Raw genomic sequence first — 61,107 nt, 5'->3', positions numbered from 1 at the left:
ACTCTAAGGAGATTCAATGGAAAATTAGAGAAATATGACACTTGAGAGCAACACTTTGGGTCTCTTTCTTCTCCTCTTCACAACCCTAGCCCCCTTTTCTCTTTTCTTTCTCTCCTTCCTCGGTTTCCTTTTTCTCTTCTACGCTACTACTTCCAAAAATCACAAAAAGTGGTACCACCACTTGTTACTACTACTTAATAGTGGACCTATTAAAACTACACCCATAATAACTAATGATACCACAATCACTACTAAAAAAATTGAATTTAGAGAGGGAATTATTCCGTCACTAATTCACAAAATTCCGTCATAAAATCATTTAGTGACGGATTTAGCGAGGTGGGAATATCCGTACCGAATTTCAATGTCGCAAATAGTTTGTGAGGGATTTTAAATTCCGTCATAAACTGTTAAGGAATAATTCCGTCACTAATTTTAAATTTCCGTCAGAAACCATGCCAAAGAAATCCTTCAGAAATTTGTGAGGGATTTTAAAATACGTCAGTAAATATACTTTTGTGACGTTTATATTCCGTCACTAATTGCTAAAGACTAATGTTTGAATACTCGCTTTATGAGGGATTTATTCCCTCGCTAATCAATGAGAACTAACCTGAAGTTATTGAAATTGTAAATTTCCTGACAAATGTATTTAATATTAAAACTAAATTTACTATATCATAATAAAAATAAATCAATATATGAAACAACATAAATAGTTTTAGTGAATATCATAAATATTCCCCAAATAGATACAAATAGTACTAAAATTAAGTTCTTAAGACTAAATATTAAAACCATAGTATTTTTTCGTTGACATTAAATATTACAACTACAAGTTCAAAAAAAGATCTTAAAATTAAGAAATTACAAGGAAAATAGTACTATCATTGTTCTTGAAACTAAGTCATGACAAACAAAAGTGAGTTCACTACAATTTAGTAGTGTATTTCAAGAAGTGGGTGGAGACGGATTTTGAGCCGAACGGTGAGGTTGATGACCTCCAGAAAAACTTTCCATAAATCGGAATAATTGTTCTCTAAGCAAACGTGAGTCTTCTTGTGATGCACGAATTAAATCCTCATGAGTCTTGAGTTTCTCTTTAAGGGTGTTGTTTTCAACAGACAAATCAGAAATAACAGTCTTCATGTGTTCATATTCAGTTAGTGAGATACCGTCAGATATGGAAGATCCAGATGACTTGTACTTTGCTGCTTCTGGTCCCAAACCATATATACGACCTTTCTTGTCCACTCCTCCAACAACATCTAAGAAGATAATGTTGTCAGATTGATGACTAGAAACATCATCTCCAGGTGCCTCTTGTGAGTCCCTCTCAATAATCCTTTTTTCATACTCATTCTGTAATTAACAATTAAGTAGATAGGAAAAATATAATCAGTCGAAACACAACATATCATAATATTAATAGTTCATAAGAACTCGCACAATCTTGTACTAGTAGGTAAATAGTTTGTGGCACGAGTTATGAAAAGAAAGTTAATTAATAAGTGATATAACAAGTGGGCATAAGCTTGAATAAGTGGCTATAAAAACTTACTGGAGTTTTTTTGTTTTTCAAAAAACATAAGTAAATTATACTTTCATGCTTCACATATAACATAAATGTACTAAGTGAACAATGAGTGTTAGTTTATGTCCTTCCAATCCTATCCAATTTCATGCTTATTTCTAATTCTTATTATAGTTATTTCTATGTGAACATTGTTTTGGGCATTGAGTGTTAAATTAAAATGCATCAGCAGGGATAGAAATTAAAAATATCTAGGCAAATGTTCATAAAATTTTATAGGATCTCAATAAATGAATGACTAAATAGAAAAAAACATAGATAAGCATTAGATTCTCCTACTTAGGATTGTGTGGAAAATATCTATCATCAACTTCAAAAATTAATGTATCCCTTGACTTTGTTAATGTAGCTTTTGAGAGAACAAATATTTCTTATGGCTGTAGTAACCTATCTAGTAATTTTGTTTTTGTTGCATATTATTTTATAACTCTTTATACTTTGGATCATATTGCCTTAGCAGAAAGCTGAAGCATTAGATTCAAACTGCCCAAACTCTAAGTCATATGAAATGTTGTTGTTAATAGTGTCCTTTTGTTGATTGTGTACTAAACGGCTTACAATATTATTAATGTTCAATCTGCCATCAGTAGTTTGAACTGATACCTAAGTACCTTAATATTAACCATTTGCAACCACTATATCACAGAGGACTTAATTTGCTTCATGTGGCTAAACTCATTCTTTGATAACACCACTCATTTTAGTAGATAAAAGCATTAATACACCATTTTAACATCATTATTACGAACATTATTTCATGCATTGGTACAACATAATATAACAACATTTAGTATAAACATTTTAGTTTATGAAATTGTAACTTACAGCAACCATCTCTGATTTTGAAGAAACCCACTTGTTTGGGTTACCCTTTACTCTGTGTGTCTTTTGAAATAACTCCCAACAAGTTGGATTTGTATCTGAGGATTTTTTCTAAAAAGAAAAAAAATATAAATCAATGTAAATTAAAATTGAAATATTTAACATTACCAAAGAAATTCAATTTCTTACTAGTCTCTTATAGTGCTCGGTTGTTGGAATTGATCCTCCTGTGTGTAGTGGGCCATCCGAAGATCTTCTATTATGAGTGTTAATTTGTGACTTTCTTTTCCACTTATCATCATTCCATTTTTCTTCTAATATCTTGCGCGTTTCAATAGGAATCCAATCACCCGGATCAATATTCTTTCTCACCCTATACATTGTGTTTGAGTATACATCAGAGGCTTTATGATCAAATATCTTCTTAATTTCTTCCTTGTGTTCAGGTAGCCACTTGTACTTTCTCTACAATATTGACAATATAAGTTAATATAAAAAATGTTAATATAACAAAATTCTGTTAGGTTCTTAAAACTTAAGAGTTCATCATTCTCGTCATGTATCAATGATATCAAAACTCAATATTTACATGGAAATAGGATGCATGCTAAGCCAACAATAGATGAAAAAAAATTCTCTGATACAAAACAAAACAGGATGCATGCTTAGCCTTTAAAATTCCTATTGGCATACTAGCCTTTAAAATGCCAAGCAAAATTTTCCATTGATACAGAAGGAAACAGGATGCATGCTTAGCAGCATCAAATTCAATATTTCCACTTAAAATATTTCCAAAATTTTAAAAGAAAGAAGTTTAATTTCAAACCATAGAATATATAAAAACTCTAGACAAATTGTTCATCCTTATCCTATTGTACCTCAAACTCTCCAAACCACAATTTGTTCACAACTTTATATTCATCATCGCCCTTCATTTCTCCATAGTTTGCCCAAGACACTACAAACTTACGTTTGATAATTTTTGCAATCTCACGCGTAGGCTGAATTGCAGGGTCAAATCTACAAAAAATTTAAATAAATTATAATATAAAATCATGATTTATTTATAAGTTAAATGAAGTTATTAAAACTTACGTCTTTTGTGGACCTGGACGAATCCAAATTCGTCCATCAGTAGGGTCCTTACTTCCAATTTGTGGAGGTGAATCGACATGGGATGATGATACATGTGGATCATCACCGGATGCAGCAGTTGATGGGACATGTGACAGACTAGGTGTAGAAGAAATAGGTGGACTAACTGAGGAGGAAATATGAGGGCTATGGGTGGAGTGCTGAAATTGAGAATCTGTGGCTCTATGAGATGTGGAAGAATTTGTAGGTTGGCCAACAATAGATGGTGACAAGGTAGTGGTACCTCTACCTCTTTCAAATGAAACATGAGGGCTAGGAGTTGAGTGTTGAAATTGAGAATGTGTGGCTCTTTGAGAAGTGGAAGAATTTGTAGGTTGGCCAACAATAGATGGTGACAAAGTAGTCGTACCTCTACCTTTTTCTGATGAAACATGAGGGTTAGGAGTGGATTGCTTTGTAGGTTGCCTATTTATAGTTTGTGACAAAATAGTGGTACCCTTAAATCTCTCGGGTGAAAGATGGGGGGTAAAAGTGGAATGAGGAAGTTCAGTATTTGTAGGCTGGCCATTAATAGATTGTGACAAAGTAGTAGTGGCCCTACCTCTCTTACCTTTACAAATACCCCTACCAATACCTCTTCCTCCACCCTTCGTTTTATCATTGTCCTCCATCTATAGACAAAAATAAAAACATCAAATTGATTAATGTACATAAATAAATAAAAATTAAAAAAAAGTACACACAAACAAACAATAATTTTCATGAATACGCATAAGAATAACACAAATATTAAATTAATTTATTCTTAAACAAGCAAAAAAACAAATAATATTTTTCATGAATAAATGATGCATAATACCATAATAATCATAATTGTCATCATCATCCCATCCATCTTCTTCCTCCTCCTCCCCCTCATCCTCTTTCTCCTCCTCATCCTCTTCCTCGTCTTCCTCCTCCTCTTCCTCTTCCTCTTCATCTTTCTCATCCCCTTCCTCCTCCTCCTCATCCTCATCCTCGTCCTCATCCTCATCCTCATCCTCATGGCACTGATGAAAATCATCATCATCATTTGAAATAACTATAGGTATTTGATGAACATCATCATCTTGATATGCATCAGTTGTTTCATGTTTGTTTTTTTCCATAGATTGAATGGTACTCCGTGCCTTGGTTTTTATGACTCCTAGCCAACCTTGTTGCCCTTCAGGAAATGATGTAAAGTAAACTTGGTCAGCTTGTTGGGATAATACAAAAGGATCATAATTTTGATATCTCCTAGATTTTTTAATCTCAACATTTCCATAGTCATCCATCTTTGTCCCTTGAGAACTAGGATCAAACCAATCACATTGAAATAAAACCACCTTCTTTGTCGGGTGACCAGTGTACTCTAGTTCGACAATGTCATTCAAAACTCCATAGTAATCATTTTCTAATGAATCAAATTGCCCTCCCCGAACACAAACATTGTGATTGGTTGTACTCATCCCTTCATTTCGAGATTTGATCACAAACTTGTAGCCATTAATAACATAACCAGACCATTTAACAACTTCTCTAATAGGGCCCCATGCCAAACTCCTTAAAAGCACATCGTCTATCATGTTCCTTGAATCAAGCACCTACATTAAACAATATTTTAAATTCAACCTAAAAAATTGAATGCACTAGACTTAAACTATAAATATTCACGTACATATGTTTTGAACCATGTTGGGAATGATGCGGAAACTTGCTTATCCAAATCAGTTTCATTCAACTGAGGATCTAACTCTCGTAACAAATCAGAGTGCATACTACACAAAGATGATACCCGTTAAACTTGACTTCATAAAATATACATGTGTGAAACTTTTAACTTTGAAATACTTACTCCAGGTAAGGTACCACTTCAGGACAATTTAAAAGAATATACAAGTGAGCAGCTTTCATTTCCTTATCATCCAAGGTAGAAGTGGTACTTTTTCCAAATGGACGGCCCGGGTAATTAAAGATTGACAATGGAGGACCCATTGAAAAATCCTCTCCCCCATCATCATTTCGTGGCACTCTTGTTCTCCTTGATGGAACATCGGGTGGATAGTAATAGGAAGCAAATGTGGACATCTCCTCTAATAAATATGCTTTACAAATCGAACCTTCAACACGAGCCTGATTCGTTACCTTTTGTTTTAAAGTTCGGATGAACCTATTGATCAAATCAAGAATATACTTGGTTAATTTCCTTATTTTTATTCATTTATCAAAGAAATTATAATAATGTTGAATAATTAACCTTTCAAATGGATACATCCATCTATATTGCACAGGACCGCCAACTCTTGCTTCATAAGCTAAATGAATAGGAAGATGTTCCATTGAGTCAAAAAAGCTTGGAGGAAATATTTGTTCTAATTTGCACATTATGATTGGAATGTTTTCCTCCAAACTACGCAATTTATCCTCTCTCAACAAAGATGACGTAATTTCTCTGAAGAATTGGCTGAATTCAGTCAGTGTATTCAAAATCGGCTTGAGTAAGGCTTTGAAGGCTAATGGTAGCAAACGTTGCATGAATACATGGCAGTCATGACTCTTCATGCCAAACAACTTTGCTTCCTTCAAGTCAACACATCTACTTAAATTAGAAACATAACCATCTGGAAGCTTAAGGTTTTAACCCATTCACATACAGCTACTCGTTGTTGTTTGGTTAATGTATATTGTGCCTTTGGTTTTACAAAGTTACCATTGCTGCCAGGTTGAAGCTCAAGTCCCCTACGCTTGCAATATTTTTTCAAGTCCCTCCTAGAGTTGAAAGTATCTTTAGTCTTACCTTTTGTATCCATTACAGTGAATAAAATATTAAGAAACACATTTCTCTCAATGTGCATTACATCGAGATTGTGTGGGAGAAGATGAGTTTTCCAATATGGAAGTTCCCAAAATATACTTCGTTTTGTCCAATGATGATCTACCCCATAGCCTGGTGGTTTACATTCTTTGGATTCTTCCGCACTAGGTAATTTTCTAACTTTTTCCCACACCTCTTGACCACTTAATCTTTTTGGAGGAATTGATGTCTCAACTCTACCTTTTGTAAATGCATTCTTATTCCTTCTATATGGGTGATTTTGTGGTAAGAATTGTCGATGACAATCAAACCATGAGGTTTTTTTACTATATTCAAGGGTGAATGCCTTAGAATTCTTCATGCAAATTGGGCAAGCTAGTTTTCCCATTGTCATCCAACCACTTAACATCCCATAGGCTGGAAAGTCGTTAATAGTCCACATTATTGCGGCCTTCATCAAAAAGTTTTGCTTCAAGGATGTTAGAACAAGATTTGTTCTGATCAATTATCTTAGTTTTGATGATAACAATAATATGAATTTTGCTTAAGATAATATGGTACTCTAATCCAATGCAATTTCCTTTTCAGGAAATATATAAAGAGTATGCATAATTCAGCGCTCAGAAGCTTTGACTCAGAAGGTTCAGCATGCAACATCAGAACATGGTCTGGCAAGACATCAGAAGATGGTCGAAGCAGAATCAGAACATGGATCTATGGAAGCATCAGAAGAACAAGAGATCAGAAGCACTGAAGTTCTGATGGTATCACGCTCAGAAGCACTTCAAGGTCAGAAGATCAGAAGATGCTTTGCACCAAGCTGTTTGACTCTGATGATATTCAAACGTTGTATTCACAAACATCAGATCAGAAGAAAGTACAAGTGGCAGGCTACGCTGACTGACAAAAGGAACGTTAGAAGCTATTAAAGGCAACGTCAGTAGACACAGCGTGAACAAGGCTCGAGGTAGTTGACAAAAGCGTATAACATTAAATGCGATGCTGTACGGAACACGCAAAGCATTAAATGCACTCAACGGTCATCTTCTCAAACGCCTATATATATGAAGTTCTGATGAGAAGCAAGGTTAACCAACTCTGAACAAAATTATTCTGAAAGACTTGCTGAAACTCTGTGCAAATCAAAACTCAGAATCTTCATCTTCATCAAAGCTCACTACATTGCTGTTGTAATATATTAGTGAGATTAAGCTTAAACGTTAAGAGAAATATCACAGTTTGTGATTATAGCTTTTAAGAAGCATTGTAATACTCTTAGAAAGATTACATTAAGTTGTAAGTAACTAGAGTGATCGTGTTGATCAGAATACTCTAGGAAGTCTTAGCTTGTGTCTAAGCAGTTGTAATTAGAGTGATCACGTGGTGGTCAGGATACTCTAAGAAAGTCTTAGCTTGTGTCTAAGCAGTTGTTCCTGGAGTGATCAGGTTGTGATCAGGATACTCTAGAAGACTTAGTTGCGGACTAAGTGGAAAACCATTGTAATCCGTGCGATTAGTGGATTAAATCCTCAGTTGAGGTAAATCATCTCTGCGGGGGTGGACTGGAGTAGTTTAGTTAACAACGAACCAGGATAAAAATAACTGTGCAATTTATTTTTATCTGTCAAGTTTTTAAAGCTACACTTATTCAAACCCCCCCTTTCTAAGTGTTTTTCTATCCTTCAATTGGTATCAGAGCGCCGGTTCTAAGGTGCAAGCACTTAACCGTGTTTAGAAAAGATTCAGGAAGAGAAAAACGCTTCACTAAAAGATGGCTGGTGAATCTCAAGCAAATCCACCTCCATCTACATCTGGCTCTGCTGAGCAACACAATGGAAACAATGGTTATACTAGACCACCAGTATTTGATGGTGAAAACTTTGAATACTGGAAAGATAAACTGGAAAGTTACTTTCTTGGTCTAGATGGTGATCTATGGGATCTTCTGATGGATGGTTACAAACATCCAGTAAATGCCAGAGGCGTAAAGCTGACAAGGCAAGAAATGAATGATGATCAGAAAAAGCTTTTCAGGAATCATCATAAATGCAGAACTGTTTTGCTGAATGCTATCTCTCATGCTGAGTATGAGAAGATATCTAACAGGGAAACGACATATGACATATATGAGTCCTTGAAAATGACTCATGAAGGAAATGCTCAAGTCAAGGAGACCAAAGCTCTTGCATTAATCCAGAAGTATGAAGCCTTCAAGATGGAGGATGATGAAGACATTGAAAAGATGTTTTCAAGATTTCAAACTTTGACTGCTGGATTGAGAGTTCTTGACAAAGGCTACACCAAGGCTGATCATGTAAAGAAGATCATCAGAAGTTTGCCCAGAAGATGGGGCCCAATGGTGACTGCATTCAAGATTGCAAAGAATCTGAATGAAGTCTCTTTGGAAGAGCTTATCAGTGCCTTGAGAAGCCATGAAATTGAGCTGGACGCAAATGAGCCTCAAAAGAAAGGTAAGTCTATTGCATTAAAATCTAATATCAAGAAATGCACTAACGCTTTTCAGGCTAGAGAAGAAGATCCTGAAGAATCAGAATCTGAAGAAGAAGATGAACTGTCTTTGATCTCCAGAAGGCTAAATCAACTCTGGAAGACCAAGCAAAGGAAGTTCAGAGGCTTCAGAAGTTCAAAGAAATTTGAACGTGGAGAATCTTCTGATGACAGAAGATCTGACAAGAAGAAGGCTGTCTGCTATGAGTGCAATGAGCCTGGACATTACAAGAATGAGTGTCCGAAACTTCAGAAGGAAAATCCCAAAAAGAAGTTTCATAAGAAGAAAGGTCTTATGGCAACCTGGGATGAATCAGAAGATGATTCAGATTCTGAAGATGAGCAGGCTAACTGTGCGCTGATGGCGACAGAAGATGACGGATCAGAATCTACATCATAATCAGATTCTGAAGAGGTATTTTCTGAACTTACTAGAGATGAGTTAGTTTCCGGTCTAACTGAACTTCTGGAATTCAAGTCTCAGATTAGTCTCAAATACAAAAAGCTGAAAAAGCTATTTGAATTTGAAACAAAGAAGCTTGAGTTGGAGAATTCTGAATTAAAAGAAAAACTTTTAAAATTATCCAATAATGTTGGATCTCCTTCTGATTCAGAAAAATCCACTCCTAGTCTAAACCATATTCTGAAAGAATATGATTTAAGTTTCAGGAAGTTCTTATCTAGAAGTATTGGCAGAAGTCAGCTAGCTTCTATGATATATGCTGTGTCGGGAAACAAAAGAGTAGGCATTGGTTATGAGGGTAAAACCCCATACAAACTTGAACCTGTTGATAAGATGAAAATCACATACAAGCCATTGTATGATGAGTTCAAGTATGGCCACTCACATGATATTAGGCACACATCACATGCACAGAAGTTTAACACTGTCACACATACTAAGAAGCATGTGACACAACCTAGGAAATATCATGAAACTCACATTAAGAATTATCATGCTATTTCTCCTATTGCTTACAATGTTAAACCCAAGTTCAATCAGAACTTGAGAAAATCTAACAAAAAAGGACCCAAGAAAATGTGGGTACCTAAGGATAAGATCATTCCTATTGCAGATATCCTTGGCTGCAAAAAGGACAAAGCACAACATGTCATGGTACCTGGACTCTGGATGCTCACGACACATGACAGGAAGAAGGTCTATGTTCCAAGACCTGGTGCTTAAGTCTGGAGGAGAAGTCAAGTTTGGAGGAGATCAGAAGGGCAAGATAATTGGCTCTGGAACTATAAAGTCTGGTAACTCTCCTTCCATTTCTAATGTACTTCTTGTAGAAGGATTAACACATAACCTCTTATCTATCAGTCAATTGAGTGACAATGGTTATGATATAATCTTTAATCAAGAGTCTTGCAAGGCTGTAAATCAGAAGGATGGCTCAATCCTATTTACTGGCAAGAGGAAGAACAACATTTATAAGACAGATCTGCAAGATCTTATGAGTCAGAAGGTGAATTGTCTTATGTCTGTTTCTGAAGAGCAGTGGGTCTGGCACAGAAGATTAGGTCATGCTAGTTTGAGAAAGATTTCTCAGATTAACAAACTGGATCTGGTCAGAGGACTCCCTAATCTGAAATTCAAATCAGATGCTCTTTGTGAAGCATGTCAGAAGGGCAAGTTCTCCAAACCTGCATTCAAGTCCAAGAATGTTGTTTCTACCTCAAGGCCATTAGAACTCTTGCACATTGATCTGTTTGGCCCTGTCAAAACAGCATCTGTCAGAGGGAAGAAATATGGATTAGTCATCGTAGATGATTATAGCCGCTGGACTTGGGTAAAATTCTTGAAACACAAGGATGAGACTCATTCAGTGTTCTTTGATTTCTGCATTCAGATTCAATCTGAAAAAGAGTGTAAAATCATAAAGGTTAGAAGTGATCATGGTGGTGAATTTGAGAATAGATCCTTTGAAGAATTCTTCAAAGAAAATGGTATTGCCCATGATTTCTCTTGTCCTAGAACTCCACAGCAAAATGGAGTTGTAGAACGAAAGAATAGGACTCTGCAAGAAATGGCCAGAACCATGATCAATGAAACCAATATGGCTAAGCATTTCTGGGCAGAAGCAATAAACACTGCATGCTATATTCAGAATAGAATCTCTATCAGACCTATTCTAAATAAGACTCCTTATGAATTGTGGAAGAATAGAAAGCCCAACATTTCATATTTCCATCCTTTTGGATGTGTATGCTTTATTCTGAACACTAAAGATCATCTTGGTAAGTTTGATTCCAAAGCACAAAAATGTTTCCTTCTTGGATATTCTGAACGCTCAAAAGGCTACAGAGTATACAATACTGAAACATTGATTGTAGAAGAATCAATCAATATCAGGTTTGATGATAAGCTTGGTTCTGAAAAACCAAAGCAGTTTGATAATTTTGCAGATTGTGATATTGATATATCAGAAGTTGCTGAGCCAAGAAGCAACGCATCAGAAGCAGAGCTTCTCAGAAGCAAAGAATCTGAAGATCAAGTATCAGCTTCTCTGAAGGATCTAAGCATTTCTGAAGAACCATCTGTCAGAAGATCATCCAGACTCATCTCTGGTCATTCAGAAGATGTCATTCTTGGAAAGAAGGATGATCCAATCAGAACAAGAGCATTCCTTAAGAACAATGCAGATTGTCAATTAGGTCTTGTATCTTTGATCGAGCCAACTTCTGTTGATCATGCTCTAGAAGATCCAGACTGGATAATTGCTATGCAAGAAGAACTGAATCAGTTTACAAGGAATGATGTTTGGGATCTTGTTCCTAGACCAGATGGATTCAATTTAATCGGTACAAAATGGATCTTCAGAAACAAGCCCAGAATGTGAAGATGAGAAGTTCTTATGTATGGGTATCTTCTGAAATAAAATTTGTTTTAAGAAGTTCTGATTGAAATCAATTAGAAATTTGTGATTCAGTTATTACTAACGTTTCATTGTCTAAGTTGATTCAGAATCTCTTTAAAAGCAAAACAGCTGTAACTGGCTATCCAGATGGTAAACACGTGTTCACTATTCCTGGACAAGCGTGCGTGTAGTTGAGGGTACGTCTACTTAGGTAACTGTGCAAATCACGTCTTTTGTCATTATTATCTCTCCTCACGTCACGTAACATTAAATGCTTTTCATCATTTACTCTCTTTCAGTTTTCTTTTTATATTCTTCAAACGTTTCTTTTCCCTCTTATATTTCTCTCACTTTGCATTCAGTTTCTTTATCGTTCTCTCTCTTTGCATTCATATCATAAACCCTAGCAGTTTCCAATATCTGCAACTTCATCATGAATCCATCGTCAAGCTCTGGAAATCAAGATAATGATCGGAAACAAAAGAGAAAGGCAACTGCTGAACCAGAAACCAAACCAAAAAGAGTAAGGATCACTCCCTCTTCAAAGACCTCCACCACCTCTTCCTCCTCATTCATCCTCTCGGAACCACCTTCCTCACCATCTGATATCTCCTCTCCTTCAACCCATCCATCAGATATTTCTTCATCTCTCTCACACCCTTTTCCCACCAGAACACCTAATCCCTATAGTGTTGCTCTTCCTGACTCCAGGTTCACTATCAACCCTCCAACCCCTACCACTCAATCATATTTGGAGCTTTTACATGCTGACGTAAATGGCTGGTTGGAGATTCTGGGTGCTGCTCACCTTAATCATCTGGATGAGTATGCTACAAGGAACCTTTGGAATACCTTTCGTCAGGATTTTCTGGCTAAGGCTACAGACACTCAGAGAAGGATTATGTCTGAAGCTCCTGGTGTTCGTGGTCTTTGGTTGGAAGTTGGTGAAAGCAGCCATCACCATCTCATCAGGAACAGAAGTGTTCTTGAAGGGAAGATACCAGCAGATGAGTTGGAAGAAGAAAATCTCTGCAGAGACATCGTGGTGTGGAAACCATGGTTTCCTGTGCTGACTGGAGATTTTCAGTGGCTGTTCAACTGGTTCAGAATGAACCCTTCTGAAAAAGCACCTCACATGGTCTTTCCAGTAGTGGTGTATTCTGCTGAAGTTGCTGGTCCTACTCCTCCAACAAATCTAGCAGCTATTCTTCAAGCATTGGAAGATGGGACTTCTGAGCTGCCTGAACAAGAATATGCTGAGGCTACTTCTGAGTCAGACTCAGATGAGGAAATGGAAGATGCACGAGCTGATGATCTCCCAGAAGATCACCCTGCTGAGATTGCTGTCCCTTTTGGCAGAAATTCAGGTGCCTCTTCTTCTGGTGAAACCTCAGCCCTGATGGAGACCTTGGAAACTCTTCATCAGAATCAAGCTATGCTGGCTTCTCGTTTGGATGCGCAAGAAACAGCCAATGCTGAGTTTCGCTCCTTCATGGCAAGGCAAGCTACAAGCACTGACGGGATTCATGATGTTCTGGCGCGGATTTTGCGTAGGCTAGGATCTTAGTCCTTTGGTCTTTGTAGTTGTCTTTCCTTGTTGCATCTGTTTTCCTGCATTCCTCTCCTGTAACCCTTCTTGTTGATTATCAATGAAAAACTTGTTTTTACATTCCAGTGTTTTATTTGTCGTTTTATACATCTGAATCTTTTAGAATATTCTTTTTGATGTTATGACAAAAAGGGGGAGAAGATAAATGATAAATGATTTGATTAATCTATCAGTTGCTGGGTAAAGCTCCCACACATTTACTAACAGAACTGCAAGTTCTATTTGGTTTAAGTGTTTTGCAGGTACAAAGAAGTGAAGAAAATCTTCAAAGCAAACACAAGAAGCAAAACCATAAGAAGCGTTATTCTGTAAAAAGAATAAGCTTATGGAAACTGAAGCAAGCTGAGTGCTGTCAAGCTTCAGAATCAGAAGCACTGAGAATAGAATTTGATCCAAAATTTGTCTATTTGCTTTGACAAAATTATATTTGCTCTGATACATTTTATGTTCTGACTCGTTCATGCTGACTTTTGTCGTTTAGTTTTTTGTTCTGTAACATTTCAGGATGTAGAGATGCTCTGATGATGCTCTGGTACATTCAACAATGTTCTGATACAAATCTAGCATGAAGCGATGTTGGAAGAAATTCAAAGCTCTGAAGCTATCCGAGGGAAGCAGAAATCAGAAGCTGTGAATGTTCTAAAGATCCAGAAAACTCAAGTTCTGAAGCTGTCCTAAATGGAAGCAGAAATCAGAAGCTGTGAATGTTCTGAAGATCAAAGAAATTCAAGTTCTGAAGCTGTCCTAGATGGAAGCAGGAATCAGAAGCTGGGAATGTTCTGAAGATCAAAGAAATTCAAGTTCTGATGCTGTCCTGAATGGAAGCAGGAATCAGAAGCTGTGAGTGTTCTAAGGATCTAAAGAAATTCAAGTTCTGAAGCTGTCCAATGGAAGCAGAAGTCAGAAGCTATGAATTCTCTGAAGACAGAAGCTTATGTGATCGTCTCTACCGAAATAATCAGGGAAGTCTTTTATTAAAGTTCTTCGAGTATTTATTTCAGGGGGAGATTATTTATCTCAGGGGGAGATTGTTAATCTCAGGGGGAGACATATTCACATGCTTATGTTATAGCTGTGTAATTTGTCTTTTGCCGTCTGTTCTTTCTGATCGCAAATTCATATCATTTATATATGTTTTTGTCATCATCAAAAAGGGGGAGATTGTTAGAACAAGATTTGTTCTGATCAATTATCTTAGTTTTGATGATAACAATAATATGAATTTTGCTTAAGATAATATGGTACTCTAATCCAATGCAATTTCCTTTTCAGGAAATATATAAAGAGTATGCATAATTCAGCGCTCAGAAGCTTTGACTCAGAAGGTTCAGCATGCAACATCAGAACATGGTCTGGCAAGACATCAGAAGATGGTCGAAGCAGAATCAGAACATGGATCTATGGAAGCATCAGAAGAACAAGAGATCAGAAGCACTGAAGTTCTGATGGTATCACGCTCAGAAGCACTTCAAGGTCAGAAGATCAGAAGATGCTTTGCACCAAGCTGTTTGACTCTGACGATATTCAAACGTTGTATTCACAAACATCAGATCAGAAGAAAGTACAAGTGGCAGGCTACGCTGACTGACAAAAGGAACGTTAGAAGCTATTAAAGGCAACGTCAGTAGACACAGCGTGAACAAGGCTCGAGGTAGTTGACAAAAGCGTATAACATTAAATGCGATGCTGTACGGAACACGCAAAGCATTAAATGCACTCAACGGTCATCTTCTCAAACGCCTATATATATGAAGTTCTGATGAGAAGCAAGGTTAACCAACTCTGAACAAAATTATTCTGAAAGACTTGCTGAAACTCTGTGCAAATCAAAACTCAGAATCTTCATCTTCATCAAAGCTCACTACATTGCTGTTGTAATATATTAGTGAGATTAAGCTTAAACGTTAAGAGAAATATCACAGTTTGTGATTATAGCTTTTAAGAAGCATTGTAATACTCTTAGAAAGATTACATTAAGTTGTAAGTAACTAGAGTGATCGTGTTGATCAGAATACTCTAGGAAGTCTTAGCTTGTGTCTAAGCAGTTGTAATTAGAGTGATCACGTGGTGGTCAGGATACTCTAAGAAAGTCTTAGCTTGTGTCTAAGCAGTTGTTCCTGGAGTGATCAGGTTGTGATCAGGATACTCTAGAAGACTTAGTTGCGGACTAAGTGGAAAACCATTGTAATCCGTGCGATTAGTGGATTAAATCCTCAGTTGAGGTAAATCATCTTTGCGGGGGTGGACTGGAGTAGTTTAGTTAACAACGAACCAGGATAAAAATAACTGTGCAATTTATTTTTATCTGTCAAGTTTTTAAAGCTACACTTATTCAAACCCCCCCTTTCTAAGTGTTTTTCTATCCTTCAAAGGAAACATCATAAGTCATAACTCCATCGTCCCATAACATTTTCAATTCATCTATCAAAGGGCGCAAATACACATCAATGTTCCTCTTTGGGTTGGATGGGCCAGGAATTATAATGGTCAAGAACATAAACTCTCTTCTCATGCACATCCAAGGTGGCAAATTATATGGAGTGATAATCACAGGCCAACAAGAATAAAGTTTGCCTGTTTTGTCAAATGGAGCAAATCCATCTGAACACAAGCCTAATCTAATATTTCGAGGATCTCGAGCAAAGTTGGGCCATGTTTCATCAAAGTGTTTCCAAGCTTCTGCATCTGACGGGTGAGATAACGAACCATTCTCCCTTGGATTCTCACGATGCCATCTCATTTCACGAGCTGTTTGTAATGAGGAATATAAGCGTTGTAGTCGCGGAACAAGTGGGAAGTACCACATAGTTTTTCGTGGAACTAATTTATCATGTCCCCGTCTTCTAACATGCGTATATCGCTCCTCTCCACATATTTTACACTCTTTGAGTGTGTCATCCTCCTTATAATACAACATACATCCTTTCACACAACAATCAATTTTTAAACTCGCCAGCCCTAGTTCAGCAATCGATTTCCTTGCTTGATAAAAACTTGTAGGCAGACAATTATTCTTTGGCAAAGCATTTCCCATAAATTGCATCCATCCATTGAAACAACCTTCAGACAACCCATAGTCTGCTTTCAAACTTAATGCTGTTAAAGATGCTGACAACACGGAGTATCTATCACAACCATCCCATAAAGGTGATCGTGCTGCTTTCAACATTTCAAAGAACTTTTCTGCCTCTTCATTAGGATATTCTTCCATTATATCCTCTTCGTCTTGACCTTCTTGCTCTACATAGTTTCCAATTTCTGGTCCTGCGGCATCCATTACTAACTGCTCATAATTATCAAACATTTCCCTCTGGCCTCTACTTCCATAATATGACTGACTAACAACCACTGGAGGAATTGGGGGAATCGCCTCACCATGGTTTGTCCAATGATAATAATCACTCATGAATCCCCTCCTACATAGATGTTCCTTCACTTCTTCTGGATTTCCAAATTTCATACATTTGTAATTCTTACACGGGCATCTAATATTCCCTCCTCCAATATTATTTTTATCTTGTGCCAAAGCAAACATAATAAACTCATGAACTCCAATATTAAATTCTGCAGTGATATTCTTATGACAATCAACTCTATTATTCATCCACTTTCTATTTTCAGGTACTTCCATTTCTGATGCATTAATTACACAATGAAGAATTAATCATCGATCATGTATCACTTCAAAGTTTAACATCAAATATATAGAAATATAATGGAAGCTATAAGGATTTGCATGTTAAAAGCACAAAAAGAAGTAAATATATAACCCCTGACATAGCATATTTGTATAAACAATTTAAGTAATTTCTTATTAAATGAGCTATTTTGGAGAGCTAAAATGCTTATGATCATAAGCTGTTTATCACAACTAATTGCTAAACACACGTATAGGCATGTTATCTATTTACAAGTATAATCAAATATATATATATATATATATATATATATATATATATATATATATATATATATATATATATATATATATATATATATTCACTTTCTAAAAGTGAGATTTGGATAAACTTCAATAAAAATACTCAAATACAAGAATCAAGTGTTGCAAAAACATGAATCACTAGAGTGAAATATGTTTTAAAAATAGTCAAATTAGATTGGATATTGATTGAAAGGGTTATTGACTTCTTGCTTCATAATTCATAAGAATTTTTTTATTAGTAAAGGAACATTTATCTTAATTGAGAAGCTTTTATAAGTTAATAAAAACATGGTTCCATGTCCCATTATTGGAGAAAGGTTGTGTAACCAATATGCTTATGAATAAGCTAAACTAGGTGAGTTGTAGCAACCTGTAAACTATGACACTGATAAAAATATTTCTGCAATGTTTAATTTATCTCTCAACTTCTAAATTGAATGCTATGGTTTTTTTGTCTTTGCAAATTCTTTTTTTTATAAAAGTTGGTAGTTGCTGATTGTTGGAAATTTTAAAAAAAAAACGTAAAAGGGGCCAGCTTCATCCTAAGAAAAATATTATGAAAACTTGTTGTTTTAACTCTAAACACCATTAAAGTATATACCATTAAATATTCTCATTAAACACCACAAAGTTAAAAGTCAGCATCTACCTCTACCCAAACATAATAGTTAAAACACCATAATCTAATCAAAATTAAAAATCCTGCTTCAGACTAAATAACTTTGACAGAGTCACAAAGGACCACCAAACAACTCTACTGATAAAATTGATAAACAACAGAATCACAATATGAAACTACCACTCCTGATCACCTTAATCTCGGTATTGAATCTAAAACAACACCAGCACTTATCAAATAAAGAAAAACAAAACCAAAACCAATAAACCTTATTTCAACAAAACTCAGCACACGCAAAATTAGTTTCTTATTCGTTTACGGTCTACAAAAGAGAAAAAAAGATTAGATTGGATTGCATACCTTGAAAACGTGAATCTTTGCGGTTTCTGGGTTTTTCGTTATTGATTTATTTGCCCTAACAAACCTTCTTTCTTTCTTGATTGCTTGAGAGAGGAACCGTGAGTGAGAAATTTCTTCTATGTTGTTTCGGTTAGAGCTTGAAGCTGGGTTCCGCCGTTTTGCTTACCTTAACCAGCTTCTGCTTCTAAGTGTAATAGGGTTTTAGCATTTGTCATTTTTGGTTTTTTTAAAATATTATTAATTTAGAATTAAAATTAATTTATAAGTGAGAGGGAGATATGAGAGGGAAATGAAAATTTGTCAAAAATGATAAAGAGATGACGGAGGGAAATTGAAAACAAAATTAGATTAGCTTTATTTTTACTCAAATTCATTATGTTATATATATTAACTAAATCAATATGTAAATAAAATAATCTTTCTATATTTTGTATCATTGAAATCTCCTTTAGTTTTTGGCTAATTCTTATTTTAATTATATAAATTTTGATCTATCAATTTTTAATTTTTTTATAATGAATTTTTATATACTTATGTATAAAATAGAAAAACATATGTATTATTATAAATATTTTTTATAATTGAAAAAAATAAATATTTGTATCTATTAAAGATTTTTTTTAAAATTTATATCTATATGTTTATTAAAAAAATATATTAATAAATTTGGGACAAAGATACCAAAATAATTTTAAAAAAATATAATTATTTTTTAATTTTAAAAAATGCCCACAAGTTATCGGAACGAATTTAATCTTTTATATAACAACAAAAAAATATAAAACAATTCCCTCACAAAATTTGTCACTAATAACCTGTTACACATTTATGAGGGAATTTGTGACTGAATGATTAGGGAGGGATAAAATTCATCTTAGAATTCCTCCCTAAATTTTCTCTTACCAAATTTGTGAGGGAATTTATGAGGGATTTTTTATGACGGAATAAATATGCCGTAAATATATTTGTTTATATGTGTGCGTGACTTTTCAGCTATGTATACAACTTTCCCTCACAAAATCCTTCAGAATTAGTGAGGGATTTACTTCCCTCCCTAATTTCCCTCTCTAAATTCAATTTTTTTAGTAGTGAATTAAGCCCAATATTATTTCCACACTTAATGCAAAAATAATACTTCCACTTAAATTCCATTAAAATAAAATCCGATTATTTTAATATACCAATTTATTACTCAATGTCTCATATTTCCGGTCTAATCTTAATTATTCGGAAAATTTCCAAAACGCTAAACATTAACTCATTAATATTTTTAATACTAAAAATATTAAAATCTTCTATTAAATATCGATCAGCTATTCTGAAATAATACTGACTAAATCGTCCCAAAATGCGAAAATTTCAATAAATGTCTCAATAAATAAATAATTTTATTCTTTATATTATTTTTCCGACTATCCGACTAAAATCCGACATTAACTTAATAAATCCAAATACGTCTCTTAAAATAATACCGACCATCCAAATTCGACTAAATCCAATATTTAAATCCTTTAATAATTTAATTAACCAATTAATAAAATTCGGGGCGTTACAGAAAGCATCTACTCCAATATCCTGAATCATGTCTTCTAGAGTATCGTTCATAAATTCATCATCTTCAACTGTATGTGACTCGTTTTTTGTCACTTCATTACGCCATACCCATTTTGTGTAATTTTGAATAGTTCAATGACAACCTTAATGATTGAATATATCACGCATTGGATATTTTTGTATATTTCGACAAATTTTACAAGGACACCAAAAAAATTCCCTTATTGTTAGGAAGTTTTTTCTCGACAAAATCAAGAAATTTTATCACTCCATTCTCATACTCTTTACTTAATCTATTGTCTTTCATCCAACTAAGTTCCATAATCAGATAAAGCTTCTTAAAATAAAATAAAAATAGTACACAACCAACAAAAATGAACATTTAACAACAAATAACAACTAAAAATACCTGAACAATAACAATACAGTAAATCGTTTGATTCTAAAAAACCATAATAACAACAACAACGACATCAACAACAACGACAACAACATCAAAGACAAAAACAACAACAGTAATGGAGAATTTGTACATACAAAAGTATGATGATTAGAGGATTGAGGTTCGAGCTTCCTTCCTTTTCGGAGAAAAGTGTTGGTTTGAGGTTTGAACTTCATTCCTCCTTAGAGAATGATGATGTTCTTTCGTTTACTGGAGAAGAATGGTGTTATTTGGTTCACTAGAGCTCCAAAAGTGAAATGAGACTTAACATTAACTCTGAAGGAATAAAAAAATTAGAGAGTTTTTATATCGACTTTCTTAAAAACCGAGGAAATATATCCGACGTAAAATCTATAAAAAATAAAGACGTATTTTTTGGTTCTAAATGATTAAAAAAATTAGAGTTATTATCTCGGTTTTCTAAAAAGCGAGGAAAGATATCCGACGTATATTATATAAAAAATAAAAACGTCTTTTTGGTTTTAAATAAAACATAAAATTGCAGGAGCGGGGAATCGAAGCTCAAACACTGAATAACTTGTTATGCCAGTTTTGTAAAAAATCGAGGAAAAAGATTAAATTTTGTTATGAAATGGTGCGTTCCATGTCATTGAACCTCGGTTTTTTAATAGCTGAGATGAAAGATTTGTCATAAAATATATTATTTATAGTAGAGATCGATGTAAACATTTTATTATTTAAAAAAATTAAAACATGTAAATGACTAACTTATTACAAATATTTAAATTAAAATCTCCCATGCTCCAAAAGTTATTATTGATTCTAAATGAATCTTATTTTTAGATGTTGTTGGTAACTAAGGATCTAATTGTGAACTCTTAAACAACTTTTTCTCTTAAATCGGCTCTATAGAATATATTTTCAAACTCCAATGCTCAAGTTAGTGAATAAAAGTGTGAAGTTTTATGTTAAAATATTGTGTACTTGTAATTGATTTGTCTTTTAATTTTTATAGTGGGTTCTTAATGTTTGAGGATCCAGAACTTTTTTGAAAGATACTTGTTGCAAAGAACAATTGTAAGTGAACCGCGGGGTCTTTATATCCAATGACCTATAATAGCAGGGCGACCCAATTTATTCGGTTATGTTTGACAATATATATTTTAATCTTATAACTTATAGTTTATGGTTTATAAGTTCATGTAATAATAAAAGATTTGTTTAGTAGCGGTTTTTTCATCATGAATTTATAGCCTATTTTATTAATTTATATCTTATTTTTCAGAGCTATTTCAAGTACCATTTTAGCTTAAAATTTATTTTTCAGACGCTATTTTAAATATCATTTTAGCTTATAGTTTATATCTTATATTTTTTCTTTCTTTTTTATACCTATTCGTTTAAACAAAACTCACTACTATTCTTTATAATTTTTTTTCATTTAAAATACAATAAATTATATATTAATTTCTTTTATGTCATTTTAATTTATCTACTAATTAAACTGCTAATTTTACCAAACAGTTCAATTAACTTATTAATTATAAATCGTCAGCCATCAACTATAAACTATAAACTTTCAATCATCAATCATGCAGTCATACACTATAAACTATCATATAGCTTATAAATTAACTGTTATTTTTCTCAATCAGAACCTAAATGTATCACCTATATTTCCTCTAACAAATATGATATGTGTGAGCTGGATATGCCCCAAACCAAAACACTTGCTATAAAAGTATTCACATAATAAAATTATAATTATATCTCTTTATATACTTCCTTTAATTTATTTTCATTTTATTTCTCCAATAAATATGCATGCATACAAAGTCTAATATGAATACTCTCTGTCTGTTGTTAGAATCAAAGTCAAAGTCAAATCTCCTTAACAGCTGTTGCACCTTTTCTTAAAAGACCAATTCGTGGTACAGAAAATGGAATCTGACTCTCAAATCTCAATTATAGTAAAAGACACAAAATGGCCGTATTATTCTCTTATTTTTAGAATTTTTATTTATTTAGTTTAAAGTCTAAACTATTTGGTGATAAACAATGATCAACTAGTCTTTCTAATAAACTATCACAATCACACATACTTTCAGTCTCAAACACACACCAACTATTGCAGGCTCACCTAAACTCAACGATCATTGTTGTAATTCATATACTTTTGCTTTTAGTGTGTATAAAAGGAACACCATCCATATAACAATCCACACCAAGCATTTTTCTTATCTCTAATTCTTTCTTTGATGATCTTTATTAGTCACTATGAGTGTGAAAAATCAGTTTATTAGGTTAACCCTTCTATTAAGTAATGCTAAGCCATACCTTTTAATGATTGGCCTTCAATTTGGTATGGCTGGTAATTATATCTTTGGCAAGGACTTTCTTAACCGTGGGATGAGCCGTTTTGTGTTTATAGTTTATCGTAATGCCATGGCTGCGGTCGCTGTTGCCCCTTTCGCTTTCTTAATTGAAAGGTATCCTAATGCGTTAGTCGCACTTGTATGAGTTTCTGATGGCTATTGTAATTTTATTTACAGAACAAAAAAAAAAAGATAGTGACAGAAGAAATTTATTTGATCAATAAGGTGTGATTCAATTATGGCATTATATTTCTAAAAAAAGTTGTAATTTATTTTCAGGAAAAGTAGGCCCAAGATGACTCTCCCTGTCTTTCTACAAATACTGATGCTGGGATTTCTTGAGTAATAATCTTTCTACATATATAGATAATGATTTAGAAGAATATTTTTGGGAAGATTATATTGTTTTTTTTCTTCAGGATAATGTTTTAAATATCATGATATATAACCTTGTTAATTATATGGTTAATTATGAGCAGGCCAGTTTTTAACCAAAGCTTCACTTACTTGGGGATGAAGTATACTTCAGCTTCATTTACATCTGCTATTATGAACGCGGTGCCCTCTATCACCTTTCTGCTTGCAGTCATAGTTCGGTAATTAACTATATATAATTTATCAATTTCATTTGAACTATATATAATAATGTTTACTTTAATTAAAATGATATTAGTAACCACTTGGCAACTGTTTAGAGATTCTAAAGTTATATAAACACAAGCTCAAGTTCTAATTAAGTTTATATTTTTTAAAAAACCTAATACAAATGATTATTTAAATAAAAATGAGATTATTATGAATGATAATGGATACATACTATAGTACCATTTTTTTATATAAAGAGTTAAAAAAGTTGTCTATTTTTTTCTTTAATTTTTTATATTCGTGTTTGGCTCACATGAGTATATAAATATTCATATTAAATTTAATATCTAAATTTTTATTAAAAATAAATTGGTTATTTTAAATATCATATTATTTTAATTTTTTTACATTTAAATATTCTTTTAAAATATATTATTATTGAATTATAAAATAAAAAATAAATAAATTCCTTTATTTATAATATTATAATAAAAAATTTATAAACTTAAAAATCTGGTAGCTTTTAAATTTTATATAAAATTATATGCTATATTAATTATTTTATCTTGTTATGATAATTAAAGACTTAAAAAATAATACAAAACTTTATATCTAATGTTTAAATATTTATATATTTCTACTCAAAAAGTAATTTAATTTAATAAATAAAAAAATAAATAATTATTTATTTAAGTATAACATAAATTTTATTTACAATGCTAAAGTTTATATTTTTATTAACATATTCACATAGTATTTGAAAAGATGTGATAAATAAATTTTATATCAAAATAATTGTGATGATTTTTTAAAATTGATATACAAATAATTTTATATAATTGTACAAATTAAAATATGATTTAAATAATTATACTTTAGTTGGACTTTTATGTTAATTGTGGTTTTGTTTTTTATTTCATAATCTTAAGAGTGCATTCCAATAACAAATAATAAGATAAAAGACCTAAGGTCTAATTCGAGGGGTCAAATTAAAAAAAGCCTTATACAATAAAGTTCAATAATTGTGTCTCATATAATAAACGAATTTTTCTTGGCCTCTTTATATTTTTATTTTTTAGGAGATCTAAATAAGAGATTTAAAATCTAATTTGTTTGAAATAAAATCTTTAGTTTTTCTAAAATTAAAAAAAATAATTTTTTTAAATAAATAAATAAATCATATTTTTTCAAAAATTATAAAAATCTATCTTTTTTCGAATACTAAATAATTGATCTTTTTTTCGAAAAAAATTGTTTTTTCCAAAGTCAAAAATATTATTTTTTTCCGAAATCAAAAAAATCGATTTTTTTTCCTAAAACCAAAATATCTATTATTTTCAGAAATAAAAATTGTTTTAAAATTAAAAAATCGTTAGTTTTTCGAAAATAAAATATTAGTTATTTTGGAAACAAATAAAAAAAGAAAGTCGGATTTTTTTGGAAAATAAATAAATCGATTTTTTTTGTTTAATTTTAAAAAAAATATTTTTTAAAAAACAACTTTGTGAAAATGTTTGGGGGATTGGAGCCTTACTTAAACTTTGTGAGCCTTTAGTTTAGTTTAGAGGTCTTATTCATTTAGGTCTATAACTTTTGGAGGTCTTAAAAGTTTCGCCCCAACTCCCTAACAGGGCAACTTTAGACCCCACTAAACCATAATTAACATATAATAATTTAACTAAAGTAAAATTCTCCTTTTAACTTAAAAATTAAATTTTATAAAAATTACTAATTCATAAAATACTCTAATAGAATATGCAACCTATGAAAATTATGAATTGATTAATATTGATGGGTAATTGATTAGGTTGGAGCGTGTTAAATGCAATGATATTCGAAGTCAAGCCAAAGTGATTGGAACATTAGTAACCTTTGGTGGCGCTTTAGTAATGGCAATTTACAAAGGACCTAGCTTCAACATTTTCCATTCTGAAACCACAACTCAGAAGCAAAATGGAACTCAAGAACTATCTGATAACCACCAAACATCTGGAGCTCTTTATATACTAATGGGTGGTGTTGCTTTATCTTCTTTTTACATTTTGCAGGTAAAAAAAACACAAAAACAAAAGAGAAAATGGGTGATGCACTGACGGTCACTGTAAAAAAGTTTTACACTCACGACCATGAATCCCAACAAATCATACTGTTATGTTTAAATTACTGAGATGACATGGCAATTTGTTACAACTTTATTGGATGACAGTGTAAACTTTTTTTACAGTATCCGTGCATGTCCATTAAACCCAAAACAAAAAGCACTATTTAATTATTTTCAATTGGATTAATAGTAATAATTTTAATGAATATTGTTTGTATGAATTTGACTGCAGTCAATGACATTAAAAAGATATCCAGCCGAGCTATCATTGGCAACTTTAATATGTTTGGTGGGAGGAGCACAGGCTACTGCGGTGGCACTAGTGGCGGAGCGTCACTCAAATGCTTGGGCCATTGGTTGGGATTATAGGCTCTATGCTCCTCTTTACACGGTTTGTACAAATTCTATTGTTTTTTTTGTCAAACGATACAAATTTCTTAATAAATAGGATGTTGCGACTTGCGAGAATTGAATGTCTCTGCTCAACTATTAACTGAACTAGTAACAGGCAATTCAACTGATCTTATTAGTTATTCTGTTTTATAATAATTTTGATGTAGGGAATAGTTAGTTCAGGAATTGCATACTATGTTCAAGGAGTGGTGATGCAAAGCAGAGGTCCAGTATTTGCCACAGCCTTTAGTCCTCTTTGCATGATCATTGTTGCTGCTTTGGGCTCCTTTATATTAGGAGAAAATCTATATCTTGGAAGGTTTATTTCTATTTCTAATAATTTATTTAATCCGTTTTGATTTTAATCTACAGTTTCATATATTTACAAAATAGCCTTGTTATTTTTTATATTAATAGATTACTTAATAATATGGATTGTTACTAGTTGAGTTAGAAAATGTGAACTATCCGTGTTATTTTCTATATTAACACATTATTTATGAATGAACTGTAGTATAATTGGAGCAGTTATAATCGCATTTGGCCTTTACACAGTGGTGTGGGGAAAAGCCAAAGACTATTTAGAATCATCAACCATAGAAGGAGACACAAAATCAATGCCAATTACTATAAATAATGATCCCAAAATTGATATTATTGCTGTCAATTTGGAGAAAGAAACCGAGTTGAATGTTACAAATGCATGAGGAAACTTCCATGAAGGCAGAGCATTTGCCTCTATTCAAATTAGAATGTCCAAAGATTCTTAGCCTGTGGATATTTGTCACACATTGTAAATGTTCCGTACTAATGTTGAGTATATATGCAAAAAGCCACGTTGGATATGTAAACTGTGTAAATGGTTAAAGCATTGAGGAATCAAAGATGCATGTTTATGCTCTTTGATATTCAAAAGATGAATTTTGTAATTGTGTTTGGTACTAAAGGAAAATATTGGAGAGTTTATTAGGGCCTATTATTGTTGTATCTCTTGTAATTGGGCCTTACTTGTTTTTGGAATAGGCCAGTCCATTTTTGTTTACTGTTATTAGTTTGTTTCTGTTTGAATTATTCTCAAGCACAAGAAAACTTGAATGTTCTTAAGCAACAAATTCCTATCAGTTGAATATAACTAGATTCGAAGAACAATGTCTATAAAATGGATCTAGTCAAATGTTTGGATATAACATGTCACATAATTGTAGTCGTTACAGAGAATGATATGATCATTAACCTCAAATATTTTCTTTTAATAAAAACTACAAGATATGAATTATACATTTATATACTAGAGTTTGTTGAAAGAAATAAAAGTAGTTTATGATGTCAAGTAGATGAATAATATGAAAGAAGTTCATATTATATTCCTTTGAAATTGGGCAGTCAAACACGACTCTAAAGGAAGATAATGATTTCTTGTGTTGAAAGAATAAAACTACTAATGGTTATCGAAAGAGTAAAAGTAGAAGAAAGAAGTACGACTTCTTCTTCGTACACTTAGTTATAAAATGTTAAATTGGCTATTTCTACATCTTGGGTATATGATATCAAATGTTTTTTTTTTCAATAAGCAATTGATATATAAGAAATGCACTAGGGGTGCAACCCTTACAAAAACGACGACCCTACAAAAAACGGATCACAGTCCGACTAAGGGAGCCTTGTACCAATCATAAAAATTGGCAAAAGCTTGGCTTGAGAACAACCAACTCCAAGAGGAAAAAATAACATTGTTATAAACCCATTCAAAACTATAAGGTTTGTTATCAAACACCATGGTATTTCTCATACACCAAATACTCCAATTTGTTGCTATCCATATAGAAAGAATCTTATCTTTGATGCTAGACCTTTTGACCTTGACAAGGATGGATCCCACATCCATGAGCTCCGCCAAAGACAAGGAAGAATCTGCTCCCAGCCAAACAAGGACCTTGTGCCAAACATTTATAACCACCGAGCATTCGAAAAACAAATGATTGAGCGACTCTGGATGGTTCTCGCAAAACAAACAAGCGGACGAAGAAATGTTCGCAACTCCCCTACGCAACAATTGATCTTTAACTGGAAGTTTCCCTGCGAGGAGTCTCCACGCAAAAATCTGAATACGAGTCGGGATTTTCAGAGACCACCCTGCTTTCATCTTACTAACAGAATTAGAGGGCCACGCTAATTCTTTAGCTTCCTCAAATGTTGATCTTACATTTATATGAATGTGAAGAGTCTTTAAGAAAGTAGGCTTAAATTTGAGTCATGGGATATTAATTATAATTTGAGTCAGCTTACGCCTATAATCGAATTACAAATTTTCATTAAAGATAAGAGCTTATGATTAGACTTAAATTAGAGCTTGGAATGACATTAAATAATTGTTATGAAGATTCATTTAGTAGTAAGAACATGACTTAATTAGTGTCCAGGTCCTTTAACTGAATTTCAGGTTTCACGTTAATCCCTTATCTTATAAATTTATAATTAAGTCCCTTAAAAACATTTCTGTTAGCCAACTTAATCCTTTCTGTTAAATCTTGAAAAAAAAAACGTTAACTTGAGATGATGTGGCATGATAGCAAGGCAAAACTTAAATTACTAAGTGAACAAACAAGTTATATTAGTATTCTATCAGCCATTATTTTATTAGTCTTCTCAATATTATAGGGTTTCCTATTCATCTTCTTTAAAACTGTTGAATGATATTTGAAATCACTGGTTTTTGTGGATATTTGAAAACACCCGCGCAGAAACCAGAACTTTATCCTTCCTCTACTACGCCCTTCACCAAGAACTTTTCATACTTCTTACAAATACATATCTCGTTAGAGCGTCAAGCTACACATTCTATCCTCCAACAACTCCTTCTTGTTGCGTCATTGTTCAGACATGAAGGCATTCCAACGACCAACACCGCCAATGGCCAGAATGTCAAAACCCACGTCGGGTGTGGCAATATAAAATCAATCTTCTTCTAGAATAGTTACATCACAAGTCCATCAATACCACCCAATCACAACTCTGATTCTATTATGGAAAAAATATATTGTTTGGTTTTAATTTCTATAACTTTTTATTATATTTTGATCCTTACAAATATATATTTTTTTTTTATCTTTGTTCTTTTATTTTAGTATTTGCAAAGATGATTTATATTTGAATTGGTTTATGTAATAAATAAATTAATTGATTTTAGTTCCACCAATATCAATTAACATGAAGTCTAAAATCAAATAATTTACATTTTAAAAAACCAAATTCAAATATATGTCAAATTTGAAGAAAATAAGAAGAAAAAATACACAATACTTGAAAGGACCATAGTAAATTAAAGAATATTGTATAGACTAAAACCAAATAATTGTATATTTGAAAGGATCAATTACATATTCAAACTTATTTTTATTCAGTAAAATTCATTTAATTATATTATATTTATTATTATTATTTAGTAATTTTACTATATTAAAATTAAATTTTTACGATTCATTACTTATAATTTTATAAAAAATATCTACAAATTTATATTTTTATTCAAATACTATTATTAAACTATTATTTGTAATTTATGAAATTGAAAAAAAATACCATTGAAATTACAAAATATATTTTATTTTTGATAAATTTTTTACTATATTATTTTCTTCACATTTTGTATTTAAATTTGATAAAAAATACTTAAGAGGGCCATAATAAATTAAAAAATGTTGTATGGACTAAAACCAAATAATTGTATATTTGCAAGGATTAATTAAAGATTCAAACTTTTTTTTATTCAATAAACTTCAATTAGTTATGTTAGATTTATTGTTATTATTTAATTATATTAAAACTAAATTTTTACGATTCATTACTTATAATTTCATAAAAATATTTACAAATTTATATTTTTATTTAACTACTATCATAAAACCAATATTTGTAATTTATGAAATTGAAAAAAATCCATAGAACATTACAAAATACATTTTATTTTTAATAATTTTTTACTATATTATTTTCTTCATATTTTGTATTTACATTTGATTTTATTCTTTTGAAGATATTTAATTTTTCTTAAGAAAAATGAAGTAATTTTGTTAATACAAATTTATTTCCTAACAATCATTTAATTATATCTTCTTTTTACTTTATTTTTTTTCCTTTATCTTTCCTTTATCAACTTAACAAAAGTTGGTTTTATTAGGGAAATTTGGTTTTCTAAACCTTATATGTACCTTAGTTTGTAGTGTGGTCTTGCTTTTTCCTTTGTCTAGCTAGTAGTTGTCTTTGGGTTGTTTGATTCCCTTTGTATTGGGTTTTACCCCTTGTCTTTTAATACAATTGTTAATAATAATTTTTTTTTTAAAAGAAAATGCTCGGATTAATCATTAAATCGGGTCTTACATAAAATATTATAGACTAATTAAAATTGTTTTTCTAGTTTTATATAATTAAATAAATTATTGGACTATTTTTAACTTTTTTTTATTTTTTATATTCCTGTACGATTTTTGGATTTGGTCATGGTGCAGAGCAGATAGAGCAATAATGTTATTTATTTTGCGCAGTTATTAATCAATTTTTCAAACTGAACACAAGAGCTAGCATTCAGGAACACATCAGACTTTTGGAAAACTCTTCAGTTAGTGTGTCCAAGTGGCATGCATGATAATAAAGAGCAGATGATAATAGTGTTTTAGTTAGACAAACAATCAATTTTAAAGGACTTCTAATAATGCAACCCATTATAAGTAGTTTAAGTGGATTTAATAGAATACATAATTTTGAAGCAATTATGCAACTTTTAAGAACTTTAATGAGTTTCACAATCTATTATAAGAGACATTTACTTCACCAAAAACTCATATATATATATATATATATATATATATATATATATATATATATATATATATATATATATATATATATATATATATATATATATATATATATATATATATATATATATATATATATATATATATATATATATATATATTGTAAGCTGTGAAAAAGACTTTCTCTTTATTTGATAAAACTCTTGAAAGTATCTTTCAACTTATGAATCTTCCACTTAGATTGTGTCCAATGGTGAAACTCTTGAGAGATACCATTTTAATGTCAAGGACTTGAAAGAAACTTCCATTAGATTTGCTATTAGTTTCATTTTAATTGTATATTGTATGGATAAATATGATCATACTTGGGTGGAAAACTGATTTCTTTCCACCTCAAATTTAAAAAATTGGCTGTACACTTTTTTCTCGGAAAGCTAAAAATTTGTGAGGAAGCATAGTTCATAGTTGTTTCCAATTCAGCATGCCAGCTTTGCACCCTGATTAGCACGAGTCATGAAGATAAATGACTTTTTTATTGTGACTGTAAATATATATCCATTATGTATTTAAAAATTCTCTCAACTCTAGATTGCATGGATTTAAAAATTGGGTTCCAAAAGTTCATCACTTCAACATTTACGGCATATATAAAAAAATAGTAAGTGCTGTAGTTTATATGAGCATTAAGAACCACAGTTTTGTAATTAAAAATTGTAAAGAAAGTTGCATATTGAAATTGAAATATGCAACCCATCTTTAACTTGTAAGCTATGGAAACCACGTGTGGTTGAATAATATGCCACGTTGTACTTAGTTACAAATTAATAGAATACGTAGTTTAAAATATCAATGATGGGTTAGGGAAACATTGCGCGGCACAACTCAGTCTTAGGAAAGCATGTAGTCTATTTTTGTATTTTTTTACTTCTAACTTTAGACATATTTTTATTAAAAATAAATGAAAAAGAGATAAAAGGGGAGGAAACAAGACGAAAGAGATTGTATTTTATTCAATCTTAAGCCTGAGGTGGTGTTACAGGTCACACATTTTATAAGATATGACTTTTTTTTCTTACCGAAACTAACTTAGTTGATATCATATAACAAATGATGTTCAATACAAGGAGGAGTTAGATTAACAATACTACGTCTAGTTTAAGAATTGACCATTTTTTTAATAAATGAGCAATCAAATTTACTTGGCGCTTAATCTTCATCTTCATCATAATTGAACTAGAATAACCTTGTTTGGGTCACAAAAAAGTTGACCCATTGCATACTCGGCTAAGAAGTAACGCAATAGAGGATTTTACGTGAAAGATCACTATCACGTAGTCTCCACGTGATCTCGCCTGATTCGGCCCAATGAGCCTTGAACATGGATCGTTACGTTTAGCATGAGTGCATAAAGATATTGTCCATACACGTGTGGGGAGGGGTAACCGCAACACTCACTCGTCTAAGAAGGCAATGGCACTCCCTATTAAGAGGGAGAAATGATTTCTCCTAGTCGGCTTGTTATGTTCGGGGACCGATCACTACTAGAGAAAGTATATACAACAACGTTAACGTTACCACGGTCATTTGAAGGACAATGGAGATATCTCTAAATTGAGGCACTAATATTTAGAGTTAACCTATTACTACGGTTGTTTAGAAAACCCATGGTGATATCTTTAACATTTCATGTGTTCAAATCTCAATGCCAAAAAATTCGTGATCTCTATGCCACAAGTCTAACCTTGTTTCTGGTGACAACTCCATTTTCATTAGATTTATTCTCGTACACCCATTTTGTTCCAATGACATTTGTTCTATTTGGCCTAGGAACCAACTCTCATACTTTATTTCTCTTGAACTGACCCAGTTCTTCTTGCATTGATCCAGAATTCATTAGTTAAAGCTTCCTTCTCATTCTGGGGTTCAATCTTAAAGACAAAACAAGAATTGGAAAGTACCTTTCTTGATCTGGTAGTAACCCCTTCATTAAGATTTCCATTAATGAATTCTTTAGGGTGATCTTTCTGAATTCTCATTGAGGGACCTTTGTTGACTTGATTTTCATCAGGCTCAACATTTGCAGTGTTAGCATCAGTATCATTGTTCACCTTATTTTCTGGCTCATCTTCTAATTGTAATGATGTTCCAACATCTGCATCGAAATCATGTCCACTTTCTATAATTGAGTCTTCAACCACAACATTTATAGATTTCATCATGACTTTGATTCTTGAATTAAAAACTCTATAAGCTCTTATGTGTGTAGAGTAACCCAGAAATATTCCTTCATCACTCTTGGGATCCAATTTTCTTTTTTGCTCACGATAAGCCAAGATGTAACACTTACTTCCAAAGACATGATAGTTTTTAATTGAAGGCCTTTTTCCTTTTCACAACTCATATAGTGTAGCTAAAGTACCAGTCCTTAAGGAATCTCTATTATGAATATAAAAGGCAGTATTCATAGCTTCAGCCCAAAAGTGATATGGTAGATTAGAAGCATGAAGCATGACTCTAGATGATTCGTGTAGACTCATATTCTTGTGCTTAACAACTCCATTTTGCTTAGGGGTGATGGGAGAAGAAAATTCATGGCTAATACCTTCTGAGGAGCATAATTCAGCAAATTTGTTGTTTTCAAATTCCTTGCCATGTTCACTTCTAATCCTGACAATAACATTTTCCTTCTCTCTTTGAAGTTTTTGACATGACTCTTTAAAGACTTCAAAAACATCTGACTTTTCTTTGATAAAATTCACCCAAGTGAATCTTAAAAAATCATCATCAACAACATAAGCATACCTTTTTCCACCAAGACTTTCAACTTGCATAGGCCTCATTAGCTCCATGTGAAGCAATTCCATAACTTTTGAGGTGGTCAAATGTTGAATCTTTTGGTGTTACATCTTGGTTTGCTTTCCAATTTGACACTTACCATAATTTCTTCCTTCTTCAATTTTAAGCTTAGGAATACCTCTGATGGCTTCTCTAGACATAATTTTCTTCATACCTTTCAAGTGTAAGTGACCAAGTTTTTGGTGACACAACATGACTTCATCTTCCATGGACATCATACATGATGAGGAGCAGATAATTTCTTGAGGTGTCCATAGGTAGAAGTTATCCTTAGACTATCAAAACTTCATTCTTCTCATTAGTCACCACACACTCAGACTTAGTGAAATAAACTTTAAAACCTTGATCCACTACAACACGGAAGGGCTTTAAAAGCGCTTTTTTTGGGCTACTAAAGCGCTTTAAAGCGCTGCCAAAGCCTGCGCTGCCGTAGGTAACGAAAGCGCTTTTGAAAGCGCTCTGGTAGCCCCCCTATAAGAGCGCTTTTTCTGGAAAAAACGCTCTAGTAGTTCCCCCTATAAGAGCGCTTTTTCCAGAAAAGCGCTCTGGTAGCCCCCCCTATAAGAGCGCTTTTTCCAGAAAAAGCGCTCTAGTAGCCCCCCTATAAGAGCGCTTTTTCTGGAAAAAGCGCTCTGATAGTCCCCCTATAAGAGCGCTTTTCCAAAAGCGCTTTCGTAGGTTGCGTTTTTTTTTAATTTTTTATGCTTTTTTTTTAATCTTAGGCAGCGCTTTTAGTAATAAAGCGCTTTAGTAGGTGGCCCTTTAAGAGCGTTTTTTAAAAGCGCTGTCGTTGCTAAATGAGGTATTTTAAAGTGCAACCTGTAATTTCAGCCTCCCAGTTCGACCTGTAATATTTTCGACCTGTAATATATTTTCAACCTGTAATATTTTCGACCTGTAATATATTTTCGACGATATATTTTCAACCATAGGTAGGACAATATATATATATATATATATATATATATACTAATATAATACCATTATAATATCCAAAATTATATATATACATCATTATAGTTCCTGTCAAACAAACTAAATCATGTAAAGTATGAATACAGAAAGTTTCACATGTAACTAACTCATGTCAAACAAACTAAATCAGTAACATCAACAATATTATACTTCAAATATTGGCAACTGTAAGAACAAAGTTAGTAACCATCCTAGAGTACTATAATATTATACTTCAAATCAACACAAATCCTACTGCATCAATAGCTGATGAATATAAAATTGACACAAATCCTCTTTGATTTCTTCCAACTTAAGTCTCGTGTAAGAAGCAGCATAGAAGTCGTCAAAGTACTACAGAACAAAAACATAATCTGAGTGATTTAGTTAAATGTAATAAATTATAAGAAGTTATCTAATTAAGTTATAAATCCATACCGTGATTGGAATCTCTAATTGATTCGTTTGAAGGATTTCTTTCATAAACCTCAAAACATAGTATCCGCAATCTGAACTGTTTCGCTGTATCGGACACTACATAGAAAAACAAATAAGATTTTATAGTTGTCTTGTTTTATCAAGTAGCATAAATATTATAAGCAAAATTGTGAAAATTAATGTACCTGCACTTTGATCCAAGTAATGTTGTTTGATTTAGTCCGGGATACCTGTGCGTCTCGTTGACTTCGGAACACTTGTATTGATCTAACAAAAATATAAAAGTATATATTTATATCAATCTCACAAATAATTAAATATATAAATATACACGAATATTTAGAACGATCCCACTTACGTATCAATCATTGTCTTCATAGCCGGATAATTGGTCCACTCACCATCTACCGAATTCAGAAAATATACCACTTCTCTTATAGGGTTGATAGCAAGCAACAACCAGTGTGCTCTATAAATTAAAACAATAGGTTATATGAAAATTTTGCAATGCAAAAGAAACAAAGATTAGATGAACCAAGAATGAGAAACTAACCCTACTGGTCGAATATTATACGCCCAAAGAATCAGACTTTCTGTATTGCCGGTGGACAGGAATCTATCGACTAAGTGCTGTCTAACTGATTCCGGTTCCGTAGCAATTGTCATTCCGCTGCAATGGGCGGAAGACACGAAACGGAATCTGTTTGACAATGCAGTCCCGCGCAACACTCTATCATACAACAACCTTAAATAAAAACATAATAAATATTAGATTATTTTCATTGAAATGTGTAAATAAATTGTTAGACTAATTAAATAATATATCGGATGAGTGAATATTACCGGATGTATGAGTGCACATTAGCGACGCCTAGTTGTTCATGCGTAAAAATCTCTTCCAAGTCATCTAGTGCAATATTTGACATGAATTCAATACCAAAGATACCTTCATCCATATTGATTTCACGGAGAGCACCATCCTTCAAATCGGACATATCAACAAGTGTTCCGAGCGTCGTCCGGTATCGAGGCACAAAAGCACCACCTTTTTTTGCCGCTTGCTTCGGAGGACCCTTAGGTGGTACGCTACGAACTTGCTGTGTCACTTGTTGTGACCCCCGAGCAGATGCCTAAAAATCATATAACAATCGGTAAAATATAAAATCATGCAGTTTTAGATTCAAATTATATATTAACACCTTAAATGTATCTCTTTTAGTGATGCAACAAACTCCTCCTCCTGTAAAATCCCTTTACCCTTAATTGCGGGTTTTTTAGGAGCAGTTTAAAATTAAAATGTAAAAAATAATTAACGTAACGGTGCAGAATTGACATTCGAAAACTAAATGATTCATAATGGTTTTCAATATACCTCATCACCAATGATAATGAGCTCTGAGGGCCATGCAACAGATGACCCTATTGCATCTCGCATCAATGTTGTCTCTGAGACCATGTCAGGTACCGGTAGCACCGCATCATGATCTAATACAACATCAACCGATACTTTCAGGTGTCCATCCGGGAGCGGTCTATGGTGAAGTAAATCTCCCAAAGTGTTGTGCACTTTGCCCTTGCCAACTAGGCGATAATTCGGTGGCGATAAGTATAGTTGGCAAGATGAAATGCCCTAAACCAATAGTAAATATAAAGTCATTATCATTAATAAAATAGAACAATTTGTAAGGAAAAAAATTATAATTACCTCGGGAAGTTTTCTTTGACAGTTGATACTAGCTTTATCACTAGTTTCTTTCACCGATGAAGTATTGCACTTTTCTCTCATATACATATCTTTATCTCTTTGCAATTCAGAGACTTGTGCTTGCAATTCCTGCAATTTTTGCAACACTTCTTCATTGGTAGGTTTTCTTCTCCTAGAATGCTTGTAAAAAGAGGTTGGAGTCACACCATGACCTTTACCCCTCACCCGACCGGGATACTCAGGAGCATCCAGTGCTCTACTAAGTACGCTCCTATCATCCTGGTCCTCACCGGTGGATACCGATTGCGACAAGGTCTCCTGTAATTCATTTACATTTCAATAATTATTAGTGGAGATAAAAAATCAATTATATATTAAAAATTAAACATTTGATTTAATTACAGACACAGTGTTATACTTACACATTCAACATAAACTCTTTGAACATCGGGATCGACAGCTCGATTCTTGCCCACACGAGCTTCCTTCCACAACACATGTACTGGAAGTGAGGTTTCCTCACTTTTCGTCTCCTCTAACTATGCATTGACACAAATGATAAAATCGTCAAATAAAACACATTTAGACAATTAATTAAAACGCATTTCAATTTACTTACAATTTTTTCCTCTAAGCGTGCATATCCCAAACGCCCTTTTTTGTATGGATACGCGGATTTTGATGCTCTCGCACTATTTGTGGCACTCCTTTTCCGAAAAGCTTCATCTCTTTGATTTATAAACTCAACCCAATCTTCTTCATCAATGAAGATCTCATACTTTTTTAGACGTCCCGGGGCCTCTTCAAGAAAGTGTCCTTCTTTATCCTTAATATAGTTGTTTGTTAAATAAGCTTTCCACCCTCTATATCTTTTTCCGGCCAAACTAAGAATGAAGCGTTTACGCTCATCTGGTATGTTAAAAGACCTCTGCAAACAAACATACGCAAAGAGTGTGTTAGTATAAGTAATTTAATAAAATTATCGTCAAGATAATAACAACAACCATATATGATACCTTAAGCTCGTCCCAAATCATGTCTTTTTTCTCGTCGAACTCTTTGCTTTTCAGATTCCATTTAGCTACGGAGACTGGAATATGCAAACGAACAAGTGTACCAATATAGCTTGTCAGCTTTGCAGAATTAGGACCAATTGGTTGGTTATCAGAATTCCATTCCAAATTATATATTAATCCTTGGTCTCTATGTCGAATGATTCCCTTCATAATGGTGATGCCTCGTGCAACTTCTTTTGATGATGTATCGGGTTGAGGATTTGTATCCGGAGCATCTCTATCTTGTGAGTTTTCTTGTAGGTTATCTTGTGGGTTTTCTTGTGGGTTCTCTTGTGGGTTTTCTTGATTACTAGCCATTGAACCTGTATCAAACAAACTAAAGCACATTAGTACACTATTAATAAGCTAACAATCTATACAAGTCAAATGGAAGTCAAACCATGCATGTACAAGTAAATCGGAATCGAAATCGATGAAATCAGAATAAGCGTAAAAAAAGAAAGTTGTCGGAATTGAACGAAATTTACATGGCTATGGTAAAACGTCCTCACGGACTCAAAAATGAAGTCGGTTTTCCGAAATTGAGACCCTAAGCCCAACTTTTGATCACGGTCAGAAGCAAAACCGATAAAAAAGCAGTCCCGAAATGTAAAGATAAGTGAATCAGCAGCTCCGGAATTGTCAAAATAGTATAGTTACATGTAAAGAAGTCGACAAACGGATACATGGTTCAAAAGTTATGTACAAAACGAAAATATGCACCAAAATTGAATAAGTATTGTAACAATCGGAATACAAATTGAAAAAACTATACAAATTGAATATATAACAATCGGTACAAATTGAATAAAGCACATTAGTCGGAATATGTATACTATTACCTTTTTCACTAACGTCTCTTTCTTTTCTTGGTAGGATTGTGTTCTACGCGTCTCTTAACAACGCGGACGGTTGGATTGATCCAAATACCCTCATTATGATCATTTATAGTACAAGATTCATTCTCATTTTGATCGTTTCTTGTACAAGATTCAATGCCAACACCAATATCACCTTGATCTCCAATGTTTTCATCAACTATTTTGTTTGTTAAAAGCACTATAGACCATTTCGTACTTGTCGGATCATTGACATAGAACACTTGTTTAGCTTGAGAGGCTAGAATGAAAGGCTCATCTTTGTACCCCACCCTGTTGAGATCCACTTGCAAAAATCATGACTTATCCATTCGTATGCCATTATTATTTTCAACCCACTTGCAACCAAATACAGGAATTTGAAACTTTGCGTAATCAAACACCAAAATGCGCTCGATAACCCTAAAATATGACAAATTTGCAAATTTCGGATTTAAGTCATTCGCACTAGATATGTGCATTGCTTCAGCTACCAAGGTAACACCACTATTTTGCATAGTACTTTTATCATCCTGTTCTTTGGTATAAAATATGTATCCATTAATTGCGTATGCGCTATAAGAAAACACAATTATACTTGGACCATAGGCTAAACATCTCAACCTTTCTGTTACTGAAGCAGGATCTGAACGATACTTTGAATAAATATGTTCCCTAAACCACGGTATGAAACTTCGATTGTGCTCTCGTACTATCCAATTCTCATTTCTATTCGGATTTAAATCTCGGAGAACAACCTTGTGCATTTCAACATACGGCTCAACCTCAATCTCATTGTGCAGAACATACAAGTGCGCTTGATCCCGCTCGGCCATTGATACTGTCACAACTTTATTTCCAATTAGCCTTTTTCCTTCTTTTTTTTCAACAATATGAGATTTGGGGAGTCCAATTGATTGAACATTTGACAGAAAATCGGTACAAAACTCAACCGCTTCTTCAACAATGTATCGTTCGGCAATACAACCCTCCGGTCGACTTCTGTTTTTCACGTACCCTTTTAATATTTTCATATAACGTTCAGCAGGGTACATCCATCTCATATAAGCTGGTCCGCACAATTGTGTCTCTTTCACAAGATGAACGACTAGATGAACCATTATGTCAAAAAACGAGGGAGGACAATACATTTCAAGATCACATAAAGTAACAACTATCTCTTTTTGCAATGTTGGTAAGATCGCGGGATCGATCACCTTACTGCAAATTGACTTGAAGAAAAAACACAGTTTAGTTATTGCGCTTCTTACTTTTTCTGGCAGAATAGAACGTATACCTATTGGTAAAAAATATTCCATTATAACATGGAAATCATGCGTCTTCAAACTCTTTAAATTGAGGTCTTTCATGGACACAAGTCTTCTAATATCTGAAGAGTAGCCTTCTGGAACTTTAACTTCACTGAGGAACTTACACAATGTTTTCTTCTCCTTTCTAGATAGAGTGTAAACAGCAGGTGGCAGATATGTTCGTCTTCCTTTCGTCACGGGTCCCAATTCAGTTCTCATTCCCATGTTTACCATGTCCTTCCTTATGTTAAGGCCATCCTTAGACTTTCCTTGTATATTGAGTAACGTACCTATAACGCTGTCAAATACATTTTTTTCAATATGCATAACATCCAGGAAATGTTTTACGTACAACGACTTCCAATATGGAAGTTCAAAAAAAATTGACTTCTTCTTCTACCCACCCTTGACAAGTGAATGTGCAAAAGGCTTGCCAAACTGAGTGCTCACATCTTTCACCTTTTAAAAAATTTGATCACCTGACAAAAAAGGCGGGGCTGTACGATGTTCGGCCTTTCCATTGAATGCTTTTCTCCACCCACGGTAGTGATGATTAGAATTTAAGAATCTACGATGGCCGAGAAAGACATTCTTCTGACAAAGATCCAATCGTGTCGTATCGGTTTCATCTTCACAAACAGGACACGCTTTTTGACCTTTATTGCTGTACCCGGATAGATTTCCGTATGCTGGAAAATCATTAATTGTTCCAAACAACATTGCCCTCAAGTTGAAACTTTCTTTCCTATACCCATTGTAAACCTCCACACCGTTCTCCCACAAAACTTTAAATATTCGATTAAGGGTGCCAAGTATACGTCTATGTCATTCCCTGGTTGTTTAGGCCCAGAAATTAGCATAGAAAATATCATGTACTTACGCTTCATACATAGCCACGGAGGTAGGTTATAAATCATAAGAATCACAGGCCATGTGCTATGCGAGATACTTTGAATACCATGCGGGTTCATTCCATCAGTAGACAATGACAAGCGAAGGTTTCTTGCTTCTTTTCCAAATTCAGGATAATCAGTATCAACTTTCATCCACTGTGGTGAGTCTGCCGGATGTCGCAACTTTCCATCAATAATTCTTTCATCTGCATGCCAAGTCAAGTGTCTTGAATCGGTTTCACTACGATACATGCGTCTAAATCTCGGAATTATAGGAAAATACCATAAGACTTTGGCCGGAGACAACTTTTTCTTATATCGAGGGGCACCACATTTAGGACACTCATTCAATGCTGCATACTCGTTTCGAAACAAAACGCAATCGTTTGGACATGCATGTATCTTATCATAGCTCATGCCAATAGAGGACAACATCTTTTTGGCCTCATACGTTCGATTGGGAAGAACATTATCATTTGGTAGTATATCTTTCATAAGGGCTAATAACTCTGTGAAACTTTTATCCGACCATCCATTGTCCGCCTTTAAGTTGTACAACTTTAACACCGCAGACAATCTTGTGAATTTTGTACAACCATCATACAACGGTTTCTCTGCATCGCTTACCAACCTCTCGAACATTTTGGGATAATCCTCAAGATCTTCTTCAAGCGCTTCTGCAATCTCTTCGACTCGATCATAATCATATGTGTCTGTGCAATCGTCGTTTGAAGCACACTTCGTATTACACCTCGACTTAACATTCCCGTTACTTTTCTCACCATGCATTGTCCAACATGTATAACTTCTATCAATTCCAAACCGTAGTAAATGCGATGCCAACTTATTCCCGTCAACCTTACCCCCATAACAGCAACCCAAGCAAGGACACGCCATTCGAATCGGGTCTTCAGCGTGCGCAACCGCAAACTTAACGAATTCCCATACCCCTTTCTCGTACTCTTTCGACAATCGGTTTGAATTCATCCATGTTTTATCCATGTCTTAATTAAGCTAAACAAATGCTTTTGCTTCTTGGTTTCTCTATCAGGTACTAAGGAATTCTGTCAAGATAAGAAATAGCTATCATCATTATGTCTTGATCAGAATACCTAATGAGATCCTATAAAGTGTGAATAATAGAAATAAATCTTGTCAAACCACTCAAGTCTTCAAATAGATCGTTATGCAACTATAGTACAAAAATATACTACTGTGAATAAGCAACACTTAAGCAATACCTAATGAGATCCTATAGCTTTCATATTGGTTAAGTTGGTAGTTAGCTAAGGATAGGAAGTTACAGTTGTCTCGATTGTTTGAGTCTCTAAAAGAAGACAGTACCTTATTTCAGCCTACCCCCGATTTCTTAAAGAAGACATTACCTTATTTCAAGGTAATTTAAGTCCACAAACCAAAAAACTGATTGAGAGACACTAAATTGAAATTAAATAGAACCATAAACAATAAACTATAAGCAGAAAACAACAAACTATAAGCAAGAAGAAAGGGCTAGTAACCTGAGTTGGACTTGATGTGGGAGACGGGTAGGTTTGAATCGGCGTTGTACAAGTAGAAACCAGAGGCTTCAAAGTAACTGTAAAATTAAACACACACGATGCAATTAAATACCGAAATGCTCAAATATTTGGTTCTAGAAAAGTATGCTTAAAATGATTTTATTACGTGTTAGATTGAACATATTAAAGTTAGTTTCTATACTGCAAAATTCATCATAATACCAGTAATTTGAGAAAGAAATTTACCTCAGATGTTACCGAACTCAAGAAAACGCCAAACGCCGAACTAGGCCGGGAAACAATCAAACTTTCACTCTACACAAGTTACCCCTATAGCAAATTCACAAAGTTAGTAACCACCAAGACAAAATTGATTGAAAGATTCTAAAAGAACCTACATCCTAATAGACACATGAAATTCAGTCCTTCAAATTCTAATTTAAACATATAGAAAAGAAAATGGAAAAAAAACTCAAATATACTTTGAAGATGCAATCGGGTATTCCTCCAATTGAAAATCATATGGATTAATTCAATAGGTCGATACTTGATCTTGAAAACATAAAAATCAAGCTAGATAATGAACATTACATCATGAACTCTTACTGATCATGTTATAACTAGTTCCTATGTAATCAATATGATAGAAAATTTAAGGATCTTAGGAGTGAAAATAGCCTTGAGTATTTAAATGAAGAGTTCAATGAATATTGTAAAATAAATTGCTTATCCAGAACAATGCAGAGAGTAGAAAATCCTAAAAAGGAAAAGAAGGTCCTTCTTATATGGCATGAATATAACTCTACATGGTTATAATAAGTCTATATTTTGATGTTATAATAATTCTGGAACATCAATAATTTCAAGGGTGTGTTCACTATGTTCATACTCATTCTTTATACTTAGTTAAACTTTTGTTACATAGTGTTAATTTTTTTTTCTACATTTAAAAGAAAGGCTCTTTGTGGTAGTGAGTAGTGACTAACTCCTGAAGAATTTTACTCATGATCTTGAAGATGCATTCATTAATACAGAAAATTCTTTTTGAAGATGCATTCATTAATACAGATTTTTTTTCTTTCTTCAACAAAGCTTTACCCTAATTACATCTGTTCTTATATTATGATTGTTGGTACTCTGCAGACCCAACACAAAACCCTAAAACTACAACAGACCCATTCATTAATACAGAAAAATCTTATTCAAGAATGAAAAAGTTGAAATCAGAATTTCGCTAACCTTCACAAAGAGAAACGGGAATATAGAACGGCGGCGGCGGCGAACAGTGAGGGCAAGAAGACGTTGAGTGGTGGTCGGTGATGTGGAGGTTGGCGGCGGCGAGCAGACGTGTGTTGGTCGGCCCTGTGGAGGTTTGTGGCTGTAGCGTTTGTTAACAGTGAGGGCAAGAAGAACGATGAAGAATAATGAAAGAAAAACGTGTCTGTTTTAATTTTGTTTTAAAAAATTTAATTTTAAAATGAGCTACGCCAGCGCTTTTCAAAAGCGCTTTCATAGCTAACCCTATACCAGCGCTTTTTCCCTAAAAGCGCTTTCGTACCCTATACCTATACCAGCGCTTTTAGAAGCGCTTTCATATCTACCCCTATATCAGCGCTTTTATAAAGCGCTTTCGTAAGGTGCCCTATACTAGAGATTTTAGAAAGCGCTTTTGTAGACATACCCTATACCAGCGCTTTTTTAGTGTTTTTTCCCTTGTTTTTTAATTTTGTTTTTAGCGAAACCTATACCAGCGCTTTTTCCTAAAAGAGCTTTCGTAGGGGTGCTGCTGAAAGACAAATTTGGCATAGTGATCACATAGCTGACTGATACTTATCAAATTAGTAGTAAGGCCATTCACAAAGAGAACATTATCAAGCTCGATCCCTCACACGCTAGTCTTCAAACTCCTTTAATTTCTCCTTTTGCAACATCCCCAAAAGTGACATAACTTGTGGTGTGATTTTTTAAGTCCACCAATAAGTCTTTCACTCCTGTCATATGCCTGGAGCAGCCACTATCAAAATACCAATCTTCTTTAGATGATACCCTAAGAGAGGTATGAGCTATGAGACTAGTAACAAAATTCTTCATTCTCCATTCCATTATAGCTTTAGTCCTTACATGATTAACCCTAGGTTGAGGTGAATGTTTAGGATAGCCATACAGTTTTTAACAGAATGATTTTGTGTGACCATATTTCCCATAATGATGACATTTCCAAGACTGATGCTTGGTTCTGATTTAAGTTTCTTGACGCTTAAAAGGAGTTTGTAACATTTGGTCAGGCATTTTTCTCCTATCCTTTACTTCAACAAAAACAAATTTCATCACAAAGTTCTTCTTATTCTTTAAAGTTTGATAATTAAAACCTATACCACTATATCTTCTACCTCCTTTCACATCTTAAAGTATTTCATCCAACACATTTGATCCATTGTTCAACATCCTTATAGACTTGGTAATATTTTCAAGCTTAGATATTAGTAGAGTCACTTCATCATGCAAATAAAAAATATCAGCTAGGCAATCCTCTTTTTCAGCTTGCAGCTGGGTTATGATCTCTTTCTGTTTTTCTTCAAGTTGGCAGAACTCTTCACTTTTAATGCATAATTCCTTGTAAGTAGCATTCAATTCATCATAAGACATTTCTTTAACTTGGATGTTTTTATCAAAATCCCATCTGCCACTAAGAGCTGTCATATGCTTAGCAATCTCAACTTTTGTTTCATCATCTGATTCATCACCATCAGACCAGGACACATAAAAAACCTTCTTTTATTTCTTGAGGAAGGGTGGGACATTCAGGCTTAATGTGACCAAAACCTTCACATTCAAAACACTTAATACTTTTATCTTGATATGACTTCTCTTCAGTTCTGTTTCTTTCCCTAACATTATAGTTCTTGTTGATGTCATGCGCGATGTTCTTGACACCGGGTCTTGCTCTTCTGTTTATTCTCTTCAGCACCTTGTTAAATTTCCTCCTAAGTAACACAATGCCATTTGACATATCTTCCTCAGTATCAAGGTCATATTGACCCTTTTCATCTTCAGTGTTCGAGACAGAAGATATGCTTTTGTTCTTATATTCAGATTTGTCACTAATAGCCAATTCAAATGTTTGAAGTGACCCAACAAGTTCATCAACTCTCATGTTGCTGATGTCTCGGGCTTCTTCAATAGTTGTCACCTTCATGTCAAATTTTATAGGTAGAGATATAAGAATCTTCCTAACAAGCTTTTCTTATAACATCTTCTCCCTAATACACTGAATGCATTTACTATTTCAAGAACATTTATGTGAAAGTCCTGAATACTCTAATCATCTTTCATTTTTAGATTATAAAATATGGTAGTGAGAAGATAAAGTATTGACATCTTCACTTTAGATGTGCCTTCATGAGTTGTCTTAAGGATTTCCCAAGCATCTTTAGCAATAGTACATATATTAATTAACCTGAAAAATTTCTTGTCCACTCCATTGAATAGAGCATTCAAGGCTTTAGAATTTCAAAGAGCTAATTCATATTCCTCTTTGGACCATTCTTCTTCTGGCTTCAAAGAATCATTCTCATTTTTGTCTTCACAACAACATGATTCTATCCTTTAAAAACAACTTTCCAAGATTTGTTGTCCATGGATTTCAAAAAAGCTATCATTCTAACCTTCCAGTAGTCATAGTTTGCACCATCTAATAGAGGTACTATGTTATTGTATCCTTCTTCCTTGTCCATAGTACTAGAAGGTATCTTCCTTGGAGCTCACCGAAAAACAGAACTGGGTGTCATGGTGAAAAATTGGAGACCAATCTATTGATTAACTTGACTCGCAAAAATAAGAGTTCGCCCTCGAACTTTATTGTTTCCAAGGGAAGGGGGAAAAGATCGAATATAACCCACAATAAACATGCAAAGCAAGAATCAAGGCTGAAAGCAAAGCAAAATTAAGAGATTTAAGGTTATGGGAGTTGATTATACAAATGGAAGGTATTAACACTGAATGTATCTATAGTACTATATAGGAGCCTCTTGAAATATCTGTGTAAAAGGCTAAAATTATTTGCTTGCAAAAGATTGGGTGGATGAGAAGAGAAATGTTTTTTTTATTTATGATTTTTAATTTGGAAAGACATAAAGTATTATGCCTACGTGCCAATAAAGGATCAAAATCTCATAGTTCAGGTACAACTAACAAAAGAGTTTTTTATGGTTGATTTTAATTGAAGAGACATTTTGTCATCTAAAGGAGAACACTTAACTAATCACGCACAAGTTATGAGAAGATGGGTCTTTTCACCTTACTGAATTAGAAGGGCTCCAATTTGGATATAGAATCAACAAGTATGCCACTAACTCCCTCAAGTGGAAAAAAAATCAACATCATTTAAATCGTTACTATGGAGATAGGAGACTCACATCTCAATAATAAAGATGATTAATTTTTAATCGTTGAAAAAGATTTTAAAGGAAAAAATGCCAAAATGGGAAAAAGATTTGAATGAGTTTTGTGTTTTTTAGTCTTATGAAAAGAGTTTGAGGTGCTTAATGTGTTTTGAAGCATTTATTAAAGAAAAAAAGTTTTGAAAATGCAATGACCTAAAAGTTTTTTTTATATATAAAGATGTGTAAGTTTGAAAATGAGGTTTGGGTGACAAACATAAACATAAAGGAAAAACAGATGAGCAAAGCATATACAAAGAGGCAAACAATTGACTAAAAAGTTAAAAACACAATCCCTTTTTCTTGGACTAGAGCACAAGCAACATAAGTGTGACTAGCAATTAGGTCAAAGGCAAGCAAGCACATGATATTTAAATACCCATGGAAACTCAATCACATGTATAAGGCTTAAGGTCAAACATCCACACATGAATCAATGAAAGTATATAAGCATGGCAAGAATAGCTCAAGAGAATTCAAATCATCAAGCCTCAACATCAAGATGAAAACCAACTACTAAAACAAAGCGTCATGGCATTAGGAAGTAGTTCAACAAAAAAAAGCAAAGATTCAAACCAATTAGGGTTCATGTCTCTAAAGCTCATGCATTAGGGTTTTTGTTCATGAGGTCCAAACACATATAACCATGTCAAGAAAACATGCAAATGATGCTCGGAAAGTACAGTCTGAAGTATGAGAAATATTATTCATCAGAATGAGTCTGATGCTCCTTTACAACTAATTTTAGAGATGGAAAATAACGCCCTTAGCCTCCTCAAGTCTCGGGGAGTATGGGTATGTGCTTACTTTGCTTTGAAGTGCTCGTAAGAAAGTCCAAGAGAAAAGCCCCGAGACCGAAAAATGCAACCGAAATCGGAACTCAAATTGCACTATGTTAAACAATCTTAGAACGATTCATATAAGAATCACTCTATAAATAGTCGGCCAACAAAATATATGCGTCCATGTGGTTCAAAAGATAATATTAAAATCAACTTCGAAATCGCAAAGCAGAGAATGAAGTAGTTACTCAATTTGAATTTATTTACAAAGTATGAACCAAAATTCAAACATGGCATAATATGTACATGTCTCTTAGTTAAACAAAATAAAATGTGACCTCAAATAAAAAAGCATAATTATAGGCCTCTCAAACCTTATACTGTTATTAAAACAAGATTAAAATAAAAATTAAGAAAAATATAACAGCCAACCAAATCAAATACTAGTAATGTTCTTAACTTTTCATCACTTCTCATTTTTTCTCGAAATTATAATATCCTCTCTTTTTTAAATTATAATTATATTTCATTATCTTTTCCATTTTTTTATTTTCATTCTATTTCTCCAAGAATCATGCATATATAAACACTAAAATGAAAAGTCTCTATCTGTTAGGTAGTATATAACTAGAGAAAATGATTATCAAGTCAAAAATCAATCTCCTTAACAGCTGTTGCACCTTTTCTTAAAAGATCAATTCATGGTATAGAAAGTGGAATCTGACTCTCAATTATAGTAAAAAACACAAAATGCCCGTGTTATTCTCTTATTGTTAGAATTTTTATTTATTTAATCTAAAATCTAAATAATTTTTTTTCTTTTTTTGTAAACAAGCAATTGACAGTGAGTTTGGTGTTATACACTGATCAGTTAGTCTTCATAATAAACTGGTACAATGACATTCTTTTAGTCACAAACACACAACAAGGATTGCAGACTCACATAAACTCAACAATCATAGGTGTAATTCAAATATGTTATATGATTTATACTTTTGCTTTTGGTGTATATAAAAGGAACACCATCCACATATAACAAACTACACCAAGCATTGTTCTTCACTCAAATTCTCTCTTTGATCTTCATTAGTCAGTACACTATGTGTGCCAAAGATCAGATTATTATTAGATTAATCCATCTATTTACTAATGCTAAGCCATACCTTTTAATGATTGGCCTTCAATTTGGCATGGCTGGTAATTACATCTTTGGAAAGGATATTCTTAACCATGGGATGAGTCGCTTCGTGTTCATAGTTTATCGTAATGCCATGGCTGTGGTCGCTCTTGCCCCTTTCGCTTTCTTAATCGAAAGGTATCTTAATTTATTAGTCGCAATTGTGTGAGTTTGTTATGATTATTGTCATTTTATTTTTAGAACAAAAGATATAGCAACAGAAGAATATTTTTGATCAATATGTGATTCAATTTTGGCATTATATTATATTTCTAAAAAATGTTGTTATTTATTTTCAGGAAAAGTAGGCCTAAGATGACTCTTCCTGTCTTCCTACAGATAATGGTGCTGGGATTTCTTGAGTAATGATCTATAACCATACATATATAGATTCAAACACATTTACTAATTATTTGTAGTTTATACCCATTTTTTGAAAATTATGTTGTTTTTTTCAGGATAATGAGTTAAAACTATCATGATATATAACCTTGTTAATTATGAGCAGGCCACTTTTCAACCAAAGCTTCACTTACTTGGGGATGAAGTATACTTCAGCTTCATTCACATCTGCTATTATGAATGCCGTGCCAGCTATCACCTTTCTGCTTGCAGTCATAGTCCGGTAATTAATTATATATAATTAATCAATTTCATTTGATCTATATACAATTTTACTTTAATAAAAATGACATTAATAACCACTTTGGTTGGATTTCGAATGTCGCGGGTTCAAACTGTTTTTTATATCTGATGTGTTTGTATAGTTATCAACTAAATTATCTTAACGGAACAACACCACCTGAAATTCTACTTAAAAATATTTAATACATGATTTTTCTTTTTCATAAGTCGTAGATGTTTATTCCTTACTCTCATTGACATGTGAATGATAATCGACACGGTAGTATAGTACCATTTTTTAATTAGGGGTTGAGAAAAATTATTGTTTTTTAAACTCGTATGAATTTTTAAATATTTATATTTATATATTTTTGCATTTTAAAAATTAATTGTTAATTTATAAATATTAATAACTTATTTATATTTATGCATAAATATAAACAAATATTAATTCAACCATATATCAACAATTTATATTTTTTAAAGGCAAATAGAATTTATAAATAATTAAAGGAAGACAAAAAAGGCCAAAGTACAACAAAAAGGTTGAAGAATGACTCAAGAGGTACCTAACTCAAGTCGGGGGAAAAATAGACAAAATAAACACTAACAACATCAAATCAAAGGGATAGAACAAGCCAATAAAAGACCAATTAACAGCAGCCAAAATCTAGGCATAAACTAGAGCTCTCGAGGACAGCAGCAACACCAAAAGCTTACAAAACACAACAAGAACACATTCGAGAGACGCCGAAGCCACTCATACGAAGCCACTCATACCGCTAATAACTCAAGAGCATGACAAAGTTCTCAAGACAAGTCGAGAAAACATAAGAGTTGTTCACAGATCTATCAATATACCATTTCTAAGTTAAAAGAATATTCATGTCTTCCATGTCGAACTGTCGTCGCCTATGAATCCGAGAATACTATATCATTCAGAGATTTCCAAATCGTCCGACAATTTATATCTATTTAATTTAATCAACACAGATCAGTTAAGTTACTTCACTCACCTAATTCATACTTGTATTTGATATATGTATTTTTATTAAAAATAAATCACTTCACTATATTCATACTCGTATTTGATATATATATATATTTTTATTAAAAATAAATTGTTCAATTTTAAAATGTTATTTTATTTTAAATTTTTAACATTTTTGAAATTATTTTATTGTTGAATTATAACATAAAAAAAAAACTTATTTAACTTATCTAATAGAATATGCAACCTATATAAATTATGGATTGATTAATATCGATGGCTAATTGTTTAGGTTGGAGCGTCTTAAATGCAATGATATTCGAAGTCAAGCCAAAGTGATTAGAACATTAGTAACCTTTGGTGGCGCTATGCTAATGGCAATTTACAAAGGACCTGCCTTCACCATTTTCCATTCTGAAAACACAACTCACCATCAAAATGGAACCCAAGAATCATCACATAACCACCAAACTGCTGGAGCTCTTTATATACTAATGGGTTGTGTTGCATTATCTTCTTTCTACATTTTGCAGGTAAAACCAAAAAAAAACAAAAAGCACGATTTAATTATTTTTAAAGTATGAAATTTGGTAACATATATGGATTATTTGTAAAAAAAATTATAAATTTTGTGCAGTCAATAACGTTAAAAAGATATCCGGCGGAGTTATCATTGGCAACTTTAATATGTTTGGTAGGAGGAGCACAGGCAACTGCGGTGGCACTAGTGGCGGAGCGTCACTCAAGTGCTTGGGCCATTGGTTGGGATTATAGGCTCTATGCTCCTCTTTACACGGTTTGTACAAATTCAACTCTTTTTTTTGGGCTGATCCGCTGATGATCAAAATTTTAACGGTTAATAAATATGAAGTTGCGAAAATTGGATATCTCTGTTCAACTATCAACTAGTAACAGACAATTCAACTGGTTTTATTAATTAGTATGTTTTATAATAATTTTTGTAGGGAATAGTTAGTTCAGGAATTGCATACTATGTTCAAGGGGTGGTGATGCAAAGTAGAGGCCCAGTATTTGCAACAGCCTTTAATCCTCTTTGCATGATCATTGTTGCTGCTTTGGGATCCTTTATATTAGGAGAAAATCTATATCTTGGAAGGTTTATTTCTACTTCTAATTCCTTAATTTATCTAATTCATTTTCATATATTAACAGATTATTTCTGAATGAATTGCAGTATAATTGGAGCAGTTATAATTGCACTTGGTCTTTATTCAGTTGTGTGGGGAAAAGCCAAAGACTATTCAGAATCATCAACCATAGAAGGAGAGACAAAATCAATGCCAATCACTGCAAAAAATGATTCCGAAATTGATACTATTTCTGTCATTTCGGAAGAAAACCAGCCACCATCATAGAACAAATTGGAGAAAGAAATAGAGTTGAATGTTACAAATGCATGAGAAAATTACAATGAAGGCATAGCATTTGCCTCTAGTCAAATTAGAATGTCCAGAAATTCTTAGCCACGTAGTGATTATTACGTACTAGTGTTGAGTATATATGCAAGTAGCCATGTTGCATATGTAAACTATATAAATGATTAAAGCATTTGAGGAATCAAAGATGCATGTTTATGCTATTTGATGTTCATGTGATGTGATCACCATAAAAAAATGAGTTTTTGTAACTGTGTTTGATACAAAAGTTAAATATTGGAAAGTTTACTATTATTCTTCATGTTTCATTTTTGTTCTATTTACTCGAACTTATATCTACATATACCTACCCACTCAATCTTTAACGAGACAACTTTTTATTGACTTGAAAATAAGAGGTTACATGGAGAACGAGCGCCAAATGATGAGAAAAACATGCTTCTGGGAAAACTTCACTCGAGGAACAACTGAGCCGAAAGATGAGGTCAGAGGAGCGAAAGTTTGAAACGTTTGGGGTCTCTAAACTGAAGTTTAAGAGATTAATAAAGATGTGGGGCTAATACAAATTTCCCATTAAAAACCATCATTACTATACACGTGTTGATAAGACAAACCCATCAATGGTCTTGAAAACACACTAACATAAGTCCACTCAACTTCAACTGTTAAATGAATAGGGTTACCGGTTTGCCAGGACGGCCCAAAACCAACTTTTGGTGGACCAAACTATTCATTCCTACGGAATTCTAGATTGCGGGGCTTATACATATTTGAGATATTTGGGCCGGCCAGGCAAGTTGGCGTCTGAAGGAAGAGATGGGAGCAGAACAAAGTCGACGCCTGGAGGAAGAGACGAGAGCAGGACAAAGTCTAAAGCCGAAGGAACCATTAAGCCCGGCCCGGAAAGGACACAAGGCTAGAGTGGACCCTCAACTCGGGTATGGGTTCTCCACCCGGTTACTGTAACGCCCGAATATTTGATTAATTATTTAATTAAATCATTTTGGAATTTATTCCTTGATGTTGAGAATAATTGACTGATTAAATTGGAGAAATAGTATTAGAATAATTTTATTATTATTATGGACTTTGAATGGTTAGAATAGTAGCATCATTGGGGGTGTGGATAGGCCCAATGAGAATAAGTAAAAGATAGTATTATTATATTGATTAAGTGGAATTATAATAAAAGAAGGAAAATTAGAGGTATCAGGAAGGGCTGCTATCAGAAACAAGAAAACAATGGTTTGGTGGTGATACGAAAAGGTTGCAGTAAAAAGGAGAAGTTGCAGAAGAGGTAAAATGAAATAATTATGCGAAGGCCGAAAGCTAAGAAATTCGACCAGAAATCATCAGGCGGTCTCCAATCCAAGGTAAGGGGTGGGGTTCTAATTCTATATCTGGGAATATGATCGATAATATATGGGGTTTGGGTTGATAAAATTATCACTGAGTGTTGGTGTTTTCTGTTGTGTGATTCTTGAAATTGATGAGGAATCGTTCTTGTTAGTGAGGTTGTGTTTATTTCATATTTCTGTAATAGTGCATGTTGTTTCTCTAATTTAATTGGGTTGATAATTATGTGATTGATGTTGATTATTGAATCACTAAATTGTTGATGAAATTGTAATTGAATTGCTGCTGAAATTGTGAATCGGTTCTGGAAATTAACCGGGGAATGAGCGGAATAGAAGGATATAAGGGAAAATTGAAGGAAGAGGAAATTATGTAGCGAGGGGCACAAGACCCAGGGCGGGCGCCCCTTGTTTGTGGCGAGGGCCCCATTTGCCTCCTAGTATGGGGTGGGCGCCCCTTATACCAGGGACGGGGGCCACACTTTTCTTTCTATTTCTTTAGTGGTGGTACTGTAGCTATTATTATTTTCCCCTTAGAATTTCTTTAGCAAGTGCCCCAATAACTTTTAATTAGCGTAACCCCATGAATCTTTCATCCTAATCAATTTAGTAACAACAGTTATATGAATAGCAGAGTAGAATTAGCAATAGCCGGAGTGTGTACATGACTTAATTGGTAGCATAGTTAAAATCTTATCAGGAAATGTTGGTTAGTAGTAATAGCATGTTGATGATTGTAAGGATAATTAACAAAGCTCAGTAGTGATAAATGAAAGAGTAAGTGTTAATGGCATGATGTGGTATAACAATAGCAGAAAATTAGTTTAACAGCAGAATTACTTAGTGGCAGTAGGAATAATGACATGTAACAGATTTGTGTAGCAAAAACGACTTCTAATAAAAGGGACTAGTATTAATAATATGAATTGACGAAACAGTACCGAATAGGAGTATTAGTGATTTTAACTGATAAACGAATTAACCGGTTTAGAACGAGAATTGTCCGAATAATTACGTAACGCGTGACGATTGGTTTGGTTGGATTGTTGTGTTGAATACTTGATGAAAATATGTGAATTTCCGTTGGATTATTTGTATTGATTTGTTGTCGTTGACTTGTTATTGTGATGTGTTGATACTAAGTTCTAGGCCTATGGCCAGTGATTATGTGATGCTATTATTCTGTTAATATTGCGAAGTGCAGGAATTATTGTGACAATGAATTACCTCTATTTATTGGTAATAACAATGATATAGGCGTATGCCTCGTGACGAGTTTGTTGTGATTGTGTATGTGAAGTTGCATTCATCAAGTCACATATATTTTCATTTTTGTGATGGTCTGGATTGGCAAACAGTGACGAAGGCTTATGCCTGTTTGATGCCTCTATTAATTGGCAATTAGAGATGGGGGCTAAAGCCTTAAGTACCACATGCATGTGCAATGTTAGTGTCGCATTCTATATTTCATAAGTGTGATTTAAGGTGAAGTGTCGTGACTTGAATTGTGAGGTGTTGTGACTTGAATAGTGAAGTGAATTGTTTGTTGAATATAATGATGTGAAGTGATTTACGACGATAATACCGCGGCGTGGTAGTTTTATATGATCTAACTCTAATATATTGTTTATCATAATCTCTATTATATTGATAGATATCTCACCCTTTTCTTGTTGGTCGTCGCCTTTATACTGGTAACATGTAGGTGATCCGCTGTGAGTGAAGAATTAGTTGTTGTGATAGTTCGAGTCGGTGATGTCGCTCTGATACGTAACACTCGGGGGCATGAACGCTATCGTTGTGCTATTTGTTTCTTTGTTGAATTTTTAATTGCTTATTGAAGTATGTTTACAGCTTGAAGCTGATTTTGTTGGATTAAGATGCCATAATATTTCTAAGATTGAATATGTTGAAATCCGCTGCGTGATTGAAAATTGTTTCTCTTGGAAATTATATTGTTTTGAAAGGTTCATCCGTTTATACATGTTATGTATATGTTAATATAATGAGCAACTGTTTGTGTTATGAAGTAAATGTGACATCCTGATTGTGATGAATTAGGGTGTTACAGTTATAGACGGGCTCTGCAGGTCGGCGTGTAAATGTTACAAACAGACCCTTAACATTTCATCCAAGCCGAACGTAACCGCCATCTTCACACAAGAAGATCTTGCCGTTATGGAAGTTATAATTCCTTAAAACTAAACGGAGGGAGTTATGGCAGTTTGCTCATTATGAAAGGAATCCAAATTTCCTCCATTAATGAGGGTGATTATGGCTCCAACACCTAGGGCTCCCAACCGAGGGATAAGTAAGACACATATTTTCTTGAGCTCGCAACAGCTGTGCTGCTCTAATCCATAAAGCTAACACCAAAAACTCCTGTGTGACCTCGCCAGAATCTTCTTCCGGAACAATAGATATTAATGGTTGAGATATTCCTTGAGGATTTTCGTAAAGTAAAAGAGAATTGTTTGGGTATTTAACAAAGCAAACTTGCAAAAGGGAAGCAGAAAAAGGAAAAAGAAAGTGTATGTAAAACATTGCCATATTTTTAAAAGAAAAATGAAACACATAGAACACAATTGAATGCAAAATGTATTCTTTTATTAATTATAAACATCGTCGAAAACAAAAGGGGTGCCCTACAAGCTACCACTATTCCTTAGGTAGAGCATAAGGATTTGAAGCGCCTTAGTACACCAGATCTGGTATATCTTCACCGTCAACTTTGTCGTCTATCACAGAAATCTAGCCTTCCTAAATGTAGCCAACACTAGTGAAAATATTTGGTTAGTCGTGTCCCTCAGCATAATTTGTAAAGTACCCATCAACCATATGTATGGTCATCTTGTTACGTACAATGTTTGATTAGAAATAAAGTACTCGAATCCACATCTAAGATCCATTGTGGTTTCTGGTCAAAAGGTGGTATACACCACAATCACTATGAGAATAACTTATGACACTTAAGAATAACGTCCTCATGTTTAATGAGATCTCACAATTAAGTCACACTTGATATATCATTAAACAGACTAATTATTCAAGAACTTTATTATGTCACATGTAACATGATAAACATAATTCCTAATAATTATATATATTGAAAAATAATATATATATCAAGTTCATGATAAAAAAAAGCATGTACAACCAATATTGATTGGCTATTAGGGCTTACTCTAACAAACTCCCACTAGCACTAGAGCCAATCAGATATTAAGTTAACATCTCTCTACCCATTATGTGCGTCAAGCATCATCTAACCATGATAATTTATTAGGGTATAAGGATCTCTTACCTATGTTCGTACTATACACCTTTTCTAATTTCAACTTTCAACCTTCTATTGAAAAGAAAAAGAAGTGTCAAATTATACACACAAGGATTGGTAATGAGATCTAGTTTTTCTTGCAAGATTAACCCATTATCATTGTGAATGAGATTAATATGATATGCAATACAAAAAATACAACTTTCTTCTTAAGAATGAGCAAAGCGATCCAAATCATAAATTTGATATTTATACTAGAAACTACTACTATCTAAAGCTTTTAACAACCTACACAATTGTCATCTAAGCATAATATTTATTTTATATTGTGATATGAAAATATAGCTCATAGATTTTTTTCATAACATCATTGTAACTCCGTTACAATGATTATTACCACATCCTCTAAAGAAAAAGAACATTGGGTCCTTTTAAGGTATTCATTGACCTTCTTGATAGTAATATAGTGATGAACACTTTAATCAGTTTTTGTACTTATTGTTTATGCTCATAGCATATGGTGTATCTAGTCCAATACATATCATGGTGTCATTTTTCTCATCCAATGAGGTAAGTCTTTGTCCATTAGACAAAACATCAAGTCACACATGCAATAATCTTAATGTGATATTATGCATATTAGGTGTCTCAACACTTCGTCGGAATATTTATTTGTTCTACGATTGAGATTCATCAACCATTTAACTCTATAGATTCCGATTCCTAACGTTTTAGGAAACCTCGCCTAAGCATTTCATCAAAACCATTTCCTTAACCATGTCCTACATTGATGTTGTAGGGAATTTGTTTTGATGATTAGGAAGAAGCTCGCCGAAAGCGCCGGTACTGACTTGCTCCGGAAAATGGCTGATAGGTTCACATGCTTGGTTAAATTGGAACTTGCTCTGTTTATTCTCGTTCATTTTATCCTGGGGATATTGCCAATGGTTTTATATGACTGAGGATCTCAATTTTCATAATTGTAAAGGTATATTAACTGTTTTCATTTTTCAATTTTACTTTTCTGAATCCTGATTATGAGTAATAGTGCAGCACTTTAGGAGTTTCAGTGTTCTCTATTTTTGTTCTTGTTTGTTGATAAGTGTGTTAGATTTAAAATCTTATTATTTTTCTCAAGAAACAAAGACTTTTCATTATGTTGTTTTTCGACAAATAATACATGTTATTAGTAGAAACAAACAGTCTAAGTTGTCCACAATTAAAGTAAATTATCACTATATATATATATATATATATATATATATATATATATATATATATATTATATATATATATATATATATATATATATATATATATATATATATATATATTCATTGGTATTTAAAATGCAAGTGAGAAAGAATCTGGTTCAAAATTTCATCTTTAGTAGATGTTGATTTCAAGCTTTTTTGAAGAATTTGGAGTGAATATTTACATCAAAATAATTCAGCACCTGCCATGGAGCTACGACTACAAGCCCATTGAAATTTTGTTCTTGACAGTACAGGTTTCAAACTCTCAATCAGTAAGGCATTTGTTTGTTCAATTAGTTATACTTTTAGTTGATTATCAAATGTTACTTTTATATTTCTCTTATACGTAGAGGACTCGAAATTGATTCATACGCACACACAAGATTAAATCTTGCAGTCTCCTACTAACTATGTGTTATTGAGATACAAAATTATGCTAACAGCATAAAACATTATGATCTAAAATATTATTTTATAACTAAAGTAAGTGTATCCTTTTGTACTGTAAGAAATAAAAAATAATAAAATAGAATAATAGGTATACATATCTAGGCATGTATTTAAAAAAAATAAAAAATATTTAAACTTGTTTTATTTGGCACTGGCACACCTCCCCTCAATTGTTTCTGGCCAACCACGGGCAATAACATCACAAGACATGGTAGCATTAAATTCTAGTTAGAGGGAGAATACCACTCCCAAAGACATAATTATACTAATTGTTTACTAGCATGCAGTTATTTGTTTCATTCTCTCTTTTAGGGACAATAGATAACTATTCAAATTCAATCGTATATTAATTTAGTTGTGATTACATCGAACTTGATCATATTCAAATGTATACTTTTTATAGTTGCGTAAAAAAAAGCTCAAAGACATCAAATTGAGACGCTATTTCAATGGTTTCTCTGGCGGCGGATTCACGTCCTCATAGACTATATCCATTCATTGAGTTTAGTGTTTATGTTGCCTGTTTTCTTAGATGAAGAGTCACGATTCTCAGGGTGTTTGGTTCCGACAATATCGAAGGTACAAGACATAATTTTTTATGATGAAATTGTTGCACTTCTTGGCACTAAAGTAGAAGGTTATAGCTTAAGTGAACTAGATAATTATTTTAATAACTTTGCTCTATAAGATTTCTTTGTTTTTTTTATTATGAATGAAAATCACTTGTTTTTTTTTATTTAAAACAGAAAATTCAATCTAATGGAACTGAAGCAGAGGCATGTCAGACTGAAATATAATAGAAAAAATTCAATCCTTTGAAAGTATGGTAAAAGTAAACAGTAAACTTTCTCAATTGTATATCCATGTTTAAATTGAACGTCTATCTAGTAAGTTTTGATCAAGATAAGCCTAATTTAGTGATATTATTTTGCTTGTGGAATTGACTTTCAAGAGCGAGGGATGTAAATTATGCTTGGAAGGCTTGGTCTATTTCTTTTTTGCATATGATTTTCCCATGATTAAAGTTAAATCCTTGATGAATGTTGTGTTGATTTACCATTAGAAGTTGTGTATTAACATACATAATGAACAAAATTGTGTACTAGTGATTATTAACTATGATGTGTGTTTGGTGATTAATGATGTGTTAAGCTTTGGTGCCATGCAAAAGTCCCATCTTAATTTCAAGCTTTACAATATGTTTAAGTCTTATTTGCTAGTGATTTCTAAAACAAGTGAGAAAAATTTGTTGTTTGAAATTTATAACATGTTGTAGTTGTTTTATATCCTTGTTTAATACCATTCAAACTTGGTATATCTATAGTAATAAAAGTAAATTATTATTATAGGTCTTGGTTTTCTTTTTCTCTTTAGGTCTCTGGTTTTCTAACATGCTGAAACTTAAACCTTACTAGTGCTTTTTTGCTCGATCCAGTCTGCTTTGGAGTAGCTGTTTTGTTTTGGTTACATTGCAAGGTTCCACTTTATGGTGTCTCATAGTGTAGGGGTGGACAACGGTCGGCGGCGGACGGTTCCGGGTGAAAAATTGTCCACCGTTCAAGACCGACGGATGGAATATATCAACTCACTTCCGTCCGTTTTACATATCGGTTATGGCGGATTGCGGTTTTCTCGGATAGCGGATTTGACGGGTGGGTTCATCCGGGTATTATCACTGTGAGACAGATCATGAAAATTTCAAAATCAAAAACTAAAAACACCAACCAAAAGAGAGGAACTCATACTAAAAACACCAACCCAGTAAATTTTTTGAACATTTGTTAAATACTACTTTTCTTTTTGAAGCAAGATCTAGAATGAAAACATTATTAAGAAGATTTCAATAGAAGTAAAAAATAGAGTTTCTTCTTGTTGTGTTGTAATGTAGCAACAATAAACTTAATAGAGTTATAAAAATGGTGTGGTTGAAAACAACTCTCATAGGAATTGATATGTGTTTCAAGAGCATCATGTTTAGGGGTGAAATGTTGTGTTGTGTGGTGTCTTTGAGAGAGAAATGAGAGAGGAAAGCAAAGCAATTGTGATTGAGAGAAAGAAGAAAACAAAATACAGAGTCTATGAATAAAAAAAAGTAAAAGTAATTATAAAGACACGTGAATATACAATGGTTTAAAGACTGACACCAAAGTAACTCATACCTACTACTAGTAATCTAGTATTAGGATTTGAAATTGATTCCTGTCACAGTTTAGATGTAGCCCCTTAAAATTAGTATTAAAATTAGAATAGCCACAAATTTTCGGGCGGATATGGATTCCGTTGGACAAAAATTTTTCAACCGAGACCGACCAAACGAAATCAGTTAAACTCGAATTTTACATTATTTTAATCCGACACCCATCTATAACCGTCCGTTTTAACAGATTTTGGATCGGACATAGCGGGCCTCGGGCGGGTCCCGGGTTCTTGTCCACCCCTATCATAGTGTAGTAGTAGTAGTAGTGGGGCTTGTGTGAGGTTTTTGTGTCTACAACCAATGTAATGATTCTATCTAAAAAAAGGTAATGAGGTGAAAAATGTATAAGGAGATAATTAAATATTTTATTAGAAGTTCAATTTAATGCTCATGAAACTTCATATTCAATTTAAGTATTCATGTTCATGTCAATGAAAGTAATATTGTAATTTATCACTTATTGCAGCAAAATTGAATCATTTTGGCAATATCTCCTTGTGGACCTCCGTTTTTGGCCATACCTCTCGCGGAGAGATACGTGAACTGACTCTTTTTTGTTTCTGCTTTTGTATTTGAAAATCAGAGAGTCGCCACCGACCTTTTATTTTATCCAACTAAGCAAAGGTTTATAAAAGAAACAGAAAAAAAGACCTTTAAGAAATTCTGGGTAAGGGGGTAGGTTATACAAAGGGAAGGTGTTAGCACCCTTTGTATCCATGGTTATCCATGGGCTCTTTAATTTGCTTAGCTCACTTGTTTTCAATTGCTCTGAAATGCTTGTATGTGGTTTTGAAATACCTTTGTAAATTGAATTTGTAATGATCCTTGTGCGGATGTATACAAAGTGTTTTTATCTTTCAAAAGATGCTTTGGAAAAAAGAGCGTTAACTTCGTAATGATCCTTGTTTGGATATATACAAAGTATTGTCTTTTTGAAAGTTTTATTTTGAAAAACAATGATATATGAGAGATTTGTTTGTTTTGATTTGAGCAAGCAAATTAGGAGATCTACCCTGAGTTATAAGGTCTTTATCCTATTTCCTTTAAAAATTTATCCTTTCACCGGATATAAACAAAAGTTTGATTTTGCGTTTGAAATAAT

At 33.2% G+C, this 61,107-nt stretch overlaps 4 protein-coding genes across 4 annotated transcripts; 2 read left to right on the top strand and 2 right to left on the bottom strand.

Moving 5' to 3' along the window:
- Positions 1-804: 804 nt before the first annotated feature.
- LOC131634279 (uncharacterized) lies at positions 805-18,451 on the bottom strand. The gene is made up of 6 exons (XM_058904926.1): positions 18,248-18,451; positions 3,512-4,182; positions 3,295-3,436; positions 2,606-2,881; positions 2,420-2,527; positions 805-1,362 (listed from the first exon to the last, which is right to left on the bottom strand). The coding sequence occupies exons 2-6, from the start codon at positions 4,180-4,182 to the stop codon at positions 952-954; spliced, it is 1,608 nt and encodes a 535-aa protein (XP_058760909.1). The 5' UTR covers positions 18,248-18,451; the 3' UTR covers positions 805-951.
- On the bottom strand, positions 4,311-16,956 carry LOC131634288 (uncharacterized). The gene is made up of 7 exons (XM_058904935.1): positions 15,703-16,956; positions 6,187-6,798; positions 5,790-6,112; positions 5,388-5,702; positions 5,211-5,310; positions 4,707-5,136; positions 4,311-4,315 (listed from the first exon to the last, which is right to left on the bottom strand). The coding sequence occupies exons 1-7, from the start codon at positions 16,954-16,956 to the stop codon at positions 4,311-4,313; spliced, it is 3,039 nt and encodes a 1,012-aa protein (XP_058760918.1).
- Positions 18,452-22,400: 3,949 nt separating the features above from the next.
- Positions 22,401-26,700, top strand: LOC131634273 (WAT1-related protein At4g08290-like). The gene is made up of 7 exons (XM_058904919.1): positions 22,401-22,693; positions 22,859-22,921; positions 23,059-23,175; positions 24,972-25,212; positions 25,498-25,656; positions 25,826-25,977; positions 26,173-26,700. Exons 1-7 carry the CDS (start codon positions 22,482-22,484, stop codon positions 26,363-26,365), a joined length of 1,137 nt encoding a protein of 378 aa, XP_058760902.1. The 5' UTR covers positions 22,401-22,481; the 3' UTR covers positions 26,366-26,700.
- A 21,406-nt stretch (positions 26,701-48,106) lies between these two features.
- Positions 48,107-51,748, top strand: LOC131634278 (WAT1-related protein At4g08290-like). The gene is made up of 7 exons (XM_058904925.1): positions 48,107-48,596; positions 48,758-48,820; positions 48,967-49,083; positions 50,366-50,606; positions 50,711-50,869; positions 51,039-51,190; positions 51,269-51,748. Exons 1-7 carry the CDS (start codon positions 48,382-48,384, stop codon positions 51,447-51,449), a joined length of 1,128 nt encoding a protein of 375 aa, XP_058760908.1. The 5' UTR covers positions 48,107-48,381; the 3' UTR covers positions 51,450-51,748.
- The last annotated feature ends 9,359 nt before the right edge of the window (positions 51,749-61,107 follow it).

The sequence above is a fragment of the Vicia villosa genome, unplaced genomic scaffold (genome assembly GCF_029867415.1).
Source record: "Vicia villosa cultivar HV-30 ecotype Madison, WI unplaced genomic scaffold, Vvil1.0 ctg.001278F_1_1, whole genome shotgun sequence".
Lineage (NCBI taxonomy): Eukaryota > Viridiplantae > Streptophyta > Magnoliopsida > Fabales > Fabaceae > Vicia > Vicia villosa.
Note: the sequence above shows the minus strand (reverse complement) of the source record. Positions and strands in the feature narration are given on the sequence as shown.

Excerpts from the sequence above, each read along its gene's own strand:
- LOC131634279 (XM_058904926.1), bottom strand. The coding sequence starts at position 4,182 with ATGGAGGACAATGATAAAACGAAGGGTGGAGGAAGAGGTATTGGTAGG. Across the intron at positions 3,437-3,511 it reads CGTCCAGGTCCACAAAAGAC|ATTTGACCCTGCAATTCAGC; the intron begins GTAAGTTTTAAT and ends AATTTTTTGTAG. Across the intron at positions 2,882-3,294 it reads TGTGGTTTGGAGAGTTTGAG|AGAAAGTACAAGTGGCTACC; the intron begins GTACAATAGGAT and ends TCAATATTGTAG.
- LOC131634288 (XM_058904935.1), bottom strand. The coding sequence starts at position 16,956 with ATGGAAGTACCTGAAAATAGAAAGTGGATGAATAATAGAGTTGATTGT. Across the intron at positions 6,799-15,702 it reads ATGGAGTTATGACTTATGAT|GCCGCAATAATGTGGACTAT; the intron begins GTTTCCTTTGAA and ends TTTTTGATGAAG. Across the intron at positions 6,113-6,186 it reads CCAAACAACAACGAGTAGCT|GAAGCAAAGTTGTTTGGCAT; the intron begins GTATGTGAATGG and ends GTTGACTTGAAG.
- LOC131634273 (XM_058904919.1), top strand. The coding sequence starts at position 22,482 with ATGAGTGTGAAAAATCAGTTTATTAGGTTAACCCTTCTATTAAGTAAT. Across the intron at positions 22,694-22,858 it reads TTCGCTTTCTTAATTGAAAG|GAAAAGTAGGCCCAAGATGA; the intron begins GTATCCTAATGC and ends ATTTATTTTCAG. Across the intron at positions 25,978-26,172 it reads GAAAATCTATATCTTGGAAG|TATAATTGGAGCAGTTATAA; the intron begins GTTTATTTCTAT and ends AATGAACTGTAG.
- LOC131634278 (XM_058904925.1), top strand. The coding sequence starts at position 48,382 with ATGTGTGCCAAAGATCAGATTATTATTAGATTAATCCATCTATTTACT. Across the intron at positions 48,821-48,966 it reads ATGGTGCTGGGATTTCTTGA|GCCACTTTTCAACCAAAGCT; the intron begins GTAATGATCTAT and ends AATTATGAGCAG. Across the intron at positions 49,084-50,365 it reads CTGCTTGCAGTCATAGTCCG|GTTGGAGCGTCTTAAATGCA; the intron begins GTAATTAATTAT and ends CTAATTGTTTAG.